Below are 72,089 nucleotides of genomic sequence, written 5' to 3'. Positions count from 1 at the left end.
TTAAAATCTGGACCAAAAAATCCCAAGCAGATGCGCTGCTAGTTCTACAAAGGAGATTTAACATAACCTTACACCATCAGCAGAGAATTCCCGTGTTACAGGCGTAGCACTGTCACAGCCGCCGTCATGCCATCTAATCCCCTCCTGTCAGAAGCATCATTGGGGCTGCTGGAGCAGAGCAGGAGCAGAGAACTCTGGCTTTCCCCACCAAAAAAGGAGTTCCTCTCTTTTTCCAGCCTCCTACCAAGCTTCCTCAAACTGGAGAAGGTGGGAGCAAAAGGAGGTAGGGAGAAAGTGACTGAAATAAACTCCTGAGGCACACAGCAATATAGGCTGTTGGTTTCTGCCATATCTGACAGTAAATAACCCTGTGTTAACTTGACTTCTGTATTAAAAAAATATTTATTTTATGAGCATGTCACTGAGCAACCCTAATGGAATGCTCTTAACATTTGTGTCATATTGTAAAACTTTGGGCTGCCTAATAATTTGTGAAAAAATAGCTAACAGCATTAAAGGTGAGGAAGTGTTGCAGTGCTTGCTTCTTGCATGTCAATTAGCTTTCTTTCTTGCTCTTCTGCTCCCTTGCATTTTACATCATTTCTACGCAGAAGGGGAAACTGTTCAAAAACAGTGCACATTTCTGCAGATAAAGTGTGGTTGCCATGAGAACTGACCTCATTGAGACAGCGTGGACACAAGCAGTTTTCCCTGGGAGAAGTCCGCTGTATTGACATGGCAAGAACAGCAACTCCTCAGCTCCAAGGAGGATGGGGGAATCATGTGCTATAAGGAATGCAGTCCTCATGGCAACTAACAAATTTTGCATAGGTATGAACTTGAAAATGAGACGTTGTTTCACTGGTTTCTAACTGACATGTATGTTTTACGAGATTAAAAAGGGGAGTTAATGGAATCATATTGATTTTAAACTTATGCCTTCCATTGCACAAAGACAAGGTTAGGTATCCTTCCTTGCCCTCGGTTTCCACAGTAACTTACAACAGAGGTGTAGTGTGAGTAGCTTTGACAGCATCTCCTTAGCATCAAAACTGCATGAGAACTTCTCACTTCTCACTGTCCTGTTTTTATCACCACAGCCACACTTTCAGTCTGCAAAGAGAAATCTAAGTCTTCTGCTGAGCACTATATGAGAGTAGACTCTTGATGTAAGAGCTCATAGGCATCAAATCCGTCAAAAACCTTGGTGTGCCCTCATCAGGCCTGGTTCTTATGTTCCCAGTATTCAAAGCACCTTGTATGCAATGATCTTGGACAGAACTGCTGTGAGAACAAATCCCACTTACTATGCTAGTGAAACAACCCCTGAATTTAGGCAATGTCCTTCTGCAATAACAGAGCCTCAACCATGTTCATGTCTTTTCCCACAATGTTTTTAAAATCTTCTTTAGAGGAAAACCTGGGAAGCGGAGAATCTGTATGAATGTCTGCTGCCTAAGATGCAGTGGTAACAGGGGAATAAAAACCATATATCTGCTTTGTGCTAACATTGATGGGTGTCTTGTTAGAAACGTATCTTAATACAAAGCTAACTGAAACAGATATTTCGGTGAGATGTTCTTCATAGCTCTTTTAGCATGCTCATACAGCCCTAGGCCAGTACATTCGACTCACAGCTGAAAGGAATTTCCTTTGATTTCCATCTTACATGTTATCCGAACAGAAGAGGAGGGCTACAGAAGAATTCTAATTTATAATCCAGTTATTTCAGTTCAGTTATTTAAGTGGAGATAGTTGTACAATTCTGGGAGGATGTCTGTGCTTGTTTTATTTTCTCTTGTGGCCAGTAAGCTTGCATGTCATTTACTTTTTCCACAACACAGAACACAGCGTGTATCCTTCAGTTATTTGTTTAGATTAGGGAAAATGAGAAACAGAAATATTATGCTTTATTTCTCAAGCTTCTAAAGCAATTTTTGAGGGAAATTGTCCCAATCTCACCTCGTATTACCGTATTTTATCATGGCATTGTATAGCAGAACATATAGTGCAAAGCAGCAGTTCCTGTGCCAGCTGAAAAGCCAGTGCTCAGTGTGCCACTTCAGTGACACAGAGTTTTCCAACCTCAGCAAAATGAGGGCATGTTCTATAAGATTATTCTATCTTTGGGAAAATGCAATAATTCATGGAAATGTAAACACAATGTCTTCCTTCAAAAATCTGTTTCTACCTGAGAAAAGAAAAAAAAGAGATCCGAGAGCATTAATTCAGTAATTGAGGCAACTGCGATACTTAAGAGAGGGCACAGAACAAGTAGAAGGACACTGCAGAAAAATACAGAAGTGTTTCACTAGATTAGTCATAAGGAAATTTAATTCAGAAAACAAAATTTAAAATAAGGCATGTATCATTATGCTATGCATAATAGTAGCTACTGGAAGCAGTACAGAAGCCTACAGAGAACCTAGATGTAAGATCAAGAATATACTCATTGCATGTGTTACAAAACCTTTTTTTTGTTGGCATTACATATTGTTCTTTACAGCTAGAGGCCTACAGGCCAGCGTCTGGCACAAACTGAGAAACAAGACACAGATTATAAAAATTGACAAGAATGGAAACTGGAAATCTGTAGTCGTGTGTCATTCTGAAGGAGGCAGCAGCATGTATTTCCTGCTACCCTTTTAGAAGAGGCTAAACCCACTGTCACAACGTATATAGAACACAATTTTCATGCTCCAGTGCCATTGTTGCTCTTATATAAGGAATAATGGTCAGGAAGCAGTCTTTATTCTTTCTTGGGTGTAGCAGGTAATCCTTGACTTTAATTTCTTGCACTATTTGATCTGTATCCTTCTCAGGAACCAAACCACAGCTTCTTGAAGAAAAGTGCAATGTACTTCACAGAGTTTTGTTCTAAGAAATATAAAAGATGACAGATTTATAGTAAAAAGGTAAAAGGAAGCAAGACATTAATGGCTTGTGATGCATTTGCTGCCCGGGAGAGACAGTCATTAGAACAGTTCCAAGTAGAGTTTATGCAATAAATCTCCCACTGGAGGGAGTTGTCTAGTCACCATGAGCCACTAGCTCTGCTACTTGGAGAAGAATTATCCTGCAAAGACCAAAAACATGACTCCCTGGAAGCCTTGCTCTCAACAGTGTCTGTTAGAATTGAAATCTCAAGTCTGAAGATTAAAATGCCTGTCTTGCCACTCATATCCCCATAGCGTGACAAGCTATTCCAAACACAGGTGCATGCAAAGGAGTTCTATTTACTTAGCCTAGTTTTGCCTCAGGGAAATTTGATTTCATATGCACTAATTGAATTTCAGCTGAAGAAATTTACTGTTTTGCACTACTTACACAGCATAATCCAAATGGTTGGACAGTAAGGAAGACACCAGCAAGAAATTCGTTTTTCCCCAGAAAATTTATTTCTCTCTATTTTTTTTTCCAAAAAAAACCCCCAAAACCCCCCATAAAACCCCAAAAAAACTATACATATAGTGGAAATAAAGGAAGGATTGCCTATAATAAACCACTATTTAAAAAATTTACTTATATTAAAAATACTTAAATTCTTTGAGATGCCTTCTTTCATACAGGAAACCTGGTGCCTTCTCCCTTCTCACTGGTGCAAAGCCCTTAACTCTGCCACTAACACAGAAATTGGAAGGATTTTGTCTGTATTCATGAAGAGTGAGTTGTGGGATTCACATAATAAAAATGGTATTTCAAAAAGCTCTAGTTACCATAAGGTAAACACCAGCCTTCTGTGAAAGTAGAAGTGGCAAACTGACTGTGTTAAACACTATATTTGAGTTTTTCAATGACTTCTTCCAGTGTGAGGACTTGGGATATCCTGAACTCAGTGCCTCACTACCTACACAGAAGAGAAAGTGTCTGGGTGGTTAGTCAGTAAGAGATGTGAGCTACAAGCACGGCTCTGAATTTCATTGTCTCTCCAGTCTTAGCATTTACTGTCTGCTTGAGTACATGAAGGGCTGAGCCTTTGTGAGCATGCAGATTAAAAAGTATGCTTTTTCTACCATAGCCAGCCAAATACGATTTTGGAGGTATGAGTCGGCTTAAAGCCACTGAATCCTGGCAGGTTTCAAATGAAGATACCCTTTTCAAGAGAGTCCATAAGGCCAGATAATGAAACAGGCTCCAGTGGCTGCTACCAGTTCTCCACTGTGCAGGAGGGGTGTAAGCCCACCTCCACAAAAGGGAGAACAAGCAAATGCATCCTGGCTTTCTAATTACATGAGAAAATTACCTCAGGGTGAATCTGATCTCTGCTTTGTAGACTGATTAAGTATCTTGAATAAAATTTACCTGGTCATAAGATAATATATATAAAATATACATAGAATGCAGGAAGAGTATAAACACTTATGTTATTAACACTTATGTTATTATTGCTATGTTTTAACATAAAATACTCCTGATAGAAGTGAGTTACCATCTAACTTTCCCTTCTGGGATGTGAAATGATAGGGATTAAAGCTCTTGCACAGGCACAGGCATCACCGACTGCTATCTCACAAGTGCCAGCAAACAGCATGAATTTCCAGAGCCTTTTGCTCCTGGAAGGGTAGGTGAGTCCTTTTTCTGAGATATTTGAAAATGCAGCTTTGAGGCAGGGAGAGTTTGCTCTTGAATGAACATCTTAATCGAACACTTCTTACAACTCTTTGTTTGGAACACTTTCCGGAAGGTAGCATGAGCTGTTGGCCTACACTTCTCAGGAAAGGTGGAGAGGGAACGCTATATATGCTCAACACACACTAAACAAAGCAGTGTGTCAGGCAGAGCCATCCTACAGTGAAATCAGACTGGAGATCATTCAGTCTACATCTCAGGAGCCTCCTATAGAGCCAAAACTTAAATAAAATTCATTGGAAGCCAGGATGGCCACATTATCTTTGAATACAGCTGACTACCTGAAGAATACATTATGCAGGAAGACACAGAGATTCTGCCTAGATCCCATGGGAGTGACAATTTGAATTTGCTTTATCCTATATATTATAAGCAATACCATAGGGTACTGAAGGATACCAGCAGTACATGCAGTTTAATCATATGTGCCTGGATGACTGCATTTCAGTTTGTTCATGTGGGGTGCAGAGACTTACAATAGGATTTATATTGACCAAAAAACCCAACCAACAAGAACAACAAAGAAAACCAACCCACAAAAAACATCCCAAAGAGGAACATGAGAATGAAACTACATATTTGTAAGATTTTTTTGATCCTTGATATTTAAGAATAGTTAACACAAAAACTAAGGTTTCTGAGCTGGTTGCTTTGAAGACTCCACTATTAACCTCTGTAATGATTTCAGGACTGACATACTGGTCAGCGATAGGTACAAAGAGTAAGAAGAGTACAAAGAACTTGCATCCACTGAAATGTTTAAGATACTTCTAATATTTTCAGTATGTTATATATTAGGAAAGTTTAATATTTCCATGATTTCTCTAAAGACAATTTCTTTTGATTACAAACTGCTGGTAAGCCTTGTGAGGCCGTGGAGTCACATGGAATTCTGCAAGTACACGAGTCTGCAGACAAAATCCTTTCTATTTCTCTTATAAAAGTAAAGGCTCAAGCAAGCTTAATGATCACACATTTACAAAGAACAGATTATGCCTAGAAAAATGACATCAACTAAAACTACCAAAATACAGTCAAAGGGAACAACGAATGTTGTACATCAGCTACTACTTTACATTAAAGGGGTATGGGCCAAGTCCTGAGCATTGCAAGAAAGAAAGAGAGCAACATTATTTCATGATAGTCAATAAGTCTGATTACCCTGCAGAACCAAATACTAAGGAAAAGGAAAGTCTAATCATGAAATGCAATTTTTCTTAACTGATTACTAGGAATTCCTGAATCATTTTTAAATAAAATACTTTGCATGACCTGATAAAGTTTTTCACACATTTTCATCCCAGCTAAATCAGTCCTCACCTGCATATTAACTACAAAGTATAATTTCAGGAATAAAGAGACTTGGCTATGTACTTGCTCTTAAAAGGGAAAATTAAAGCATATAAAAACAGTGCTAGATCTGCAAAAGGAAACCTGGGGAAGTAATGTTTAACCTTCCCTTAGTCACAAAGGGACACTTTGCACCATTTTGAGGACAATCCCTGGTGACCTTCATTCGATAGTTTAGTATCTGTTTCATTCCATGAGAAAGGGCAATAGCATAATTCATATGTTTGATGTGTTCTACTCTAGAGGTCAATATTTTCAAATGCCAAACCAGCAAAATAGTCAAGTTTAGGTTTTTCAGTTTGGGGTTTGTAATTAATAATATCAGACACTGTGAGATTATACAGTCAATTATTTTTTTCTCTGCTGCCTAACTGTCCTTGGGCTGCTCTCGGGTCTTAGTAAAGATTTTGTCACTGTTTACAATAATGTAATTAGTATTTTTTTAGACTTTGCTACAATCAGCACTTTTCAGTAACAACTATGTTCCTTCTGTCATTAGGATTTGACCTTGCCCTCTGTGAAAACTCTTTAAAATACTCAGAGTATCTCTCTAATAAGAGGCCAAAACTATATGTGTATCACAAAATATTCAGAAAATATCCTACCTACTTAAGTGAGATTGCAGTAAAATTTCAGTTAATTTGATGAAAGAGAATTTGGAATTTGTATTCCTTGTTTTAAAATCAACCATAAGAGTAAGCTTCTTACAACTCTTGTTCAAAAGTAAAGGTATTTTTCAATAACTTCTTTAAACACAGCTTTTTACACAATATTATGGATTTCAGAAGTATTACTTGGGTTTCACGACAGAGATTTCAATACTGGGTTTTAAATTTAATAAAATCACCTGAACATTTAAGACCCCTCAGTATGTGGCATACGTCCCTTTTACTGCTTGCAGTACTTAGAAATGAGGTTTACTGAAATCAGTGGGAAAGACTTACTTGGGTATCAGATTCAGAATCCATTCAGAACCATGTTTATGACTGACCACAATCATAGCATGTCTCATCTAAGAATACTATCAGAGCACCAAGTAGGTGACTATGATATCCTTAGGTATATGAGAGGATGGAGCTACATTCCAACTTTTCCTCATTTCTTGCTTTCTAATTGAAAGTTCCCTTACGAATCTCCTTCTGAAGCAGTTTTAAAAATGCCTGGGATGCATTTTACAATTTCTTAAGTTTAGAGAAAGCTTTTGTTGACCTGACTGTCCCTTTCACAAATCAGTAATAAAACTGTATGTGATTAATGCTCAAAAGAAGAACTTCTAGCTCTAAAGCCAAAATAGAAAACGTGTATTTAGGATCAGTATTACACCTAATAGAGATCAACACAAGAATAGGACATTCTCAAAATTTAAGTAATCCAAACATTGAACTATTTGAAGACACTGAAAGTGGGAGACCGTATTATAATTATGTTCTAAATTTCATTATTTAAAATGAAGCATTTAAAAATGGTAGAGAATTAAAGCTGCTATTGTGGGAGTACTTTTATATTTTGTGTTCTTCTCTGTACAATATATATTTGCACATATACATATTTCTCTTAAAAGTTATGGAGGTTTTGGGGAACCAGTAGAGCTTATAGTAGAATTTGCAGATATACTACTAAAACCAGACTATCACTGCTTAATGGAAATATGGAGCCTTTTACTCTGTTTGGAAAAAAAGTCTGTATGAGACCACCCATGGTGCAGAGACTTAGTAACAATAGAGCCTTGGTTGGATTGAACTATTGGAAGTGCTGAAACACAATCATCTGTATGGCAACACAGACATGGTCTTAGAGGTGAAAATTTGCAGGTAATTGTTGAATAAATAAAATAATGTGTTCAATTTGAAGTAATTATAGTGATTCCTTTGTTTGAATGCAATTTATATGCAATTTTAGTTGCCAGGAATGTGAAAGTATTTAAAGGTATAGAGAGAGGCCAGAAGAGGAACAGGTGAATAAAGGTGAAAATTACGTAATTTGCCTGGCAAGAGGAAAACCCTGTAGGAACAAGTGCTTTTCCTCCCTGCCTCCCATTCACTCATTGTAAACACCAAGGAGTTGCTTTCATTCGGAAGCATCATTTGCCGCTGCTTCCTCAGGTGCAGATTGAATTCATGATTTCATGATTTCAACTCAAAAATGGTACAATGAGCAGACCATGCAATGCCAGGTGCTGCTCAGAACAAAATAGAGGTTTTCCAAGACAGTTGCATCAACAGCAAAGACAAAATTTTAGGGATCTGGGTCATTAGGAACAAGATAGTTTTCTTGTCTTGCTTTTTCTTTTTTTGAGAAAATTTCTGGAGAAAACTAATAGGCCTACAGCAAGTCTTCCCACACACGAAAACATTACCAGGGTGCTTTTCAGTCACTCCCTGTCCTCCCAACAAATAGGTTTTAAAGTTTAATAACTCCTTTTTGTGGCAAAACTCAGGGAAAATAATTTACCTTTGAAAAGCTCTAGAGGGGAGGATAAAAAAGAAAGAAAAAAAACAACCCTATGTTTTCAAACTGATGATGTGGGAGTTAGAGTGAACATTAAGACTTTCCCAGGAATCCCTAAGGAATTAGCATATATTATTTTAAGTCCTTACTGCTGTCATAGGATTGCTTTTGAATTGTGGGGTAACACTCATGGATTGGATGACTTTTTTACTAAACTCAGAAGTATACAACCATTTTCCTCTCCCTGTGAGGTAAATGTTGTTGAGACATATATATTTCAGAGTAAGTGCCAGCAAGGTTAAGGAGTCCTTCCCAGAGTAAAAAAATAACAGTTTGGGTTGGAAGAAGGCAATAAATAAGATTATTCCACCAGCTCCTGTTCTCTGTCTACTAATTCTGTTTTCCCCCTTAGTAATATGACACTCTTGCACCCCATCTCTGTGAGTTGTGTCTAGAAAAGACTTTTTGAGGACTATGTTTTACGAGTAGGGTGGAGGCTTCCCAGTTTTCTATGTATGGGATAATTCATATCTAAAATAATATAGAAAGAAAAGGGCTTACCAATCTCAGGGATCTTTCCTGGCTTTGTGCCCTAGAAAATGCTAAAGATACGGCAAAGCTACACGTATGAGCATGCACTCAGACTCATTTTCTTCCTAGAAACACTTGGAATGTGAGTGATATTTGAAATTAGTTCATGCTTCTGCTTGGCTCTCATGCTCCTTTCTGTTCCCCTGAGCTCTCATTCTACCTCTGTCTCCACAGACTGCAGGCAACTCCCATCAGGCCAGTGCTGAACTGCACCTGTGAAGTAGAGAGGCAAATGCAGAAACATAAACAAGAGACCTTAGATGGGCTTTTGCATGACCTGGCTGGACTCTTGGAAACATACTTCAAATTTACTTTTTTTCTTTAGTTCCCTGTATTCTTCACTACATAGCCTTGAATTCCAGATATATATACTGGTTTTTGGATAACAGAGTGGGAAGAAAGGGTGGGGGTAGATTTCTGTGAAAATGCCATAAATCTGTCCTCTGGTTTATAACAAAGGTAAGTTTTTGGTGCATTGACTAAAAATAAAATCACCCTTTCTCTAGATAATTTCACTACTAAATAAGAATGATACCTAAGGTTAAGCAGAAAAATTTTAAAAACACATTTTAAAATGTCAATAAATCCATATATGTCCTCATTATGATTAAATTACATGCAACTTTCTCTAAAATACAGTCTATTAACTTCCAAACTGAAGATGTCTTTACTGCCTGTTCCAAAACAAAGGATGCTCCTGACTTCCAGAAACCTTCTCAAAAACACTTTTCAACCTGAGGGAAGATAACAGAGTTCTAAAAAAAACCTAGACCCAACAATATTAAAAGATTGTTATTGTAATTTCAGTATAAGATAATCTAATGTGTTAGGAGGGGCAGGAGAAAGAGAAAACACTAGCCCTGAGTGAGGCAGAATTAAAAGTAGAAAGGCAAAATTGGGCAAAGTTAAGGCAAAAACATACATGTTTTTCAGTAATCTCTTCATATCAAAAATATCTATAAAAAATTGAAACACTGTGAGGTAATTAATTACAAAGGCATTAGAAATTAGAATTAGGTAATCTCAAGCACCCTCTTCCATTCTATATTTCTATAACTCTCTGTTACCTGCTCCCTCTAGAATCAGTCTACATTCCTCTTCCTGCTATGTGTGAACTTACACTCATGTATCTTAAACACAGGGGTCTTGAAAACTTCTTTCACTGTGATGCAAACTAGCAGCACTTTCCTTGCATGTGGGACAAGTTAAGAACACCCATATGAACAGGTAGGATGGCTCATCTGGAACTTGTTATGCTAACATAAATCAGCCGTGTTTGATACAGGCCTTAGCATAAATGAGACAAATGAGAGAACAATGCTATGTTATCAGGGAGAGAGCAGAGACATCAGTCTAGTTACAGTTCAAATACAGGACAGGATAATTAAAGAACAAGTTAGACAAATATTTTAATTATTGGATAACTTTTGAAGGATGCAAAACCAAAAGTGCATATTTTAAAGGTAAGAACACAGACACGTAAGGACTTTAGGACCAGTCAGTTATGGAGAAAGTACAGAGCAGTAGAAGGAGATGAGGGAATAACATAAAAAGAAAAGAAAGAAAATCAAGCTAGACTTCACAACATCTAAAGGCATCACCAGTCTTCTGAGGGAATACAATATTTTTCCTAGCTGTAAATTTATGCAATAGGTCAAATATATGTTGGCCTCATTTTCTTTGATGGCAGATTGTATAGATCAGATATCAAAGTATGTTAAACTTATGCAAAGACTTCAATTTTAAAACCACTAGTGGTGGTCCAAAAGAAAAGAGCTGGAAATGGAGTAACTCCCTAATGATGAATTTCAGGATTTGAATGCTATCAAAGTAGAAACCATATTCTATTTTATACAGCTAATAAAGGTCAAACATCTGAAAAGATGGACTGGGATACATATGAAACTGTAAAACGAAGGAAAGTAGTAGAGCTTCCCAAAGGAAAAGTAGAAACCAAAGAAGTAAGTTAACACTAGAGATTGAAGAAATGAGAGTTTTGCATAAAAATGGTTTATACATACATTTAAGCTCCTCTCACTTCCTTCTGTTATTAAAGAAAATTAGAAAGGCCCACAACATGCCAAAGTTAAGATATATGAAAATAAAGCCAGTGAGCTCCTTATCTATAGATAAAATTCAGGGGAAAAGTCAATTTTCAGGCAATAAAAATACAAAAGTAGGGTGAGACCAGAGACATAAAAGACCAGAGATGCTGTTTAATAATCCACCAGTTCTCATGTCTAATTAATGCTCTCAGGCACATGGACATTATAGAGAAAACTGCAGACTTAAAGATTAATGAACTTACCATACCATGGCTAAACCAGGATCAGTTTGATCCCAACCTAGAATAAATAATAAAAAAGTGGAGGCTGCAAAAAAAAAAAAATAGAGGGAGCTCAGAATAAATTAGTAAATTTATACTATAGAGTGGCACCAAGCTTTTTTTAGAAAATAGGAAGACTCTTTTAATAAAAGTAACAAGGCACATTGAAACAGGGGTAAGATACTCTGTTTTGATTTTGTTGTGCATATTTTATTTTTCTAGGTTTATAACTAAAAGTATTAAAACTCTGCTCATATAATAAACTCAAACAAATAGAATAACACTCTGCTAACAGTCACAGATTATATAGATAGCTATATAGAAGTGCATTTGTCAATAACTAAAGTGAACTTTTTAACAAGTTAACAAAAGTGGGAAGTAGGATACTCAGTTTATTTGTGATATTTCTTCCTATTTTATAATACTCGAAATACTTTTAAAGAAACAGAAATGCTGACAAGATTTTCAGAAATCACTATCAGACAATTCTGATATGCATAACCCCTGATGATGGCATTCTGAAGGAAAAAGTCATTAACAAAATTTGAATATACTTGGAAAAAAAATTGAAAACATAAATACACTTACAGATATTTAGTGCTGGCAAGTTCTAGAAAGTTATCTGTGTGCACTTAATGGCAAAATGGATTTATGAGAATTTTTTTCAAAGCTTTAGGGTCTACAACTCAATAAAATTAAAACCAGTTACATGTGAACTGTTGCAACTGTTTCACATGCTTAGAGTTTATTGATTTTTTATTTTGGCACAGTATATCAGGGATATAAAACTAAAGATGGTTTGAATACAAACTTATGGAATGTTAGACTTTGATTTTATAAACTCAGAAAATGTGTTCAGATTTACAGATCTTTTCTCCATTTCAAAAAATTCCCTACTACCAATCAAATAAATATTTGAAAAAATGTTATTATTTTTTTTACTTATTTTAAAGAGCAGTACTTAAACCACACTGAAAACCAACCAAATTGTAATCTCTCATGGTAATGAAAGATTATTCCTTCTGCTACCATGACGTGAGGTTTTAGTTATGCTTTGGAATTAGACTTGCTAAAAAAATTCCAAGCTTTGAAATATTTTTTACTATTTTTAGTAGGGAAAACAGGTAGTTCTATGCACATATGAAATGTATTCACTGCTAAAAAGAGAAATGCTATTTGACATTGGTCTGAAAACATTAATTACTTTAATTATTTCCATTAATTCAATTATTTAAATTTCCTTCTTCTTCCAAACAATCATGACACAACTTTCAGTCACAAGCAGCTTGAAATAAAGGGAGGAACATTCTTTACCTATTTCACATCTTTTCCACTGCCTGTAGAGTTAATATTCTGGTTTTGGTTCACAGTTAATTCTAATAAAAAAAACCCAAGAACTTGGGAAACACACAGATGGCCACACACTATAAATGATATGGTTGTCTTATGTGGGCGGTATGTAAAACATTGCTTCTTCCCTCCCTTATATCAAGCCTGAAATCAGAAGGCACTTGGTGCTGATATGCCTTTTGCATTTTCTATTTTTAATTTATGCAAAAATTTTATTACTTTCAAAAATAAGTCTTCTCAATTAGGAAAACTTTTATGTAACATAATCTCTCCAAAATCTAAAATGTTTTCATTAATGATAGCTTTATTCTCTCCAGAGGAAAACTATGCACAGGAAGGATACAAGAAAAGGAGCAAATCCAAGAAGAAAAAGAAATGTTCAAGTATGACTGAAGTGGTTTAGAATACTACCCAGGCCCACTGTTGGAAACACTTCTGAAAGAGGCAGCTCTGGAAGCTGGTCACCTGAAGACAGTGAGAAAACGGATGTGAGAAAGGAAGGACCTGATCATCCATCAGATGGAATCCAGACGTGACAATTAGAGTTAATGAACCACGACCCATGAAGCTGCCTCAGCACCTTTTTACAACCCCACTTCATGGCCTTAATAAAACTACCAGGGCTTATTTTACAGAGCACATCTGCTCTAAATTCTCAAAGGAGAAACTTTGCATTCAGAAGTTATGTTTGGTTTCTTCACCACTTTTCAGTCATGTATAAAGAATATTTAACAGCTGTGTATTTAATTTTCTATCTGTTCAGTCAACAGAACATGGGAAGATAATGGTTTTTTGTATAATAAGACTGCATTGTTATAATAGTTATTTAGCTTACATTAACATAATAAGCTGCTGAGGATGACTGAAAAGTACCAGGCAAAATTTTTTTTTTTTATTTCTCAGTGTAATGGCATCTATATACAAGTATTGCCTTTGATTTCAGATATTTAGAAATAGTGTGCTCTACAAAAATCAGGTTGATTTGCTGCTTTTCAAATATGCCTTGGTACTGAAGTCTTCAATTTCTTCACAGAGCAGGTATGGCTAAGCAATACCTCTTCCTTCCCTAAGTCGAGAAGATCTGCTGAACTTCTAAGCCTGAGGTTGAAACTGGTCTTTCTTGCCTTACAGACAAAGGATTTCTGCAGTTATCCAGTTTTTGGATCCTACCCATTTCCTTAGGTCTCGACTACCAATTCCATACCATGCTTCTTCTGTCCAGAAGCAAAAAGAAGCCAAGGGGAAGGACAAAGTAGCTCATAGATTAATTGTTAGAAGACTCCCTTTTGCATAGTAGGAGATGACTGGAAGAGCTCTGGGATGGACTTTAAGGTATAATATACACAGGGAAGAAGTAATTTTGTTCCTCACCACAGTAACATGAGTGAAAATATGACAAAATTGACCCTGTTGTATCGCAAAGCTTCAGATGGCAGTTGTTGAGAAGCCTAATTATGATGTATTGCTTTCAGATTGTCAGTGTTTTCAGGAAAGTAAAGAGAATACCTTCTTTTGATATTAACCACTAACTTAAAAATTAATCAATCTGCATATTAATCCACGACTGAATCAATGCTAGAGTCATTTGTCAGAAGGATAGTATATTTTGTCATGACATTATTGGTCAGCCAAGTCTGATATGTATACAGTGCTAGCACAAAAATTATTTCCCCAAAACAAATCAATTCCCTATGAAAACTGATATCTAAATTACCATTGCTTTTTGGTAATGGTAGACAATTCCAGGAACACTTGTTCAGTTTGGCCCTTGTCAAAGCCTCCTACAGTAAAATATATAATTCTTCTCTTTTTATAATAAGCAGAAAATATCAATACATTCAGGAGACAATCTGCTTTGTAGGAACTCAGTGGGAGCCTGTGCCTCATATAGACTTTGCCACTGAGTTCCTGCAGCTTGGTTCAGAAACCTGCAAAGGCAAGATAGTAAGTGCAGAGCAAGAGCTCGGGAGTGATGTCTCATGGCCAGCCGCATTCCAATTCCCTCTTCTTAGTGAGTTAAAAAGTGATTGGTCACATCCTGCTTCTGGGGAAGAAAAAGACCCTCAGCAGCCAGTACCTGTTTAACTCTGAACTGAAAGAAAACCACCATTCAGAAGAGTCCAGTTTGGTCTTGCACATGGAAATGTCTGTGGTGCAGGACTTCACTGGGAGCTGTTGCCTTTCAAGGGAAGTGGCTCACAGAGCTTTGTATTAAAAATTTTTTTCTATACTTTAAATAACAGAATAAATAATAAACCACTTAATTTTATTCTAGCAAAGTTTTCTCAAATAAAATTAAAAAAAAGTCTTACATTGTTTTAAACGGCTTGGTAATAAAAATCCCTGAAACTGTTACTCTTAGTATCAATAGTTACATACTATCGATAAGACAAGTTCAGGTTTATCTTCTTTCCTTGTTTGTTTACTTTTTGTTTTAACCTTCCTAGAGCTCATTAAATGTATTGAAATCACAGTCAAACTAGCAAAAAAATAATATGTGAAGCTTAAAAACTAGCAAAATTTAAAAATTATTGAAATAGTGTTTGCTACAAATACCTTCTGCCTTGCTTAAACATCAAATTATTTTTGCAAATTTGTGTTCAGAGAACATATACAACATAGTAAATAAACCACCCACAGACTGAATGATGCTTTAAATGCCCACTACTTTAATAATTTCCTTCAAGCCAATTCTACTTCAGTAACTAAAGAACATATAACATAACAGAAGAAATAATTGGTTTTAACTTCAAGCGTCATATAAAAACATTTAATGGAAGATCTCTATGTAAACAAAGCTTTCTATGAGAAAATGCTCTACTAGACATTTGTGGTTTCACGAGCTGTTTACAAGTCATTCTATTCTAACACTTTTTATTTAAAAGTAACAGGAAATTGTATTTCATCATAAACTTTGTTTCTTTGGGGCTTAATTAATTTAATTATTTTTTAAATTATTGTTTTGATGACATTTAATATTCAAAGCAGTCATTTTGATTGAAAAGAAAACACTGTTCCTAATCCAATATTCTTGTCCAAAATAACTCATGTTTATAGTGAGACACAGCAAGGAAAAAAAAATATTAGGTGTTGACTCAAAGATATGAGAGCATTTAACTCAGAATTGTGGCTTGGAAGAGCCAGATCAGGCATGAACATTCAATCCTTCTTGGCAGTTACAGTCCAAGTTTTTGTATACATTCTAACCAAAACTAAAGTGAACTTTCCAGTTTCTTAATTAATAGAAGATATACAGAACCAACCTCCCAGCGCAGTACGTATATTGAAAAATGCCATGTGTACTAATTAAATTACAGTATTAAAAAAAATAAGACATCTATGTGTACCTTCTCAATCTATATTTTCAGCAGCTTACGTCCTACTTTCCTTGCTGAGATGTTTTTGAACTTTGTCTTGAAGGCTCTCTTAAGACAAAAAACTAACAATAAATACTAGAAAGAAATGTCTGTCCGCTTGAGGAGATCCTCTGAACAGATCACCATACACTTTCTTAGTTAAGAATCTGATTGCAAAACTGTTTAAGCTGAACTATGTAGAAACTACTGCGAAATAAGAATATCCACAAAGGAGCTGTATTACTTTAAAAATGTTCCATAGTAAATCAACTTAGCATTCTTGTACAGGCAAAGACTGAGTCTTTCCCAGACATGTTGGCAGATACCACTATACAGAGATAAAATCACTTCTTACGTTATTGCCCAGTCACAACAAACCTAATTTTAATGATTTGTAGGTATAAACACTGGAACATTGAAGGTATCATAGAATCCTCACCTAATTACTTACCTAACTATTAAGAAACAGGAAGCAGCTATGCACACACAGTTAAAGAGGCAGAAGGCCTTTTACTAGGACCATACAGTTACACACTACTGGACTAAAATTCTGTGTTGTCTTCTGTTATTATGCACAATTCAAAGATATTTTTCTCATTATGCTCTATTACGTTCTGTAAGAGAGCAACACCTTGACCTACCACCTTGAACAGCTGTACACTTTCCTGCAGGTAATTTCAGCCCCTCATGAGTATCCTCCTTCTCCTGCTGTATTACTAGTTCTGCGACATATGGTAAAGTTTTCCAGCTGTAGAGGACCCAAGTAAAGATCCTGGCATGAGACATGACTTTCAAATGATGTAAATCCAGTTTTGTTGAAATCAGGAAGATTTTTACAGTTGAATTCAATTAGGGAACAACTTAGACTTACTAGCCCGTTCCTACTCATGTCACGCGTTAGGGAAGAGAACCTGCAATTTTGGAAGTGACTTGTTCGGCTTAATGGCCACATCCTCAGGACTGAAGTTAATTAATTTTTTATTAAAAATTCCCATAAGAGTGATTTCCCCATAAGGGAAGTAACCGTTTCCAATACATACCATAGACATGAAGTAAATATTTTCTTGTTCTGAGATTTAGCGGTTATTACTCCTTAGTTCTACTCATGAAGTGTACTATTTCTGCACTGACTGACAGGAATAGTTCCTTCTGGCTGTTGTCCTCCTTATTAAGCTTTATTAGGTTATTAACAGTAAGAAGGAGAAAAGAAACAGTACTGTTAGTTGAGAAAGTTAATTTTAGAAAGCAATGGAAAGTACCTTACCAAAAAGGTGGATCTAAGCCATGAGCTTTAATGAGGTAATAAAAAACACTAAGAAAGAAAAATAAAAAAAGTTGTGTGAGCAATTATTTTACATGAAATTGTGTAAAGAATTAATCATACCAGGTTATCATTGCAGCCATATAGAACTTTTATATAGTAGATTAACAGTTGAAATCCATATAAGATTATTATTTATACGTACACCTGAATATATGTTTTACTATAATAGAAAGTATTTCATAGAGCTTCCAAAAAATCTTGCAGCTATAGACTTCCATTTCATTTTGAATGGAAATATTTTTATATTTTCAGGCAACATGTATAGATTTTGATTATTGGTACTGAGTCATTTAGTAATATTTCATTTTTAGTTTCATAATTTATTTGCACCACAGTGAAATATGCAACCTAGTTCAAAGTTAATGATACGTAAAGTATTAACCCTGACAGCTGAATAGGGTCTTTAAATTCAAAAAAAGAAAGGAATGAGTAAAGAAAGAGAGGACAGAGGCACTGACAGGCATAACCATGATTCTTAGGAAAACATACTTAAAGAAGGTACATCACAGCATTTCTGTGCAACCAAGCTCTTACAGTCTAAGGGACAGCTACACTAGCTGCTCTACACTAACTTTAACTGCACTTATGCACTAAAAGAAGGGGAAATTTTACATCTTTAGCTTAACTCACTTTCAAAGAAGACTAAAAATAGTGGTCTTGGTTTAATATAAGATTTAAAGGTAATACCTTTTGCATGCTATTTTCTTGCACCAGATAATTCTTAGTCAGCCATCTCCATCTTTTGCCATTACAGACTACTGGTAACTGTCCTCTCTTTCACTTGGAAGTGGTTCAGAAGTCTGGCCCACAAGTACTAACATACCCATGTCATACAAATTGACACTTGACCAAGTCTCAAATTCATCTCAGTATTTTCTGAATAATTAGCAAACAAGGAAAATAAACAGGAAGATCCTGTTTGGAAACACCTTACTTTGAAGGACTGACAAAAGCCACCTCACTATAGCCTTTGCAACCAAATGACATTTTCTATGACTGGCAGAACGGAGCAGTACATAGTATTTATAGGGGATCCCTTTGATCCCAAGAGTATCATTTACCTGTGTTACGGGTCATTTAATTATTTGTCTTCTCAGTCAATATCCTTTGATGTAACAAATTTCAGGATGCCAGTCTTCTGATATATGGCAAAGTAATTAATTCCAGCAATAATATCTTCAAAGATGATGTTGCAATTCAACACAGAAGAAAAAAGCCACAAAAGAAGAAAGAGATTAGACACAAATAGTATATCTCTCTAATTCAGCTAAGAACCAAACTTTGTATGTTAGTCTGAGTGAGTTATTTGGAAGATTTAGATACACCATATAGCCTTTTTCTTTGTTTCATATGATACATGTAAATCTTGTATTTATTAAAAGGTAATTAACAGATGTAAATTCATGGGACTGTATGTTTACATGTTTTTAAAAAAAAGTGCTAAATATAGGATTCACTTATTTTTTTGAAATTAAAGAATTCAGGATGTAGTCTCATTCCTTTCCTAATAACACTCAAAGTACAGTGATATTGAAGCCATGCAGCACACATATGGGCCTTTATTTCTAACTTTTCAACTTGTGCAATTTTTTAAGGTTGTTCAAGTCAGACCAAAAAAAAAAAGAAAAACATACACTGTTGCTGGGGTTTTCTTATCCCATTCTATAATGTACCTAGGCTTCTGGTTATTTTCTACATTTCTTTGAGCATCACTCTTGAGCTGCCATGGACTATAAGGGAGTATGCCCACTTTCACCATTAAATCCCAAGAATCAGGCTGACTGCCAAAAGGCAAAGTTCTAACTCAGAAGATTGAAGTCATGTCTGTGTAAGCTAGTAGTAAAGCCCCAGGGGAGAAGACTTGCAGAGCAAAACTGTTGGTGCCAAAAATGCAACATTCACAATACGTGTGTTTCAGGTGGGTTACTCAGGCTACTTGATAATCATCTTATGTGGACTGAATGTTGATTAGCAGTTGGACTTCATCTTGTACTCACCTTTAATTCATAACTAATGCAAAAAGAATCCACTTCACAGTTTCTGATACTGCTTCATGACATGAAGTCAAGCACAATAATTGGAAATGAGTGGGAGATTCATTTTAAAAGTGCACTGCTGATATAAATCCCAAATTGAGCAAGCGGCTGGACAGGGTATGATTTCATGAATGAACATACTAGTGTAGCAGAACAAAAACTTGAAGTTTAATATTCTTACCTGCTTTGTCATAATTCAGGCAAAGTAGTCAGCCCTAAAATTTGACATTTTACTCTGCTTCACATATTCTGACTCTAAAGAGCTGAATTAAAATTAGGCCTGGAAGCAGTCATGCTGGAAGCTTAAAACTCTATTTGCATATTCCATTTGGGCTACTATTGTGGATTTAGACTTTAAGATTACTCTTTTATGTATATTTCCTATTTTTTTAATCTACCTATTACTTTCTTCACAGAAGTTTTCTGCAAAGACACAATTTATAAGATTAAAAGGTGCGATCTTTTCAACTGATTGAAACAGATGAATTTGAAAAGTATGTAAAATCTGACATTTTTTTCTGGATGGCAGGGTTTGTTGATAAGAAATTTTCTTTATTACTACCCATGTTTGCTCATTTCTATAATGGGATGATGACTGCAGTAAAGGTCATATTGGTTCAATACAGCATCACAAAAAAGTATAGAAAGTTTTGAACTATACATCAAAGAAATGTCCTTATGAATGTAATAATTTTATCTTTGTTTCATTAGATATGCCATTAATTATCTGTTAACATGGAAACTGCATAAAATGTTAGCCATTTATACTTGGATGCAAGTCCAAAATAACACTTGAAATTATAATTAATGAAAACTTAGCTCTTCAGCTGTTAGCTGTATGACCCATTGTCTTTTTTCTGAAGTAAAAGATTATATGGAGAGAAATATTATGGCTGGAGAACACTACAAAGCTTTGGAAGAGCTGCATAGCCATGACTGAGAGAGGACTAAAGAATTTCTTATAGAGGTGGAAGATTTTCTCCAAAAACCCTGGGAAAACAGGAAAATAATGGATAAGTACTACACAGTCCTCATGTGGCTTCTGCCAGCCCTTCATATCAGTACCTGTCAAAGCTTCATCTACAAGCTGATTTAACATGTAGTCACTCAGAATGGTTGCTTTCATATCAAACCTCCTTATCTACCTGCTCTGCTTGTGATAGATGGAAGAGGTCATGGCCTTGGGAGGAATTATTTGCAGATCTTCCCTCTCTCTTTTTCAGTTAGTTTTTTATTTGAAAGGGAATCTGAGTGGTGTTATTTACAGCCCTGTTAAGGGAGATTAGCAGAACAGAAGGACAATGATACAGATATAAATTCTATGGTGTTATTGCTCCAGGCCAGAAGAGATGAAAGGACAGCGCTAAGGGCACAGCATTTTGGTGTCTGCTTTCAAGTTATGGCCAGGAACCTGAAGGTAACAAAAACATATCTACAAAAGTATTAAAGGGTCACGATATGGATAGATGCTTTTGGGTATCCAGTAATCTCCTCCTCTTCCTTTTTCTTCCTCTTCTTCCTTTTCCTTCCTACTCTTTTTTCCTCCTCCTCTTCTTTCTTCTTCCTCGTCCTTCCAATCAACAAGAATGTATTTTGTTTAACATTTACTACACTTTTCACTACTTAAAGGGCTGATATATGGGGTTTTTTTCTGTGTTATATATTTAATAAAAAATATATAATTTGCCAAAATGATACTACATATAATTTTATTATCCTTTAATTCTTGAAAATTTATTATTTTAGAACCCTTAAGTAAAAAGTGTGTAATTTTTTTGCCAATCATTTATTGTGGGCAATATTTATCATTTCAAGACTTAGTTTTTCTGCTTAAACACAGTATTTGAAACAAAGCTTTTCCTTCAGCAAATATTCTATCTTTCTATGTTACATATTTACCATCGTAGAACACCTAGCACCTCTTAAAATTACCCATTACCACTTGTTTCAGAATGTTGCTATTGACATTCTAATGTGCTGAATCAATTATGCATGCACATGCTGAAATTCCTTTTCAGACCTTAAGGCTGCAGTCAGATGCATTTGTAGTCATAGATTTCATAGCTAACTATCTCAAACCCACTCATAGCATCTATGAGTACCAATAAATCACTAACTTCCTGGAATTCTCAGAAAAAGATTTCCCTATTTTAACAGCATCTTTTTCTTTCTTTAAAAATCCAGACTGATAGTAAAAGTAAATTAGTTTATGTATTTTTGCATTAAAAAATAATAAATTGTAGAGCTGTTATAACTACTGTATTTATTAAGATGCTTCAGTGTTATAAATGACATCTAATTAATTATTTAGAAGAAAATTTGTTGAAACTTAAGTAACTAGCTTTCAGTCAGCATTTATTTGATTTAAACTCACTTTAGAGTTTGAACACTTTTTAGTTGTAAATTTAAATGCAAAAAGTCAAAGGTGACTTAAATTTAAAATGAAAACTCCAAAAGTTTGCTCTTCCTGAATATTCCTTAAACTCCCCTTCTACTTGACAGATATAACAGTGCTTATCTTTGAATGATAACATGTGATCTTAAAGAATGAACACCAAATGAAGTACAAATATCTGCATAGCCACAAGCCCAAAATTGACACTAACTTGGAGATTTGGTTTTACTTCTCATTTTAAGGCCCCGAAGCTGAGTTACTGGAGATGGCATAAGCTGCTTTCACTGTAGTTGCTGTGGCCTTGGTACATTTGAACTGGTTACAGAAAATGGTAAGAAAACAAGAGCATGACCAGAAGATGGGGTCTGGAAGAAGGATGAGAGTTAAAGACACAAAATGAGGAAAGCAGAGGAGGGATAACAATAAAAGAGAAATATAAAAAGAATTATGGGATTAGGGAAGGAAGAAAAACCACAAAGAGAAAGTAGAAAAGCAAGGAAGGAAGAAATAGATTTTGAACAAAATGTGTTTTACTCCACTGTATTCCTTTAATCAATAGTTACTCCTAATCTTATACTAAAAGAAGGCATTATATTGGAGTTATTTAATTGTGTAGTACAAGAACTACCTCTCTCCATTATGTCACTTAAATTACTTAGATATTTAAAACTTTTTTTTCTTTCCAACTTGCCTCTTAATCTTTATCTCTAGATTCTCAGACTTCCCTTTTTAAAAGTCTTCAGTGAAAGATTTTGTACTACCACCCTTGTCTGAACACTTGCTCTTAAATAGATGTAACAGAAAAATGTTATGTTCATTTGGTTTGCTTCTCATAAGTTTCAGCATGGCATAACATTTCCTTGACAGTGTTTGCAAAAAGCACAACTGGCAAGCAAAAGAGCTTCCCTTTTTTTCACACGAACACAACCAAGCTCAGCAAGCTCAAGAACACACAGTCAGCAACATTGAAAAATATGGAAGAAGAATTTCAAGCAGAAGAACAATTCACTATAAAAAGAAAGGGAAACTTATAAAGAAAAGGATATGATAAGAGTAATTGATGCATACGTTCTGCATGCTGAGGAAAACATGGTGTAGACATCAGCATCCACTGCTGCTCATTCATAGCACAGAAGTTCAGTCCTTGCAGAAAGTAAAACATCCCCTCATTCTTTAGTGCTCATCAAATTATCTACATTTCTTTTTTTTAAAATATTTTTCCCCTGCTTTTGGCAAAAACTTGCTTATTGTGTGGTTTAGCTACCTCCTTTCATCAAGGTGTCACTTTCTTTATCTTTTGCATTCATGTCATCTCTTATTACACTTATCTTCCTCCTCCCAGATTTGTTCTACAGACTTTGTGAGGACATAAAAAGTGCAGTGGGAATATGAATGGCAATTCTCAATTATTTTTCTTACATTGTGTTTTTATCAGTGCCCTGTCACATTGAAAGAAGTTGTCTATGCCTCCTGTTGTGATTAATTTATATTTGTGTGTTGTTTGCTCTTAAAGTATTTGTTTTTGTTCAGGTGGATATCTAAAAAGCAGTACTATTTCAGGGAGGTAGCTTTTGGTGTTTTGGTGACAGGTGACCTAAAGTTGCTCTGTATTTGCTTAGCTGAATTGGCTGTAGATAAGAGTTATACTGAACAGTCCCCCCTTTCCTTAAAAAGGGGTTAAGGCTCATGCAGTCTGTGATATGTCTTTTCAAATTTAGGCTCCTCTCTTACTGTTTCTCTTCACAGAATCCTATTCCCTTACTTCAAAGCATAACTAGGAGAGTGACCACCTGAAATGTGCATAGACCTTAACAAGTCTTCCCCAAGAGCCTGTATCACATATTTGACAAGTTCATACAATACCTCCTTAACTTTGCCACTGAAGGGAACTAGCGCTGGACAAAACCTTGCAAAGGAAGCCAGACCACTAGATGAAGATTCAGGTTGAAAGTCCTCATAAAGGAAAGCTGTTAAACAAGTGCCTAAATTGATCTCTCTTCAGCAATCCGCCCTTGAACGTATACAATAAAAGCCTTATTGAGCAAGGACGGCTCACTGAAAGGAGGCCTGAGAACAAACCATAGCTCCACTTGAACTGGAGACTTCACTAGTGACAATGACAAAACTGTACTTCTATAACTGAAACTGTGGTAGTTTCCAGGATTCTTAGATTTTCAGTAGTTACCTTTTGTTGGTTGAAATTGTTTTCCCATCTTTAGACTCTTTTTGAAGCATCCTTGTCTTTCATCTGCTACTGTCCTTTTGTCCTACTATGTTGAACATTAGAAAAACCAAAAAAATCTGAAACCAACAAACACAATCAACCTAAAAAGTTCAGAATGTTGCAAAACAGAGAAAATTAATTATATTTAAAAAAAATTAATGCAACAGCAGTTACCAGAAACTGATGTTATATAGATTGCCTACACTGACAAAATTAAGTTCAGTGCCAGAGCGATTCAATGCTCACTGATGTACCTCTGAAAATGTATACATTTTACCTTCAGCCAAGTTCTACTTCTCTTTGCTAAGAACAGAAGGTTATTTTAAATTACTTCCATTTCCAAACATTCAGTTCAAACGGTCATTGATTTGGGAACCAAATGAGTCTTTAAGTGCTGCTTTTAAGACATCGAACCAAATCTTTTAGTATGTTGAACTGCAACTTGTAATTGTAGTAGATTAAGAATTTTAGGATAAAAACATTGTCTTTATCCATATTCACAAAACATATATACGTCTTGTTTACAGGATTTATTAGTGATATTTTAAAGAGCATCTAAGACAGAATCACAGTGCTCAAGAAATAACAACAACAACAAATTAGCATGTAGTGTTTTACTTCAATGCCTTCAGTCACCTCAATGAAAAGAATGGAATAACTCATGACAAAGCAGTAACCAAAAAATGGGATAAACTAGAATTCAGCCCTTAATCTTCCATCTTATTCTAATGTGCTTGTGTGCATAGGCTTGAAGTTGTAGACTTCAACACATTCAGGTGACTTTATTTTCTCATAAGTAATACTCTTCCACAGCTCACTTTTTGGGCTTTGTTTGTTTGCATTTTTTTATATGGCTGGTGACCTCTAAGTGACTGTCTATGGTAAGCCAGCCTTCACAACACCTTCTGTGGCCCACTGACCACTGGTGATTCTGTTCATCTTACCTCCACTGAGATGTTCAGAGGTTATCAGTTGTCTCCAGCATAACTGGGTGCCATGACAAGATGGCCTTACAGCTAAGTCCTATCAAAGTCCTTCTCAAAGGATCCTAATACAGTTTATCTGCTGGTTTTGTCCTTTTTTGTTCAGTATTCCCAACATCTTTTCATTTGTTTGCCTACTGCAAGCTAAAAAGAGGTTTCTGTGTTAAAAACCAGCACTGCTGGACTGTAACTCCTGTTATTTCCAGTAACTCCTGAACATATGAGCATAGCTTATTCTGAAATGCCTGTTGTACTTCTGCTCTGCACTTCAGGCTGTGTGTTTTAACATTTTTCATCTCCGTAAAATATCCAATAATTATACTCCTGTATAATGTATTTCAGACTGATGTTAGATATAGGGTTTTTTTCATGTGTCACTGGTAAGTATTTCTTCCACTTCTCAAGTATATATGAAAAAGTTCAATACTACTTGATTAGAGGAATTCAGATTTTATATCCGTTTGTATGATGACAAGCTTCCATCCCAATTTTGTGTTTACCAACACATTCACGTATCTCTATATTAATCTGTGTTCTCCAATACATATCAGTTGTGCAGAGTAGGAATAAAAGCATCCAGAACATTTCAGATGTATCTCCAGTCAGACAAGATATAGAAAAGGCAAAATTAAGAACTACATGTATTCTAGTTGGGGTAACTAAAAGTCTAGACAACCGTAAAGACACTTCATTCTCACAATTATTTTTCTTCTTATCTGCCAGTTACTATCAAACAAGATGCTTAGATTGAAAAAAGAAAATCTGAAATTTAAAATATCCAATCAATCACACGTAGAACAGTTCATGACAGTCACAAAATCCTACCCTACTTTAAAAATAGTTTTAGAGAAAGCATTTCACATTTTGGCATGGATGATGATTACAGGGCTGCTTTACATAGTAGTTTTCACATAATTTTATCTCAAGTACTTAGAAACCACCTTGCAGGAGCTGTTTAGAAAGCTGTTCAGCAGATTTTACTGCTATCTTTTATTTTGGTTGACACTGCAACTTGTTATGAAAAATATCTTCACTGAAGAATAAAGAAACAGCAATGTCAATAGAAAATACTTCTCTACTGATAAAACTGCAGCCATGTTAGAAGACTAGCACTGGTCTTTGCTGTGATGTTCTGGAGTAAAAAAGTCCATGTGACAACAACCAAGAAAAGATTAAAGGATAGAATATGATCTCTTCAATTAAGAGCATGTTTGCTCTGAGCTGTGGTACACAGGCAGAATTATCCAACACAGGTCTGATCAAACAAGCTCTTGAACTACAGGTAGTGAGGTCACATTAGTACAGTTGAGTGGTGAGGATTAGTAGCCTGAAAGCAGAGCTCACATAACCTAAGCTATAGTGCTTTCAGGACACAAGCCGCAGAGTGCTGCCTGATATTAAGGGGAGGAAAAAGCAGAACCTGCACTAGCTGTAACAGTACTGCTAGGGAGTAGTTTAGAAAGAGCAAGTAGAAAAAGACAAATCCAGAGGGAAATGAAGTTAGAAGGAGCAAGCAGAAAAAGACAAATCCAGAGGAAAATGAAGGAGGCAGCACAGTGGACCTTGTGAAAAATTTGTAATATGAGAGAGATGAAATAGAGATAGCGAGGACAGATTAGGAAGACACCTTATCTAGTCAAGAAGAGGATTCAATGGTCTGGAAGCCAGAGAAGTTTGAACTTCATTACTTCTTTTTCTGAGGGCACTTCTAGCCCAGTAGCTCAAAGTGTAAGTAGACCTTGATGAACTGGGTGAACGACTGACCTAGGTAGCCAGTCATGTGTGCCTTGGCTGCATCCAGCCACACTAGTCCTTATAGCTGCCTCCTTGTAATCTCATTTACTTATAGATGAGCACTGCATATAATTAGAAAAGTTAGGAGCCACATTTCAATACTCAGTAATAAAATGTTATGCTGCTAATACCATCAGAAATTTTGACCTTGCTGTGAACTCTTGTTCTGAATGAGGTTTTATCACAGTATTAAAACCTCCTTAGCTGTCTTTGCTAGGGCTTGAGTATTTGCTACATCAGACCAAATATGCCCCTGATGCTCATTGAATATATTCAGGCACTGTATTTCTTAAATACACAAAAACTAATGATAACCACTTTCCATCTTTTTGCTTTAGAAAATGCAAAACAGTTTGAGCTCTGGCAGTTACAACTGTTTTAACATGCTGTTAAAAATGAACTGTCATTTACAAAACACAAAAATCTAGTTTTGCTGCAATTTTTTCATCCAAAACTGACTGAGGAGGTAGAAAATCAACATAATAAATAGACTGCTTGTCATTACCTTTTAAACTTACTAATACTGTTTCATTGTTTGTCTTTTTATTTATATTATAAAAAGATCTGGATTTCAGAAAGGATGATACCTTTTTATAAGGCTGACAGTTGTGAGTGGGAGAAACAGACAAGCTTTAGGAAAGGTTTTAAATAAAAGCCACAGGTTGAGAAAATTTCCTTTAAGCTTATATTAATTATGTTAATAAACTAGACAATCCAAGCAAATAAAGAAATTGGAATAGGTATAACAAAAGGGGATATTAGCAAGAGGAGAGAGTTTAAGATTCTTAGTTCTCGTAGGACATAGACTAAAATGCGAAACTGTTAGGTGATGGTGAAACACATAGGGAAAACACAATGTGCTGCAATACTATACCTCTACTGCATTTCTTATATACAACATTTTGGTTTCTATCTCAAACCTGAATTAGGGTTTGTGTGCCTGAAAGACACCCGTTTTTCTCAGAAAATGGACTGATTTTATGAGAAATCCTTTTCACAGTAAAACTTGCCTTAGATCATCTGCAGCTACAATAACATTATGATTCTACAGCAGGGTTTTAGTGGGCTTTGGTTTTGTTTGGTGCCTGAAGCAACAGGCAGTGACACACATCCAGGCTGCCTGGGCACTGTGGTGCCAATACAACTAATACTGATTGATCACTTCTCTCCTAATTCTTATTGGTCTTCCAGATCTAAGATAGAATTCTCATGAAAAGGAATTAGATGGACCAACGTTGTCAGGAGGAAGAGTTCTTTCAAAATCTGTTACCTCTTCTGAAAATAAAAATTTCTGGGTTTTTATAGCCACAGACCAACAACTATGACAAAAAAATCAAAGCCTAATCTAATGCAAAATGTATGGAATTGCATAAATTAGTAGCTAATTGTCATTAAGATGCTATGAGAAAACATTAAATCATCTGTTATTATCATAAAAAGGAGCAGTGTCACTTTACAATAGAATCTAAATAAATTTAATTAATTAAATAAATTAAATCAGGACAATCGCTGTGTATAAACCAGGATCACACCAAATGAACATATCTGCTAAATATATTTATCTGCTCACACAGCAGTGTGACAAACAAAGTGAGTTTTAAAAAGTGATGGAGAAAATGAATCCAAGTTCTCTTTTTTCAATAAATCTTAATGATAACTAGGTTTTGACAATTTGACTATCTAATTAGATGTGGGGTATTTTTTTCCTAATAAAAGACTTATGTTTAATGATTTTGTTTCTTTCTAATTTTCTGCTTACACAGGGTATCAAATATTCACTTATGTTTACTTTTTTGGAGATAGCTCCTGTCTAGCAGTTTTTTGATGATTTATTAAAGAGTATTGGAAAGGTCTTTTACTATGCTTGTTAATGGGTAGGTGTTCAGAGGCAAATTTAACATGCTAATTTTAAATCTCTTCTGACAAAAAATAATAGTACATATTTTGAATTGAAAATAGTTGTGTTTGATTAACTGGAGTACTCTCCTTGGTATGCAATGCTGGGATCCCCCACTTCTGTCAAAGACAATTCTGGCCAAAAAAGAAAAGGCTGTGTAATGGAAAAACAAAGGGACACCCTAGTTCTTTTAGGTTTTTTTTAAAAAATAGAAGGAAAAAAATGCATTTTTATTTGGATAGATTTTGTCTCCATACAGAATGATTGTTAAATTGATCTAAATTGATCTGAGTAAAGTAAAAATTCAAATACAAGAGCTAGTTTTGGGAAGAATAGTTCCAAAGTACTACCCTTTACACAAAGCTACCATTTGCACAAACCTAAAAAAATACCAAGAAATGGAAATGTTTCTAAAAAGTTCTTAAATATTTTTAGAAGGGATATAGTTGTCTAATGTATAATATACCCATAATCATCTAACTACTATAACAGATATAAACACATCAAGGCCTTTCAAAGCTTATTCTGTTAAACACAATATGCTTTTCTTTATAAGTTACCCTACAAAAATTTTTTGTCCGTATTTTTTTTCTCTGAAATACCTTATTTTTAGTACAGGACAATACAGGTGTCCGCTTGCACTGACTTTGAAAATGAAGATGTTCACTATACATGCAATTAATCCATTAACTCTAAACCATGCTATTTTACCAAGGGGTGGTCAAGAGGTTAAAGGGAGAAAATATCACTCTCTCTCAGCATTAACAAATCCGTTCTGAAAGGGACGCTCTTCATCTCATTTATAAGACACATAAAGCCAATATAAGCCATATAAGTCCCATAAAGCCAAGATTTATAAGGCTTTATAAATTACTCGTACAAGTCAACGAGACAAAAGCAGTCTCTGTCAGAATCAGGGTGTGCTTTTCATCACTTAACAGAAAAGAAAGGAGCAGGCAATTTTCAAAGGTCTACTTTCATCACTTGGAAACATCTACAGGATAAACTGAAAACAAATGCAAATTTTTATGCTATCTGAAAATACTCATTGGGTTTACAGCTAGACAAGGAGAACACCAAGGGGAGTGGGGGGAAAACAAGAAAAGAATTAGAGCTTTGCTGTGAGTATTTGAAATATGATATAAGCTCATTCTTAAATGCCAAGTTAATGGGCAAACAACTATGCCATTTTACAGAATTAAGATATTTTTTTAATTTACAAATGTAAAGTAAAATACATTTATTGGTGGAAATCACAATTCTATAATTCCTTTAAGTAAAGGGACAATCTTCGTGAGTCAATGAGTTTATGCTCTATCACACATTTGATTAATTTTCTGTTTCTGCTGGCCTTTCTATATGAACAAAGGAGCTGCAAGCAACTACAAAATATGAGGATTACCTACTAAAATCTCGACCAAATTATTACGAGGATTTTGCTTCATCTTCATCCTTGAAGTTTGCATTACATCATGGTTGCTATTTAGTTTGGGATTATATTTACATATTGATCCTTGGAAAAATTACTTAGAAATAAAGGTCACTGGGATTATCTTGTTGGAAAAAAACACTTGTAAGTCAATGACAATTTTCTTAAGTTTGGTTAAAAAAACAAACCAATACAAAAACCACTCGAAACGCATTCTGGACCTTCAGCAAAGGACAAAATCTCAATTTTAACAAAATCTATTAAAAAGAGGGCCCAAAAAATGACCTGACACTGAAGACATTTTTTTCTTTTTCCTTCACCAAAAAGACTCACCCCCAAAAAATCTACAACAACAACAAAAACCCTACCCTGAACCCAAAACCCAACAAAAACCAAAACACATTCCCCAAATCATTCCAGTTCAAGATGTTTAACTTCAGATAAGTAGGTTTTGTATACCTAATAATATCATTAGTATCATAGTGATCTATGATAAAGCTGATAGTGTTGCTAAACACAGTTCTGACATCACTGCAGGCAGGGTCCCTTCTGAGTAGTGATTATGTTTTCAGTAAGTGGAATCCTGAACAAACTGAAAACCAGACCACTTTTTTTATCAGCCTCATTGAGTCAAGACTAATCTTTTCTGTCTTCACACAAATAAAATATCCAATGATGTGTACAAATGCTAAACACAGGTTGGCTCTACATGCCTCTTTCAGAGTTAATCACTTTGTGAGATACCAGAAGTGGAAGAAACTTGGGGGAGCCAAATGTGAAGAATGGTTGGTTGATAAGACTACCTTTCAGGGGCATTAAAAGCAAAGAGAGGACTTCCTGCTTGATAACAGAAGAGATAACAAAACTTTGAATAAACTGATAGTATTTCAACAAAACAAAACAAAAAACCAAGAAAATACTTAGCCTTTTCTGTGTTTTATAACAGCATTTCTTAATAGTCCCTACCACACACTAGGAGAGGCACCTCACACAAATGTCCAAATAACTCACATTTTCATTTCTCTTAGGTTTGCTCAGTATTAAGAATTGGTCCCCAGCTTTCCTGTGCAAACTGCAAAGACTGAGATATTCTCTACTTGCAACAAAATACTTCAGGCGATATTTTCCCTATAGAATACATGGGTATTTTATAGGAAAAATAAAAGAATGTACTTCTTTTTTTATGCATTTCTACTTATCATGCCATGCCAGTTTGTGGCCACTGCGGTGCAGTCAATACATCAATCCAAATTATATTAAAACAATGAGAGATGATGAGAAGGGAATATAAACTAATCCCTCTGAAATACTGGGCTGAATAACTTTCAATTAAGCCTGACATTGTTAGAAACGTGCCTATTAGCCTAAAATCATTAGTTTTCTAATTCTGCATTCATCATGCCAGCTACTTCTAGGCAAGGATAACTTCTAGGCAAGGATAAATCAAGAATATATTAAATGTATTTATGCTTAAATGAGCTTCAATCAGATAGAAAACAAGACTTTTCATAAAGGAAATCTGTTGCTGCTAACATACATCAACGAGCTGCAACTTAGCATTCAGGACAAAGATGTTTTTCAAACATCTTTTTTTCAAAGATGTCTTTCACCTTGTTGTACTGAAACTTTCCTAACAAATACTTATTTATTCCAAGACACCTTGGCCCAGCAAATTATTCATTCCTGTACATCTTTCTAAGCAGATGAGAAGCCTTAGTGAAGATGATGGATCTACTTATTGGCTTAAATACACACACTCCAGCACATTGTTGGATCAGAGCCTATGAGCTGCAAAGAATGCTTACTAGCTACAACATTAATTGAGATGCACAGGAATTGTAACCTCTCAGCACCTCTCCATAAGTTATGACCTCATTTAGGGCTTCTGATCAGTAGCCAAACATTTACTTAGCTGTTAGCAAACTGTAAGTTAATGTGTAACAACTGCAACAAACCCTGAAAATAATGTATCTCAACAAGATAGATGTAAATCTCTAAGATCTATTTAAAATTGCTACAGAAATTCTATATAAAAAGTGTAATCAAAGTGCTACAAATATGACATGATAAGTCATTCAAGCTTAATTTAGAGTTTAATAAACCTCAAGTTTTTATTTGGGTTCTTCTCAGGTCTTCTTATAAAAAACACAGAGGAATAAAATATATTTGCAGCATGAACATTAACTTAATGTTACCTTAAGTTAATGTTACCTCTTATTATTACTGATACACTCTAACAAAATTGTACAGTATTTTCTTTATCTATAAAACTGTAAGCTGAGGCTGTTGCTGTGGAGATTCAAATAAAAGGATGGGTTGGTTTAGGCTGAGGTAGAGATAATTTTCTTCATAGTAGCAGGTGTGGGGTTGCATTTTGGATTTGTTCTGAAAACAGATAATCCCTGATAATTCAGGGATGTTTTCATTATTGCTGAGCAGCGTTTGCACAGATCAGAGGTCCTTTCTGCTTCTCATCCCACCCCACTGGCCAGGAGTCTGAGATGCACAAGTTGTTTGGAGGGGACACAGCCGGGCCAGCTGACCTCTACTGACCAAAGGAATATCTCATACCCTATGGTATCTTGCTCAGCATATACAGCTAGGAGAAGAAGAAGGAAGGGGGGACATTTGGAGTGATGGCATTTTGTATCCTCAAGTAACCGTTATGTGTGATGGGGCCCTGCTTTTCTGGCAATGACTGAACACATCTCTGTCCATGGAAAGTGGTGAATAAATTCCTTGTTTTGCTTTGCTTGCATGTCCAGCTTTTACTTTACCTATTAAACTGTCTTTATCTCAACACATGATTTTTCTCACTTTTACTTTTCTGATTCTCTGCCCCACCCCTGAGCTGTGGTGTGGGGTTAAGCTGCCAGCTTGGTTTAAACCATAACAAAGGTCCAAGTAAATATACATTAATCCTTTGAAAAATGGGACAAGGAATACCAAGTTTGTCAGTGCCTTCCAAAGATGACTGCAGTCAATTTCTGTTTCAATTCACAGCTTTTCATATGCCTAGCATTGTACTGTAAGTATTTAGAGTCCTGAAACCCTGCTGTTGGCATAGAGAAATATGAAGTATCATACATGAGTAGATCATGGTCTTATTATTTTGCTACATGCCAGTGATGGACAGCAGATGTAGCTGCTAAACTTCAAATGAATGCACTTACATTAATACATTAACATAGATACCCCTCATATAATTCATTTATTTTTCTAAGCACACAGCATTTAATGTTGGTTAGTCAGGATGAAATTAGTACTAATTCAATGATGGCCTTAAATCAGTTAGCTCAGGAAGGCTATCCCTGTCACCATGGCAGCATGGCCCTAAGAACCAGTTGTAAACTCATCAGAGGACTTGAGCAAACACTCAGGAGCATGGCTATTTCACTGTTGTACTGCTATGGTTACCTGAACTAGCACATCTAAATCTGATATGGGTAAATCACTGCAATAATAAGAGTCTTGTGAAGAAACTCATTCTATATATTCATTCTTCATTGGGATTTCCAGTTGAAATGCCATCTGCAAGTTATCCAAGCTTCAGTCTACACGACATTTTCTGTCTGCCAGAAAAAGCTGTGAAGTTTGTAACCTGTTCTCAGTTGCTCTCAATCTTCAGCCCACAGTACTTTTCACACCTTGTGAAAACTCTACAACCACCATACAACAGATGGGAAACCAAAGGGCCTGTCAGGAAAGATGGCAGAACCAAGATGCTACAGGCACAAAACCAATTAATTCAGCTGGTATTCTCCACCCTGACCCTTCCCAAGAGTGAGGACAACTAGGAACAGGCTGCAAGAAATACCTGGAGTGAGGACAACTAGGAACAGGCTGCAAGAAATACCTGGACAGTGGTGACCCACATCTGTGGCCACTTTTGCTTAAGGTAGCTGGGGAGCCATGAGGCACTTGCCTATGTCATGGACAGTGCAACACATACAAAGTCCAGTGCCTCCAAGACGCCATCTATGAAGGTGTGGACTGGCAAATCTGAGCCTCTGCAGGAGGCTCAAACACAGGATAGTGGAGTGCTGAGACCTCCACAGGCTTTCAACATTGGGCATCCCCAAAATCTACAGTGGATGTGGAATAAGTCTGTGAGTGCCTCTTGTACCCAAAATGAGATAGATGTATAAACACTTCACGTTTCTTTCTTTCACTGCAAAAGTTATAAAAGGGAAACAAAAATACTGCGAATAATTGTAGTCACATTGAAGCCAAGCCCACATTCTATAAAGCAGCTTTGCAAAGACGACATTGTGTGATTTCATATTCAGTGGCCCTTTGCTGCAGTGCCCAGGTAGCAGTGGGACAACACTTTGGGAGCAAGGGTGAGAGGGAAAGGTTACTAAGCCCCTGTGAGTTATCTGGAGACTCACACAACGCTGGAATGGCAAAACTACTGATAGCTGTCTCTGCCACTTCACTCCCCACTCAAAATCCTTGACAGAAACAAGCCTGGACTCCAGCAAGCCATCAATCCCTGTTGTCACGACAGCTCCCTGGAGGCTTTTAAAGAGAGTCAAACCTAAAAGTAAGTATAGCGGGGGCTAAAGCAGCTCCACACAGCTCCAGCAGCCAGGACTCCACACTGAAAGTGAGAGGACTCTGCATCTCACACCTACTGTGCATGGAAGGACTATGGACTGGCCAAAGGAAGCTTTGTGATCACCATATTTAGTTTATGAAAATGAAAAACTGTGATTTACTACCTATCAGAACCACAATATATTCTTGAGCTGTGACATTCATGCTGTGATTTCTCCATCCTGCAGCTATCATGATGGAAAACCATTAAGTAAATTTATTCAACTACAAAGATACAAATCACTTAGACTCCAAGTATATCCAAGTCCATTACTAGTAATGCACTACTCACCTCAGTGGCTCATTAAAAACAAACAGCAAAAAAAAAAAAAAAAAGAAAAAAAAAGAAAAAAGAAGAATGAAAAAGAAAAATAAAAAAAGAAAAGAGGAAGGGGCAAAAGAGTAGCTGTAGTATGCATACATATGCACAATAACATCTAAATGTGAAGGCCAGTTTTCAAAAGCACACCAAAAGTCAACCTTCAATGAGATGTACTTCTAAAATTACCTTCAATTTCAACTTCTTTTCAACACAGAGTTCTGCTTGAAAACATTTAAACAATATATAGCTGCTTTCATGAGCATTAGAAACAGCATTTCAGGCAAGTTTATTTTTTGTGAGAAAATATTATGCGTATAAAAATGGAAAACAAATTAGATGATCATCTTACACAAGCTATCGCAACTGAGCAATAGAACTGCAGAACCAGTCCATGCAGCTAAAATAAATTAAACATTTTTTAAAGTTACATAGTTAAGAAATTTAAGGAAATTTTTAGTTACTCCTTGACCCTCTACACCTATTTATTGTAGCAGCTTGAAGGACAAAACCCTAAACTGGTCAACTAACATATTTTCTAAGATATATCCATCCCACTATACTCTTACATCTCATTATATCCAACCTGAAATCTAATGCAAGTGGTACTAGCTATCTATGGTACAAATATGGAGTATGCATGTTACTAACACTGGTCCAAAATTTGCCAGGACTCTCATCTCCATTTTGGAAAGGTTTATTCTTGATATAATTTGATGTATGAAAGTTCACTGAGTGCGTAAATTTTTGCAGGATCAGGTTATAATTTTGGAATTCTATTACACTATTACTGAGAGTGAGTAAACGCACACCATTTTTTCACATTTATAAACAACAAGTTGCTGTAACTGAACATAAAAGAATTTCTCACCCTGTGTAAGTATGCTTCCAGTATAAATACAGCAGTTTATGACTGGGATATCCAACCACACAGAAGCAATTATTATCTAAATGATGAACTCTTCAAAATGAATCAAATTTTGAAAGGCCTGATACATTAGCATTTTCACCTCTGCATCTACAATAACATTATCTTTGTGTTTTTAATGGATTCAAATGCAATGAGGAATAAGTTGAATAGAGCAAGGACCACATCTCTTGTAAAATAGCACACTTCAAAAGGAAAGTTCATCAGATATTTATTGCTATTTTGTAGAAATGTGCAAGTTGAAAATATTTACTAGCCTCAAAAGCAAATAAACACACTGCCAAATTCAACTGAGAATTTCTAAAGCAGTGATGCAATACGTCTCATGTACTGCACTTTTTGACAACATTTAAATTATTCACATAACCTAACATAACCTCTCTTCCATGAAGCATGTATTTTGTCTGAGGGTTGGTGGTTTGGGCTGCTGTTTTGTTTACTGGATTCATCTATTTTTGAGGGAGTACAGTATCCTCTACAAAATTTTGATGAGCCTGGAATCTCAGGATCTTTGAGGGCTTAACACAAGGATCCTTGTGGTGAACACTGAAATCGACACAATTTATTTTGAGTCTTGTTTGCGCATTTTGGTCATTATTATTTAATATATATATTATTATTATTATTTAATATATATATTGCAGAAGTAGACCAGTATAAATCATGCACTAGTGCTTAGCTGCTTTAGCTTTTACAGGATATTCTTTCACTGTATCCTGTACCTAATGTCAGGCTTTGCAAATATTTCCACTACATCATTCCTGCTAATTTAGTCTTTGGTCTTTCCATTGATAGAGATAGCACTTTTCCATTAAAAAAAAAAAAAAAAAAAAAAGACAGGACCTTATTTGGTATAGTTATAGGTGTTGTACAGCCACTAATCACCAGAAGTGGGTGACAGATTACAGTGCCCTGTTTTGTAGTAGGCTTTTTTTACCTCAAAATTTTCCACCTTTGCTATCAGTGCAGCTTCAACAGTGGGAGAAATGGTAAGATCATAAGTGTAAGAGATCCACAGTAAGCACTGATCAGAGCAGTCACCCAGCAAGTGCAGCAGTTAAAGCACTGATAGGTTCTTCAAGGCGATCTCTTCAGTGAGGCGGACTCTGTTATCATAACACAGTAATTCAATCACCCATTGTATGAAATTAAAAAGAAGATGCTGGCATAGACAGGTCTCACAAGTCTACAATGTAAATCTTATCCCTTGAAAAAATCTGTTAGTTAGAAGCACACAACATCTAGAACAGCTAGCAAAAAGGCTAGTTATCATGTAGATGCTGTTATCTTAACTAAGAGTAAACACCACAAAACATTTCAATAAACAAAACTATATGATGTGCAACTGGAAAACTTTCCTATACAGCAGTCAAGGGACAAACAACATAGGAATTCAGTGAGAAACCCAATATTTTCCTAAATAAAAGCTTGACTTTCTTGTCTTAATTCTTTTTTCATGTGCTGATATATTTTATTTGAATGTAAGCTTGCACTTCCTGCTTTTCAGCTTGCCTGATGGTCAGAAAAGTGAAGAACTCATACCTTCTCTGCTTTTCCACCTCTCATCAGTTGTGTTGGCAATAGCAAGGCTGATAACAGATAAAGAAATAATTTGAAGAGGAAACACTGAGAAGGCAGTATCACAGTCTGGACATTGATGAAAAGCAAGGCAGCATTGCAATCTTTTTGCCAGGAGGCAAAGTTCAAAGGACTGTACTAGACAGGTCTAAACCCTTGTAATAAAACACATACATAAGTGTACATTTCACCTTTTTGCAAGATGGTGACCAGGCTTGCAGAGGGTTAATAATAGCGTCAACTGTTTGGAATACTAAAACATTACATTACATTAGATGGGAACATCCCTTATTGGAACTTGTGCTCACTGTTACTGCAAAGTTCCTTCATGCTTTACCATATCTCTAATGATAAACTGCAAGCAACACAGAAAACAGATCTACTGAAGCTGCAAAGCAAATTTACTACCTGAAGTCAAAAGTATAAATATGCGAAGAGCTGGAGGGTCATTTGAAATTCTCTCTCAAGTAATCATTCAGCCAATCTCTACAGAAATTTGCCTGTCCTAACACTTCCTGCATTAAAATTTTACTGTGGCTGGTGGCTGCCCAAATCCAAAACATAAGATCCGTTATGTAGAAAATTATCTCCAGGAAGTTAACTCTTGCTGTCTAAAAAATTTATTGAAATTTGTACAGCTAAATGGACAGATTTATGTAAGACCAATAAGTTTCCATGAAAATTATGTGAAGCTCTAAAACTTAGAGTTTAGGAAAAAAATATATGTGTTTCTTTCCTGAAATTTCCCGAGCAAATATAAACAGTAACTTGTATGTTCAATATTGCAGTAAGCACCTCTCTTTCCTAATTGAGTATGTTAAAGCTGTAGCAGAAAGTACAAACTTGTTTATTTACATGATCACTTATGAGAGCTTTCTTTATAACATGGAAAATATATTTTTAAAAGATTTTTGCTGCTGAAACCCAGGGCACAAAAGGTCTGGCTGTGTAGGGGAGTTACATATCTAAAAGTTAACCAGCAAATAAAAATTAATTATAGAACTTTGAGCTTTTCAAGCACTGAGTTTTTTTCCTTGAACATCATTAATTCAAGACAATATAAATTACTCTTTAAATTAAAAAAGCTCTGAAATTATGACCACTGGCAGAGAGGAATCTGACCCCAAATGGGTTCCCTGAAATAGAACATGTGGTCACACTGGTGGGGATCACAGGCATTGTTGCTCCAGAGTTGACCTCTTTCTTTTCCTATTAAAAAGAAATATGTATATGTATTCCCTAGATGAATCTTAGAATCAAATTTTCTTGTTAGAGATGGAAGGGAACTGAAAAATAAGTGCACCTTCAAGCCCATGTAAATGTATTTTCCCTAAGTAAAAAGGAAAATTCATCAATACAGTGTGTAGGTAACTGATGAAACCGTCTTTTGTCTAGGAAGGACTTCATAATTTATGATTATTCAGGTGCATGGCTGTTACTTCATTGTATTAAATAAAATCAACCCTACAGATTGTAGGGTTACAGAAGTCAGACAGACTAAGTCTACAGAGAATGTTTTTCCTTTTCTATTATTATTGTAATAATTATAATTATTACTTATACTGCAGTAAGAACTTGGAGATGATGCCATGAACACAGCATATTTTCTTCCCAGTTTAAAATTTCAAAAAATGTACTTTCTAGATTATGCATCTCTGCCACACACACGGAAAACCTCTCAAACTGGAAAAACAAAAATAATACAAGGTTTAGCCTAGTCTAATGTGTCCCCCATTTCCTTTCCTTGAGCACATCTGTCTCCAGTGTCAGGTTACCAGTGTGCATTCTTTCTGCTTGCTGACCACCATTTTCTTCCCAAAAAATCCTGTCTCCCTCCAGGCAGGAAAGGCAGTTGAGAACTAATAGGCAGAAAAGTGATTTTTTTTTTCCAGAAAAAGCATAAAATGCCAAACAGGAGGAATAGGATTTAGGTTTTGAGTTGGTTTTCATTTCCAAGATTAAAATAATGACAGAAAGAGAGTTTTCTCCTAAAATCATAATTTTTGAGCTAATTAGTTTTGTCCAGAAAAAGTAGTCTTCATTATTATAGTAAATGAAGAAGGCAAACATTATATTTGGCGTCTGGTACTGTACCCTGGGCTGAAGAAAAAACATCCTTTTTATTCGTGGAGGGCACACAGACCCTCTAAAACCATGACATAATAATCCCAGTGAAACTTGTGGTTAAAAAAAAAAAAAAATCACAGACGCCTAGACACCATTTCAAAATTTATCCCCTTGAGCAGTTCTTCACCAACTTTTTCCCCTCAAACAGCAACTTACATAATCTTTTTGCATTTTTCTATTTTCTCTATTGCACAGATGACATACCATCTTGCAATGTAATAGAAAGGAACAAGAAAAAGCCTAGATTTTACCTAATGATATTTGCAATTGGACTTGATGGTGTGCTTCACCAAATTCATTTGAATTAAAGGTTTTTATCCTAGATCTTAGTGAGATGGTTAGTGAAATAATTATTCTGGATCAGCAGGATGGATTTATTTGGGGAACACAAAGTTAGAAAATCTGGTTAGAAACTCTGATATTATATCTCATCTGACACTTCCAAGTCAAAATTAACAATTTTCAATTACTATCAGTTACTATCACTGCTGAGCATTCAGCATGTCTTCTTATAGAACAGTAGAGATCCACAATGATCAATATATTTTTACAGGCCACTAGCAGGGGAAGAACTATTATTCAAGGGGATACAGGGATGAAACCAGTATTGCCATATAAAACAATTAATTCCTCTACTTGAGAGGTTTCACTTAACATTTTATACTGATAGCATTTGAAAGCTGTTCTCAAATATTAACAGTAAACACTACACTTTATTGCTGGCCTTGAAAAAAAAGGTAGGATTCAATTTTTCTAACTAGCAGTCCAATAGGGAATGCTAATTAATCTCTTACTCCATACTAGGAAGTGCCCACTTATCTTTCTTGCCTGTTGTTATAATGCAACTCCGCTTATTCCACTTAGTACTATGAATTTTACTGTTTCTTCACATTATTTCATCTTTTGTTCTTGCAGTGACTTGCTCTCTCATTTATCTAAATACTTTTTTTCTGTATATGACAAAATAATTTGATATTCCCTCAGTGACTTTTCCTTTATTCCTATTTTATTATTAGAAATGGCACAATGATTTCAAATTATTTTTTCCCCAAATAAAAAGACTGTAACAGTCACTCTGTACTGAAAATGTAACACAGAACAATTTCTATCCAGTGAAGTGATACAGTACTTACTGAAATGTGTTAAACAGAAGATAATGCCATGTGTGTTACTTAATGTTTGATATTCAGGAAAGGTACTTCTAAATATTCCTTTTCACAACTTTTAAGATTATTTCTGCAATATGCTAAGTATTTTTTTTTGATTTCTGGATGTAAACTGATAAATTGACTATTTTGATCCTATCAAAGAGAAAGTAGGGAACAGAATGTCTGTTGGAAAAGTAGCAATGACAGAGGTGATAAATGCTGAAATCATCATTCCTTTATTGTGTTCCTTTCAGATTGCAAGAGAAGGGAAGTTTTGATTCAAAGAACCAATTCTTCTAGCTCATAAAGCATTATCTACAGACCTCCAGCTTTCCTACATACTTTACATTCCCTTTCCTCTTAAGCCAACACAAAACCCACCAGCAAATACTGTGAAAAAGGCAGAACTATTACATCACTACATTCTGGCTAGTTGTTATTTGCCTAATTTCAAGCAGCAGTATGCCACTTGAAAGTAAGTACCTGAAGGAAAGCTGCTTGCCAAAGAACTACAAGTTCTAGATCAGGGCTGTAACACATTTTTGAAATTTCTTCAGTGGATAGGCATCGAATTACTACTGTAGCTTACATGAAAATTGCAATAAATATGTGATTTATCGTGACGTGGTGGCTTGGATTTTATCAATCAAATAAACCTTTGTAAACTTTTGCACAGGGTAACAGTGGAACTAGTAAACAAACTACAAAAAAAGAGACATAAATACTGCACTTAACTATTGTATCTTACTCAATTTCCTTTAAAATTTAATGTCTCCTCAGAATGTCGGTAAACTTGACCACATTCAGGTGCAGAAGAGGCCTAGATAGCCTGAGGGACTGACAGCAGTCTATGCATTCTTTCTGCCTTTTAGCTATTTACAGAGTCTCTATCACTTTGAAGTCCGTATTACTTTCCACCTTAGGGTTATGAGTCTGAACCTTACATAGCTGGCTGCTGAATGAAAGTGATCATCATTTGCAGGGATGTATGAACAAGTTTGCCAGTGTGTTCTCATTCATGGTGAGCAACAGAACACATCCCTAAATGTGTCCTGGTGGAGCTAGAAAATTTAGGATATTGAGGATGTAACCCTGATTCTGTCACAAACTTGTTATGTGATTTGACCACAGCACTCCTCTCTTTCTCTTTCTCTTTGAAATTATACTCTATTTATGACAGTTCTGTCACTGGCACCATGGGACCCTGATTTCAGCTGAGCTAGTGGCATCAATATTAAAGAGAAGTCCAGTTTAAAGGTGAGAGATCCTAAAGAGAAAACTTAATAACCACCAAGCTGTAGAGAACACTGGGAAGCGTCTGCTGCTCATGACAGAGGAATGTGATCAACCAGCAGAGGATTTCCTTTGCTGGAGGATTTTCCTTTGTCTGAGACACCTTCCTCAACAGTCTTGACATAATTTCAAAACAACATTTAATAATTATTTTCACCATATACTCAAGCTGCAAGTTGTCTTTTAAGTCATATGGACATACTCAGACAAATTAAGTAACTTACTAGTGATGTGTAATTCTGTGAGGAGGAACTAGCATGCACTATTAAGTTAAATAGACTTTTAAAGAACATGGGAAAGCCCACAAGTGAAAAAATACAGGGATAATTGAATTTAAAAACCCCAATAAAACAACAATTATATATTCTATTCTTAAAAAAATTAGGCAAAAAACAACTTTATAAAACTTTCAATAATACTTATCTATTACTGGTGGTAGTATTTAATCTATATAGAAATTTACTCTTTCCTGCATATTTTGAAACAGAAACTTTTCCCAAAAAGGAACAAATTAAATTTTTTTTTTTTCAAATCACTACGTGCTATTCCATCACAAGAAATCAGCAGGTTGAAAATAAGAAAAGAACCAGTCTAATTTCAACTGATGTCAGTAATTCACTGAATTTCAATGCCATCAATGCTGCTCCCATATTCCGCAAGTTTTGCCATTCTTCTCTTCAGGTTTGGGTATCTGCACCAGCTGTTTTCAGCGTGGTTTGTTAAAGCGAGCTCTCACCATAATCTAGAACAAATACACTGCAATGTACAGGTGGGTTATGCAAACCTATGTCCCATCCAAAACTGCTCCCCTCAAACTGCTGGTACAGATACATCTGTTTTACCCCACGCAGTAAAAAAATCCTCACATATTAATTCCTGAATATTCTGATCCTTTAAAAATAATGGAGGGTACAAAAGACACCCATTAGCCTTAACTACTGCCAGTTGCACTTTGAATAGCCACAACTTCGCAGCTAGTTTAGAGAAGACAGAAAGCATTTGAGCTGCGAGGAGGGCCATGCTTGGGGGGGTTTCCCTGCCCCCGCTTTCGGGGGTAGAGGGGGAAACAAAGGTCGGGGGAACACTTCCTGCCCCTGCCATTGCTGTCTGCATGTGGGATCAATATGGGCAATGTAAAGTTTAAACAGTTGCAAATGGGGGAGGGAACATCGGGGCTTGTTTTACATATGTTTTTTTCCTGGCCGGCTTGAATTTAAAGTGAAGCGGCCGCATTGTTCGAGAGGCTCCTTGCCCTTACGCATTGACAGGAGCTGCTGTTTACACGGGCTTTTCATTCCTGCGCTGTTTGCTTATGGAAAATAAGGGGGAGTGACAGAAAAAAAAAAAGAGAGAGAAGGGAGAGGAGAGGAGAAGAGAGGAGAGGAAGGCCCAGACCGCAGTGCAATCCAGGAACCTTGCCCCTGCCTGATAATTAACTCTGCTGGTGAAGGCGGCTGGCTCTGGCTCCCCGGCTTGTCACTGGCATGTGAGCGGGCAGGGGCTCCTGCCGCCCTGCTGGCCCCTTACAGCCCCGCGGGCGGCTGCTCCTACATTTCCTCGCCTATATACACATACGCACACCCTCCGAGCTCGCCTCTGCGCTGCCTGCAGACATGAGACTCCAGCTGCTCCTTTGGACCATGTTTTTGCTCCTGGTGAGCCTCCTCCCAGCCTACGGACAGCGGCCAGGTAGGCGATGCCTCAGCGTGATGGATGTGGCGGGACGGGAGCGTGGGGTTCGTGCCTTCCGTGGGCATCTCCGGCGTGTTTCTCTCATCGCGCCCAACACGAGTTTCTACTCGCGAGACGAGTTTCTACCTAGCGCATCGATCTGTGCGCTTCATCTCTACGTGTAGCGGCAGCGTGAGAGGATGCCTCAGGTATCTCAGGAGTTTGGCAACTTCGAGGGTGAGGGGGGTTGGGATAAATAGGGACCCAAGGTAAGCAGCTGCTGTAGACCTGCTACCGGGAAGCACCGGCGGCACGGGGTGGGCGGACACCGGTAGCTCTCGGTGAGCGGAGCGGCGGGGCCGGGGCTGCCGTCCCGCGGAAGGTAACACCGGCCGCCCCGCGGCGCAACCACCGGGACACACGGGCACACCGCCCGGGACACACCGCCGGGGCACACCGCCGGGCACACCGCGGGGCACACCGCCGGGACACACCGCCGGACACACCGCCGGCCGCCCCCCTCACGCCCGTGCTTCCCTCCCTCCGTCCTTCTCTCCGCAGCCAACCTGGCCCTGCGCAGGAAGCTCCACCGGCACGGCTGCTCCCACCGGCGCTGCATGCCGCTCCACTCCAGGGTGCCCTTCCCCTGAACCCCCGCCCGAGCCTGCCCAGGTAAATCCGCGTGTGTCGGCTGCGGCCGGGAGCGCTCCCCGCAGTGAGCACCTTTCCGAACTCACACCTGCCATTCCGAACAGTGCACGAGGCACTGAAGGAACCAAGCCAAGCCACAGGTGTGATTGCATCCGGGCTTCCCTCGTTTGGTTTGAAAACGGGGCTTTGGAGCGGCCCCGGCGGGGCGGTCGCTGCCCTGGGGCCGGTGCGCGGGTCCCGTCGGCCGCCGCATTGTCCCCCTTCCAGGCCACCGCCCCCCCGCTTGAATGCCTTCGTGAGGCAGGGTGAACAACAACCGAGTCCGCTAAACGGGCCGAACGCTGCCCTCCAAGGCTGTTGGCAAAGCTGCGGGGCAAAGAGTGTAATTAGTGTAAGGGCTGGACAAAGCGGCAGCTGCAGAGGATGCTCCGGGGCTTTAAGCACTGACACTTCCTTCGTGTTGGATGCTGGGCGAAGTCACCTCACTCTGCCCATCAGTAACATGAAGGTAGTAGCATTCACCCACTTCAAAGGGGACTGTAATTCTTAATCATTGTCAGCAAAAGACTTTGAGCTCCTTGGATGAAAGGCTATACAAGTGCAAAACATTAATGCTTTATAGCTGATGAGGGCATATACATTCAAATACTAAGTGACTGCAGAAGCACACAGGTAGCATATGCAAATAGGGTGGCATCAAAAGGAAACCAGGGCTCTTGCAATTTAAGAATGAATAAAACATGTAGTCAGTAGTTTTGCATCTTCTAAACTCATTATATATTAAAATAATGTTGTACCCCCAGGCATGACAGTATGCTAAGTAAATGATGGCAGAACCTGCGCTCTGTAGAACCAAGATGTTTTGATTTACTGAGTGGTTAACAGTGAAAAGGAGACCAAAGTCAAACTTTTAACAACCCTATACCAAGGATCTTGTCAATGCATAAACTGCCTTGGTGAAAAGAGCCTACACCACTCCCCAAACAACCGTGCAAAAGGTACCATTCCACTCTGTAGTGCTGACCTATAATCACATGGAATGTGCATATGGGATGGTAAACTGGCAAGTTTGTGAAGCTGAAAAAAAGATGAACGTATTTTAAATTTAATCTCAGATGGGCTTGCATACCAAGTGGCAGAAATAAGCTGCGAGTATAAAGCAGGACATGCCAGAAGGATGCTTCACTACTGAATGCCATGTCTTCTCACTGCTACATTGAGACAAGAGACAGATTAAATGAGATTCCATCATCAGTTTAAGCAGAAACCTAAAAAGATGAGCAATCAGATCAATTCTCTCAGCAGGCAGAGACTGAATGGACAGAGGGACAGTGGAATTTAGGCCCAGAGACTCCTTGAATTGATTCTGAATTATTTGCTTCAGCTCCTAAGAAAAGTAAATTTAACTCCCTTTTCCTCTGATTCAGAATCCATATCTGGAAATTGTCTGTATAGAAAGCATTCTCTTGTATGTCCTGAAACCGCATATAATGAATGCATTTTGCTTGAGACTGCAGTAGCTGCGTTATACATGTGCAGTTACACTGGAATTACTTTCCCTACAGAATATCAAGATAAAAGGTATTTGCAGGGTTATCTCCTTTTCTGTGGGGAGTTGATTTCTTGTATCAAAAGTCAATAACAAAGCAAAACAGTGTACTTACTAATTCATAAGACATTTTGTAGACATTTAGCTAAAGATGCTTCTGCTTTATAAAGCTGTTTAGAACTCAGTAAAGCTTGACTAGGGAGTAAGGGGTAACAGACACCTGAACTAAGTCTCTTGAGTCATCATTGTGGGTGCTCAGCTCCTTTATCTTAAGTAGGATTTACCACCTACATTCCCTTCCACTTTTAGTCCTAATTCAGCAAATATTTACATGCCTGGTTAACTTGACTCACATGAATAATCTTATTGATCTCAGCGGAGTTGTACATATGGATAAAGCTATTTGCAGATGCAAACAGGACGGACCCTTAAGCCTGAATTTCAACTAGTGGTTGGAAACTCAGAATGAGCACAGCAGCCTCTCACAACATTTAAAATGAGGAGAGGGTTGGACTTGATTTTTTTTTATCAGTTACATAGACAAAACATAGGAGAAAAAAATGAAAGAAAATTTTATATTAGGAGCCTTCTTTGTTTTGGTTTGGGGTTTTTTTGCTGTGTTTTTTTCTTCCCTTAAACCTTGTAGATGAAATTTCCAAATTAAGAAACATTACTCCAAATTTCACCCATGTATTTCATAAATAACATATTCTGTTTCATATGAAACTAATTTAGACTACCAAATCTCTCATTAATGACTATTTCTCTCCTTTTTTTTTCTCTAGCAATTTCATAATGGGCTTTTCAGTGTTTTAAAGGAGCAACAGTTAAACAGATAGAGAATTTAAATTAGTCAAAAGTCCAGATCTACAACAGCTGACCTGGCAGCCCCCACAGTTTCATCTTCAGCAATCCTGTCTGTCACATTCTGCTGGACCTGGAAGGGGTGGGGGAAGGATGGTGATGGAGGATGACCGAGTTGAATCATTCGATGTAAATTCCTTGACTCTCCTAATGACTAGTGAAAGTTAAAAACCAAATCAAACTCAAACCTGAGCTGGGGTTCCAGTGGCATTAAGAAGGAAGGATCCATCCAAGGGGACTCATAATGGTATGTAACTTTCAGACTGAATGAAACTGGATGTGCTGTTAACTACTCAATTCAGCCTGTATATAGGGCAGTATTTAGGGTGAAGTAATGTCAGACTCCAGCACAGAACTGTGTCCACTTTTGATTTGTAGTTTTATATATTAATAATATATACATATGTGTTTTAACGCCTAACATTACATCTTTATGGAATTACCTTAACAATAACATAGAATGTGTTACTGTAATAGTACCAAAGTCAGCAGGTCCTACTGGCTTCACATAGAGTAAGCATAGTGAGAGTTCACAATATAAGAAAGCAAAGAGAGTATTATTCCTCATTCTGTAGATAGAGAATTGAAGCATACAGAGATAAGAGATTAGCCAAGGGTCATGCAAAACTGATAACTCAGATCTCTTAAGTCAGGCCTTAAGGTCAAGCCCATCCTCCTGTCTAATGAGCTGTTACTGCAAAGCCTATCATTTGTTCTCTTAAACTGGGCTGCCAAACCAGACAGTTAAAACAGCACCACAGAGCTGTTTGCTTAGTAGTTTTCCTAAAATACCCACTGCAGTATTATAAATAGAGCATAAAAATAGACCATTGAAAAGAAACCTTTGTTTGATCAACCTATTCCTGTAATTTAAATGAATGGGATATTTGAACATGGCACTACAATGAATGAGAATTTCAGACAGAAAACAGGCTGTTCTTTTCAGCACTGTAGGTCGACAAGACATTTAACTTTTGAGTTTTGTTCTTAAAAATACATGTTTCACATCTCCTTTTTATATCAGCGGAAATTACATACCTACATATAAAAGAAAATGTAGTAGCCCTTTCATTAGCACAACAAAAACAAACCTTAAAATAAAACATATACAGATTTTTAAGTCATTGCACTAGACTTGAAGTGTCATCATTTTTTAAAAAATGTATAAAGATGAGCAAAGATGACACTGTCATGGTTTAAATCCAGTATTAAAATTTTCTTCTTGCAACACATAATTTCTAATAAATGAAAGAACAGCAATCAAGAAAACTGTGTAGTTGACACTTCCTAATCGATGTCTACATGTAATCCCTTATATCTAAGAACTTGAAAACTTAATTGAATTCATACTCTCAGAACTTAACAGGAGTTTCAAATTTCTCTGCATACAGAAAAAAAAAATTAACATCACACCCTATTCCAGAGTTGTGGAAAACCATCATAAAAAGATGGTCAAACTTGTCTATATCAACCAACAGTCCTGCAGGTAAACCTTTGGAGTCTTGAAAAAAAAGCAGTTTTCCAAAGAGGCTTAATATATTTTTTAAATTATTTATTTAACTTGGCTTTCATCCGTATCAATGGCTATCTCTGTTTAGAAGTACAGGTAAAGAGTGTGGGAAACCAAGAAAAGGAGTAGCTGTTTAACAGTTATGTCTTATATGAGTTAATGGATCTAATGTGGCACTGGATATTTCATATAACCATAATTATTCAATTAACTTTGATAAAGTAAGAAAAACATAATGTATCTAATAAGAAGCTATATATGCATGTTCCTTCACAGAGGAAGCCTGTTGTCAGTCTGCAAAATTATTCTAAATGTCTGTTCTTTAAGACATGCTGATACCATAAAATCTTTGAAAAAGACATTGATTGTGATCTTTGATAGATATGTTTATCAACTGGTTGGTTGATTGTATATTTTGTACAAAGACAGTATGCATTTCAAATAATATCTCATTTTAAATAAACTTCATACAGTTCTCAAAATCTGTTTTCTTCAGCTGTCAAAGTCAATGCATTTAAAGAAAATGGAGAATTTGCCTAGTTTTCCTGTGGATGCATATGGAATCAGTGTGTAAAAATTTTTCTTACTCAATTTTTGACACAAATAAATGAAGCTATTCATGGAAAAATTTTCCTGACATTTTTCAAAATGCAAAATGCTGATAAAAGTCATGTACAAAGAACGCTAATTTAAAACTACTGGTTGGTACAATCACAGCATGCTGTAACATGACATCATTATACCCCACTAGGATTACAGCAAAACCAGACTATGCTTTGTCCCCGAGCCCAGAGCAAGCAACATTTATAATTACCTCTCAGAATGAAATCTGAATGTTCTCACAAATTAAAAAAATTGTCTTTTTTCAGGACAAAAACGAGCTTAGCAGCAGTCTGGAGCATAACAGAAGCTAAAATGTGCAGTAACTTCCCTCATTAAAGGTTGGATACTGTAATTACATTTCTAAGTGCTAGATGCCTTGCACAGTAGAATTAAGAGAGCTGAGTAGTAGCATCCTACTACAGCACAACACTACATTGACTTTTACCTTCAGTGGGAGCTTCAAAGGACTTAGTTTTCAGAAGAGCTGGATTTGCCTTTGGCTTTGCTGAAACTGTTTTCATCCAGCGTGTGCCATGTAAGGCTCGTGGTAAAAAGTTTTGCATGATAAAGAGTTTTTACAAATACAAACATGAAGCATTTGGACACAGTGCTACAACAGGCGCATTGACTGACCTCTCCTTGTGCGTGTACCAGTGTACACTGAAAGGAAGTTTGTACAAATACAAATTGCTGTGTACTGAAAATCAGAATTGATGATGTTTGCATGGATGCAATCTCAATCAAGACCTGATACCACACCTCAAAATTCTGAAGCTCAAAATGTGACTCTCTGAAACTTAGAATTAACTCTTTGTCTTATAGCTGTTGCATTGGAAAAACGAAAATTTTATTTTAAAGTATGTTTCATTAAGTCTTGTAACAGCAGGTCAACAGGAAACAGAGGTAAATGCAAGGATTTGGTGAGAAACAGCAGTTTAGCATGTTCTCAAAGGATAATAAACAATTCACCTCTTCCCTTTCCAGTATGGAAAAAAGGAAATTATAGAAGAATAAAGACTGGAAATATTTCCCTTGCGCCACATACATATGCTATAAATATCTCGGTGTCTGTACACAAAGCCAAGGGTCACATAAGATTTATATTGACATTAGGAGAATGTCAATATAAATGTCACATAAGATTTATATTGACATTAGGAGAAACATTAGCATGGTAAATAAGTTTCCAATGTTCAACTATCATCGGACAAGTACAATTAGCATACTGATACTACTCCGATGGCCCTTCTCTTTGTTACTAGTGATCAGCTGTAAAATATTTGTTCCAAGAGGGAAACACTCCAACAGCACAAATAGGGCAATATGTGTCTCAAAAGAATGCCTAAGAGCCTAACTCATTCCAAGGCTGAAGATGCTTCTCCTCTTCTCTTGAGAGTTATCTGTTAAACTCTTGTCTGCCCAAGTCCTTTTGGTCCTTGCTGCAATGTTTTTTAGATTGACTCAGTGGAGGAAGCCCACTTAACAGTTAAGGCTGTAGAACCTTAAAAGCAGGAAAATCCTGTTCAAATCTTTTACAATCAGTAATTTCCCTTGTGAGGTGAAATATTAAAGTGTTTATATAGAATATCCAGTATGAGCAATTCAGAAAGACAAAACAGAAATACCTAGAGTTTTTCCCTTATATATGATGTGTATTCACAAGATATCATCACATCTTTTCTTTCATAGGTACAAAATATGTAGCTCAGTTCAGCATTTTATCCAGAAATTATTGAAAACCCAGAAAGTGAACATTTTTGGGGCAACCCCCAGTCCTTTATGTTTTTTAGGTGGTCTGAAATACTTTCCCCAAACCTGAAACACATATCTTGTTTTTCTAGAGAAACAAAGCTATTGGGGTAATACCTGGATAATAAAAAACAGAATACATGATTTTAATTTTTATTTTAATGTACAGTTGTAACATATATTAGGAAACATTCCTTCATTTTCATTATCTTCTTGCTGCCCCAGCTGCAATCCCGTAGATCTTACCAAGACCATGAATCTGCAAATACCAAGGCAGTTCAGCAGCTGTGGTTACATAAAGAGCATCACTGCAGCTGTTCACAGTCACATGTATTCACCTACGTGCACGTTTGCCCACATCCCCCAAGAAGGGCTGTGATGCACATTTGCCACACATCCCCCAAGAAGGGCTGTGATGGTGGTTAGCAAAGTGCTGCTTTGCAGTGGAGCACGTGCAAACCCCTGTGATCACAAGGCAGTACTTTTCCCCCGCCCTGAAACTTGGACCTGATGCTTCACTGCCTACCGCATGTGCAGCACACTATGGGTTTTACTTCAGGCTGTAAGATCCAGCTCAGGAACAGGTGCTGACACTGCAGCGACCCCGGCTGCAACACTGGTGATATGGACCAAGGGTTGCTCCGAAGCTGGTCAGACAGCTCTGGCCACCACCAAACCCAGCACCCCACCCTGCACCAGCAGAGGTTTCCAATAAGCAAGACACATAACCAGAACAATTAGCACTTATTGTTCAATTTCAGCACTGTGGCATGACAACTGAGCGAGGTCACAGCTGAGCTTCATCTCTCTTGCACAGCAGCAGCCCTTTCATATTGTGTATCAAGCACCTGAATGCACACAGTCTTCCTGAGCAGCTCTGCAGTCCTGTTCTGCAGGCCAGGGGCAGGCTGGCCAGCAGGAAGAGGTAGGTGCCCATGGCAGCACCCAGCAGTGCCACACCATGCACTGGGGCAGGCAGCACCAGCGGAACCCAGGGGGCTGAGGAGTATTTCTGTCTCTGAGCAGGGCAAAGGCTGGCCTGACACACACAGCTGTGCATGTTGTCAAGTAGGAGCTACTGGAGCAGGACAAGGACAATTCACTGTAGCTCTACCAGGGCCACAGTATAGAGGCGTGAACAGTAAAGAGGGCCAGCTCCTAGCTGGAGCCCATACAAATGTGAAAAGCCTTCCCCCCCTTTCCAGCTACCATGTTCCACAGAAAGCAATACAACTGGTTGACTGAAGTTTTACTTTAAGCAGTCAAGGAAGGGAAGTGGAAGATTTGAGAAATTACCTCAAAATACAGTAAGTTGTTATGCTACACTATGTAGCATATTTCTCTGTGTTGGAGAGAAACATTAGTTAGCAGGGAAAATCTGAGGCATGATGGAAAAAAACATTACCCAGGAAAGAAAATAAAACTAAATGCAAAGCTTCGAAACAAATGCACAGCTATCTTTGTTTGGCTAGTTTTGCTAGTTTTAAATGCCAACACTGCTGTGAGAACTTCACTGTAATAGAAAAAACCTGCACAGATTGCCTGCTGGAACCAGATTTACATGAGCTTAGAAATGACAGAATTCACACTCTTCCTTGGTTGCATTTATTGTGCATGAACTTCACAGTCACATTTTACTGCTTTTCATAGAAATGATATAAATTGATAAACACAATCACATCAAAACCTGAGTTCTAAAACCAAACACTTTTATTCCTTACATGTATACTGTAAAAACTTGGCTGCGTTTTCAAGAAACAACAGTTAAGGAGAACAGTCTAGTGTTGGATAGCAGCAAAACCTCCACTATTTATTGTTTTCCTTTGAATGAGACAACACCAATAATTGTTGCACACTACACAGTTCAGGTATTTCTGAAGTTGTACCCCAAGACTAAAGTAGAATGAATTAATTTTCTTTTCCTATATTCAACTGTAAGACCACTCTTCATGACAGTCTTCTTCCCACTTTTGATTAGTGATTACCCTATTCCCACAGAGGTATTGGCTTCTAAAATAATTTTTGGTCTACATTGGTAGACAAAACAAGAGGTTTCTTTCACTAGCCTTTATTCACCATAAATTAAAACCAAAAATTCTTGTTTCTTCAAGTTCTGAAAGATCTGTCTTCTGTTGCTTTTCACCTCCCCACATACACCATTTTAGCTTTTGTATCAAGATGCTGGTTTTTTGAGGAGCCAAAGTAAAGAGCAAGTATGCCTTAACTTGGGCATGTTTGACAAAATTGTTAAATCCATTCACCATAAGTTAGTTGCTAAGTCAATGAAAAAGCTTACTCTGAAGTATTTTTGTATTAAGTTAGTTCATTCAGCAGAGAAGGAATCTTGTTATTAGCTGACACAAATTCCTAGTAATGGGAAAGGCATGAGCCCTGAAGATCTCTCTTAGAGTTTTAAAGCCAGAATTCTGAACAACTGCTCAAATTAATTATCATGACATTGTTTTGTACCACACACTTATGTGTGAGATTTGCAATTTTAGGACACCCACTGCTTTTTTTAAATCCTAAACTGGACACCAGTTTTCCCCACTTTCTTGACAAAGGAGAAAAGGAGACTGATCTAGAAAAGAAGTATCTGTATCAGATTAGTGAAGTACACCACCTCTATCACTGGAAGTAATGGGAATCAGTGACATAATACATCTAGTCCCAGCTTCAGCAATAGAAACTGAAAAGACATCCCTTGCAAAGTCAGATTTTTCTAGAGAACAGATTTGTGTTCTAGAAATGTAAAATACTTTGGTAGCTCGAAGCTTAAAGATTACAGCAGTACAAAATAACAGAAACAACTGAGCAAAGTTAAACCGTTAACTCAGGTCCAACTTCAATATATGAGGAATTAAAAATTGTTGAAGCTGCAGAACTTTTTTCCCAGAACTGAATATTTGAAGAGAGTGTCCAGTTGTAACAGGTTTATAGTGTATGCAGAGCTTATCCTTCCAGCTGAACTTCTATTTCAAAATGTGAAAGACGACTGAAGAAGAGTCATCTGTAAAAATCAGTCTGGATATTACATTACCTCATGTTCCCTCCAGAGCTCCAGTAGCAGTTTTCCAAATACTGTTAGGTTTTGATTTGCTGAGATGTTAGTGCCAACAGTCTCTTGCTGAGCAGTGCATTGTGTCGCTGAAGATACTCTATTACATCTCCTTGCTTCTCAACTATCTCTTCTAAACTTGAATTTTCCCTTGAAGTTACAAAAGTGAATATGGGTTTCAGTGAGTGACAGCAGCTTTCTAACACGTGAAATGTCAGAGCTAATAAACACTACTTAAGCAAGTCATTTCCCTCAGTTTTACTTATGCCAAGCTCAAGTGACTTTTGAGGGGAGAGGCAATCTACAACACCTTTATGAGAAGGCAGGAAGAGAAAGTTTGGCTAAACTTGATGCCACGTATACATAGTCAAGTTACATATTTCCTGGTAGACAGTTACAGAGTGAGGATTCTTACTGTTTAAGAAACTAAGACAGTCAACATGTTGGAATTGTCCTAAGAACCATGGAACCATACATTAGGATGCTTATTTTGAGCAGGCATAGTATTGTTGTTCAGTTGTGAGGGATCACAAGCTGTTTAAGACAGAACTCTCTCAAGTAACCTAGAGTAGCATACATGATATGCTACTATATACAGTGATATCTGTCCCTACCTAAAGGGCATCAGTACCAAAGATTGTGCTATTTCAGATCTACAGCTTTATGCACTGCTACTCTCCTCAAAATATATCCAGTTTTCAGATATCCCTCATTTTAACTTCGATAGTAACATTGCAACATTTAAATAAAGCCAAGTTAAATGAGAAAAAACATCTATAAAAATACAGAATGTTTAATCAAATCAAACCTAATTAGGAATTTTTAAGAATACAGTAAGATGATGTATCAATGCCTGAGTGTATTGTACTCTTTCCTTACACATAATTTCTTCCTAGCTGACTTGGGAATCTGCCTTCTTAGTACACTTATGAGCATCTTAGAGCTTAAAAAGTTGCTCCTCAGGCTTGCAGCATTTTTGTGGAGGAACACTGCCCTTTTCATAGTTCTTAGATAGTGCTAAAGAAGATACCTAAAGTGGAAAAAAGCTTAGGTCCAATTAAAAACCTACTTTAGTTAAACTGGAAAAAATAAAGAACACAAGTTTTGTAAACAGAAAGCTTGCAACTTTAACCAGTAATATGCACTCCCAACTTAAAGCTCCTGAAGATGTCTTGGTAGTAACTCAGGTTGCAGAGGTCATGATATTCAAAAAACATTCTTCTAACAAGGTCAACTGAAGGGCTGACAGGATTCACTTTTCAATAGACCTTAACTCTCAAGGGAAAGAGAGTCACAATTGTATAGAGCTAAATTAAAATAACATTTTTTCAATCAGTTCTCACAGGAAGTTTGCACTCCTTAATCAAAAATAATCAGAGTCTTTTCCTCAGCTGGTCATTGTTGCAGACTCATTCCCTGGGCATTTGAGAATTTCTCAGGGGAGAAGCTGAATGAGAAAGGAATGAGGTCCACCATGCAATCACTATGGTGTTTATATCAAAATGGAAGTCAGACATGGTATCAAAATTCAAGACAACCCTAAATCCTTCCTGTACCCTGGACATCTACTTCCAAGTTCCATAAGAGCACGTGCATGCTGCATTTGTGACACCAGGGGAAATGCCAAAGTATTAGTCATTTCTGCACTTTCAACTTTGCACCAATGCACAACATATAGAAGCAAGTCATAGCGTATTAGAAAATTCCTAATTAAATTCTTATATGGAAGCCAATGTTAGTTTCAATTTCTTGTTTTTGTTAAGTCACACCAGACTGATTTCATCAACTGGAAGATGTTCAAGCAGTCGGAAGGTACATAAAGGACAATCAAAAAATAAGTCTCAGTGCTTGGGATAGCTTCAGTTACTGTTGGACAGCTTCTCTGTCTCACTGAGACCTTCTTTACCCCTTAAGTGCCCTCTGCACCTTTAAAGTTCCTTCCCAAACTCAAAACATATTCCAAATCCATTGCTAGAATCTCATGTCCAACTGCTGGCACAGAACAGAGCTGCAAAGTTTTCTTTGTCTACTAATTGACCACAATATATTTCCTTCGCTGAAAAAACTGGTTGAAGCAGCTAGGCTTCTGCAGGCATACTTTTAAAGTTAAACAGTGTAAGACACCAGTATCTTTCCCCAAACTCCCATATAAAATTAACTAAACCAGATTAAGCACAGTTATTTATACTAAAGATTCATGCAGCCAGCCATAAATAGTCAAATCACCTCCATCTGTATGTTTGAGGATTTCTGTATCACAGTAAATTGACATTACTATGTAGAAGGTACAAGACTGTGCTGTATCTCATCTGTGCATCTAAAATGCCTTAAGCATACAGTTTCCTTCACAACTGTTTTTCCCACCTCTGGCTTAGTTGAGAGATTTAAGATTCTACATAAATCTACATGAAGTAATGCAATTACATTAGTGTTACCTATATACCATGTCTGAACACAGCACAAAGTTAACATAGAAAAATCTTACCTAAATCCAATTTCTGAGGTAACATGACTAGGGTAGGCATATATCTTTTCTTCTTCAATTATGTCAGGTCTTGGCTTGGCACGATTGAAGTTGCTTATTTTCACTGCAACAAAGCTTTATAAATTAGTTGGAAAGCAACCAGAAAAAAATCTTTATCACCAGATTCTAAGCTATAAAAATCTGTAACAGATGATTCTAAGATTACCTTAGGATAGGAGATGGAAAGACAATAAAGGAATCTGAGGAGTGGGGAAGAGGGAAAGCAAAAGCAAAATCTACTTCTACTCATTTCTGGAATGGCTTCAATTACAAGTTAGTGATAATTTGCTGAGTTGGTTTATTTGTTGCTTTGGTTTATTTTTAATTCCCCTCAGTCCGGCTGCTTAAAAGATCACCGTGAAGACTTGAATGGGGAAGTTTGAACATACTGCTTAACATCTGCAAAGTTTAATCTGTCACCTAAGAGAGAGTGAAACCTTAGTTGCCTTTTAGAAGGTATTGAGATTCAGTCTCCAAATTCAGGCCGTCAATTAAACAACATACCATAAAAAAAGTTGTCAGAAGTTTTGTTACTAATACCTAGGTCAGAACTTCTGGCTTAAGCTCTTCAATAAGTACTAGTTTAACTAGACTACCTGCAAGGAAGTAGCAGCTTGTCTGTCTGCTCAGACTAGGGCGGACTTGCAACAGAAAGCCACTAAGTATTCAAACCAGAGTAGCTCTGTGACCAGCTTCACATTGTGAACCTTGTAGTGCTGGCTATCAAAACCAGAAGTCATTCCTGGGCACCTGTGAATAAAGTTTAAGACTAAATTTAACAGGTGTGGGATGGGGAGAGCTGGGAAAAGTTGCATCCTCTGTATGATTTTGGAAAGGAAGCTGAAAATATTTAAAGTCATTCAATATCAGATCCTGATTCAGAGAAAATATCAAAATATCCAAAGCATGCTTTCAGGACTCTGCAATTAGGGCTGCTTTTGAAGCAATACTCTAATGCCACTAAAAACATTACAGTCCAGCTCTGGGAGACATCGACACCACTGCAACAGAGGAGGACTGTCCTTACAAATCAGTACCATGAGGGGTTTATTACAGGCCACCCTGCTAAAACAATGCTAAGACCCTCCAGAGGTTAACTACAAGTTAGGCTCAAAGGTTAGTTATTTCTATGATGGTATTTCTCTACAAATAAAACCACAAAGGAATGGATGTGGAATTCTTAACATGTGTTGTTTGTGGGAATGTTAGTCTTTTATTCAAGTGATATTAGAAGTATGTGAGAAAGTAATTAAATACATAAATTTAGTAAATCTTTTAAAGCTTGACTCCCTATCCTAGCAGTAAAAAACTAAGAATAGTAAGCTGACATTTAGAGCTTTCTGTATCATACTTCATTCTGTGCACTTTTACCTCACTTGAGCAATTTATATATGTCAAGCCTGTTATAGGTCAATCACAGCAATTCCTTGTAAATTTCTGAGTCCCTGCCTCTGCATCTACAGCTCTATACACACACTGCTGCATGGAGATGCCTCTTAAGAAAGGCAGTAGTACTACACAGGACACTGGGTATCATACAATTCCTAAAATAGCTCCAAAAAGCAAGAGGAAATGTCTAGAATTACAGTCAGGTATTCCTGATTTTTTAGACAGTAATATTTAAAAGACAGTAAGTCAGGTATATGAAACTTCTGCAGACAAGCATTTATGTCTCATAGTTAAGAAATAACTATTTCACTGTGAAGAAACAATATATGAACTGGTGCTACCTTCTCTCCAATATTTAGGAGTAACATACTAACACAAAAAATAGCTATTTTTAGTGTTAATTTTCCCCTTGTTGCTCAGCTACAATAGCTGATACTACCTTAACAGTAAGTGGTATCTGCTAAGTGCTTGCCTTGAACAGGGGAATGCCAAGCCTAACCAGAGGGCTGCCCTTAAAACTGTCCTACTAAAGAAGCTTCATGCTTCCACCCAGTCACATACTCTGCTCTGTCTGCAAGAGGAAAACCCATCTGAATGTCACTATTACTACAGATTCTCATGGTATTTTAAAAATTGGCCACACATTTGTTTTGCTCCAATAAAGCTTTATTTTTATATTAAAACATTGAAAAACCTTAAAAACCAGCACTATACACAAGACAGACGTGCAAGCAGTCTCTTAGCTTAGCTCAAGCTTTGGGATGGAAAACAGAAAACAAGGTACACTACCCAAAGGAAAAGGCAATCTAGGGTGACTGGAGGTCTTCCTCACCTTGAGGAAAGTGTTAAGTTACATAAAAATTAACCCTAACTCTAGTTTCAGAGAGTGAATCATACTGTTGTTTTGGGACTGCTCAGGAGATAAGGCAGCTGTTACTAAAAGACATTGCCTTACTTCTTCCTAGCAATGTAGCTCTGTCCCTTCTCTCCCTTGATTCCAGGATTCACTGAACCCTTCTTCAAGCCTCCTTCAGCTAGAAAGCAAAACATTGCACCCCACAACATCCTTGTATACATTGGTTAATGAATCTGATGATCACAGGAACTGGTAGAGTACAAATTAGGAAACAAGACCCTTTTGGTGACAAATAAGCAGATAGTTTGAGAGTTCTTACAGAAGTCCAGGCTCAGATCGTACCACTATGAAGGTCAATTTTCTAGCACTTTCTTATCCTTTTCAGCCAAGGTAAGAGACACAACATAGCTCTTTGAGCTCCAGGAGGCCTCAGGGCTAGAAATAGCATTTCACTGGAATTCCTGACGTTCTATTAAAGTTTCACCATTTTATCTCTTATTTCCTGTGTTTCCCAGGAAAGTAAGTATGCATATGCAAAGAAGGGATGATCTCCAGCATTCTTGGAATAGTTTCCTAGGACTGCCATGTTTGTGTTCCCTCATCCTTGCCTTTATTCCTCCAGAGGACAGTTAGTCTACTTGAGCCAGCTGGCTCATTCAGGGGAAAGCCTGACAAGCCTACAGCATTCAGGCCCTCTGCATAGTTGTAAGAGGAGGACGTAGTTTAGAGCTGGGACCTTATTTCCTGGTGCATTTTTGATGCTGTTGCAAGGGAGTCAAGAATAGATTTTATTTCCTAGGTAAGCAAGCTCCTTGGCAATATTTCTCTGTGTGCTATTACATTACCACATACATACCAAAATTTTCTTTCAAGCATTTATTTACCAACATTTTAGGTAGTTCTGCAATGGTTTAATGGAAAGAGGTTAATCGAGTCTTTGTTGGTTTGTAAGGTTATCTGCTTTAGGTTTGGTGTAACTTACAGTTGTAGCACAAAGCAAAGCCTCAGTTTTATGAACCAGTATCTTATTTTAATATAAATCACAGCTTTCAATAGCCATGTTTTATAAACATTCATTTCAAAGAATCCTCCATTTTAGTGACAAAGAGGAACTGAAGCCTTTGGGATGGGACCAGGGAAAGACGAAAAGGCTGGATAAGGCATAATCACACTACCAGGTATGCAAGTCCCATATGGAAATCCCAGAAGCAGTTCTGACAAATCCAGCTAGCTCTTACTCCTTTCATAGCTTGTGGTGCATGCATATGAGAAACACTGATAAACAGACAAACCTGTTCACAGGACAGTTTTTGAAACAATTAGGCATTCATTGCCACTTTGCTGGATTAACAGCTCTGAGATAACATGGAGCTTTCATTTAGCAGCACTTGGAACCAAATCAAGCCTGACAACCTTCCTATTAGTTTTGAATTTGTCTTAGTTCTTCTACAAGCACACAATCGTTCTGTTATTTATAATGGCAGTTAAATGTCTTGGGGTACCCCAAGTGAACTACTGTGAGGGCAAACATAACACTTGAATACCAGTTATAATAATAAGTCTCAAGAAAGCAAAACTTGCCTCTCTCACCTGTGTAAATCACTAAGCATGTGAGGGAGCTAATCAGCTCCAGGCCCAGGACTCCCAGGATAAGATACAGGTACACTTTACTGTGATCAGGAAAGGAATGCTGCACTGACAGAATCAAGACCAGGGCTGTATTACCTAGAAAGCAAAGGTTATATTTTACAGGTGTAACAATTTCATCAGTTGTTGAAAGTAACTTAGTACTTTCTCATCCCCAGTATCTGCATTAGGCTGCAATCTTTCAGTAATGCTTTTTCATTTCATATCATACTTGCCCTTTTAGTTAATTTCCTTAACACAGGTGATGCAAGCCTACAACTGCTGACAGCAAAATGAGGTTTCATTTCAGCATTTCACTGTAATGGTAGAGAATTATAAGTTTTCTTATAGATTTTTCTGGCTTAAAAAAATGAGTGGAAGAAACACTAGAAATACTTAACATACATATATGGGCTTAAACAGTTTCTAGCTTTGTTGCTTGTATCCATCTTATTCTTTCAATTTCTAAGAGGTCATATTATTGAGGCTAACAGAGCAAAACAACAACTAAATACCTTCCTCATTTGCACAGGCTTCCACTTGTCTAGCTATTATTTTAATACTTGCAAGTTACTGAAAGTTTAATTGAAATGAGCACAGTTAGTCAAGGAGAACAAATAGAGTTACAGACCTAAAAAGCATTTTTAATTCTTTACACACCCTCTTTTCTGATACTGAGTTTGGAATGTCCTTTTCCTGTAGAAATGCTATAACCAGTGTCTGGATAAGGAACTAAATTTATCAAGACCATTAATGTAGCTAGGGAACAGTGCAGTTCTCTTTCATACTGTGCCAGGCAACTGAACTGTCAGGACGGAAGTGGTACCGGCAGTGATTACCACACAGGACGCTTGCAGTAATGGAGCTATCTACTTTCTGAAATACAGATGATCTCTACCAAAATTCTACAGCACACACCTGATTGCACCTGAACATTCACACATGCCCAGAGTTTGTCTAGTAGGGGAGAAGTGAGCTCCATCTGAAACAGGGTTAAGTATTCTGAATTACACTGCAATAGGTGGAAACAGTCTTTTACATCATTAAGCCTGCTGTAGCCTGATTTTGTCTCTGCACTTCAAACAGTTCTTCATCTTCAGAGCTCTATCTAGTGGTCAGAGCCTGAAGTTTTGCACATTCATCAAGCTGACTAGCTCTTTTAGTGACTGTGTGGAAAAAAAAGCTATGTTTTTATACAGAGCAGGACCATTTGACTTATCAATTCTGGTGCAAAAAGTCTACTCCAGTTATTCAGAAGCTTTACAGAAGGGAGGTGAGACTTTAAGTGGCAAAAATACTGTAAAAGCCATTACTGGTCCCTTTTCCACTGCTATTTATGTGAATAAACCCCTCAAGTTAAATGGATTTTAGATTTGTTCAACCAGCTTCTAGAAAGGTTACACCAGCTACTTGCACCAATACTTTTCAGCTCCACTGGCCAGTGATGTAACTTAGAGTTAAATCACTCCCATATACCACCTTTTGTCCACAGAAAGGCAGTCAGAAATAGAGCTGCATGTCACACATAGCCCTACTCAAGATGAGAAAATCGCTTATTTTACTGATTTCAGACAGCTGTTGAGCAACAGGAATTCATCTGTTTCTATGTGAATTGCTGAGCATGAAAAGAGAAAAGCAGCACACTTCCTGGAAGGACTAGCAGTCTTACCACATATCCAAATAGACAAATGAATATGCAAATCAAGATCACTAGCAGTCAAACAGACCTGAATATTTTACTGCTGAAGACTAAATGCTAATGACTAAAGGTTTTAAACAACCTCACACTCCTGAGCATTTTTCCACTACAAAGAGTTCTTTACAACATGCATCTGGCAGGCCAGAAAGCTCAGTCAAGGAGGTTTGTAAGTGCTCGTAGGCAGGTTTTTAGAAGTTCATAATACATAATATACAATCATATATAAACTGTTCAGTCTTTTACTGCTTCACAGTTTAGAGCTTTAGAACAAAAAACAACTTCACCTGTGGAGTGTATGAGCAGTGGAAGCCTTTTTAGATGCTTTGTTGATCGGTATATTGCAAAGTAACCTCTTCTTCTGACTTGACTATGGTGGTGCTGGACATAGCGTTCAAAAAACACATGCAGAATCCACAGAATTACTTTTGCAATTTTTATGACAGTCTGCACCTTAAGTGGGTGAGTGTAGTTTCCAGGGCACTTATCTTGATTTGGATTGGGGTAAGAACAAAACATAGCTGCTAAAAATGCTAGAACAACAAAAGCAACCTGGAAGAGAAAGGAAGAGAGATAAAAGTCAACATTTAGCTATATACATGTAAAAAAAAGCAGGATTATGTAGTTTATTCATTATGCATTACTTTCTGAATTGATTTTATTAGAGATAACATATAAAACACTAGACACTTCTACAATCACTATATGTCACTCTGGGAACCTAGTGCAGACTGAAAAGCCAGTGTCCAGCAGAACAGAGATGATAATCATCAGTCTTCCTGGAATTTCACTGTTCTCCAAGTCTTTCCTTCATAGTGAACTTATTTAATTTCTGGACCCTCTTTACTATGTCTTTTTACTTTAAGGGGTACTTGATTTATACTCTTCAAAAGAAAAATCACATCTTTTTAGACTCAATCAATTACACTTGATGCTGCTCTGCGAGACAGCCTCCTGTCTTATTGGTATAGTCTGTGTTTCTTTAAATTGACAGTAGCTAAGTGAAAATCAACCCTTTACTACAGTCATTGAAGATCATCTCCAGGTTATGACATTAGACAAGTGAATCCTCATAGTAACTTAAAAACTGAATTATTAACACCAGGTAGGCACCTTTGTCAGGTGGTAATCATTCTTTAGTATATTTGCCATCAGATATTTTCATTTTCCTTTTTTACTTATGTCAGAATAACCAGACAGATTGACAGTCAGATTGTATATATACTTATCCTTTCAGACTAGTGCCATTATGCCATAACTTTCCCTGTCTTCTCGACTTCTCTAGAAATTTTCAGCATCAGCAGTGAGCATGAGCAACCTTTTTGCCAACTAGAAGCAAAGTTTTGGATGTGCATTACCTGTGGTATATGTATACACATGGGGTTTTAATATTTAGAGATATTTTTGTAATAAAAAATGTTTTCCCTACTGTGTTCATTCAGCGAACAAGAAAATATTATACTTTCTCATCCTGGTTCACTCTACAGAACAGGAATATTTTTAAAGCAGAACTGTAAAACAAAAGCAACTCCCACCATTACAGAAGGAAATTGAGAGCTTCCAGGGACAAAAAAATAAAAAAACCCCTCAAGTCTGAAAAAGTCTAACACCTCTGATATACTTGGCTTAAAAAAGTATCAGATGCTCTGCATCTCATAACTGACAAAACCAGCACATCAGAATTGAAGATAGAGCAAAATATCTGATTTTCATTTGCTACCTTCATTTCCATACTTAATTCTATGAATACCTAAGATCCCACCAGTCCCTTTCACAGATCATAAAATATGCTGAGTTGGAAGGAACCCACAAGAACTACAGCGTCCAACCCTTAGCCCTGCACAGGGACCATCCCCAAGAGTCACACCATGTGCTGTGACTATTTCCCTGGGGAGCCTCTGTTCCAGTGTCCAACCACCCTGTGACTGAACCACATCTTTTTAACATCCAACCCAAACCTCCTCTGACACAACTTCAGGCCATTCCCTCAGGTCCTGTCATGGGTCATCACAGAGAAGAGAACAGCGCTCCTCCTCTTCCCCTCATGAGGAAGTTGTAGACCTTTCCACTCTCTTGAACTTATTTTTTGTATTTTTGTACTTTTTCAAGCAACACTCTTTTAACTTTTAACTTTTCAAAACCACTAAATTACTTTTGATACAAACTGCCCTTAGCTCCCTCTGATTGTGGCCAGAGTTAGGTAACTGGGGAGGGAGGAAGAAGGGGAAATAATTTTCACACAGTCATCAATACCTAAAAGAGACATTATAGAGGACAAATAGGATAAAAGGTGAGAGGAAAAGAAAAAAACCCAGACAAAATAAAACAGGAATATGTCCTATATTACCATAAGACCACCATTTCCAATGTAAATTAAATACCAAGTTACCTTGAGATGGGTTAAGTAACCAGGTTAAGTAATTAATTAAGAGGAAGGCTTACCAACAAAATGTTTGTTTAATCTATTATTTTACCACCTCCTTTTCTTACAAAATTAAGAATAATTCAGATATTTTATTTGGTCCATTTACTGTTTGGTTTGCCATTTTTCAACAGTAACACATTTAGTTCTATTCCTTCCAGGAGTTAGGAATATATTTCAGTACAGAAAATGGCTGTACTGATTAAACTGATGCAAGCAGGAATGACCTAGCAGTGCATTGCTACTAACCTACTATAGAAACGTATACAAGAGGAAACAGGTAGCTGGCTGGAAGAGTGGTATTTATTAAGTATGTTTTGCTTCCATTTTAGGGCAGTCCAATAACAGGTGTTTCAACTCAACACAAAGGAATTTTACATACAAAAAGTTATTCTTTAAAGAGTAGTATTTAAAGTTCAGTTTTGTGTATGTGCATACACAGAAGGGATTAGGGAAGGACAGAGTTAACACAAAGAAATTATTTCTAGCCTGTACACTTCACATTGCTCTCCAATCTCCTGATAGGAGCCATAAGCCTGCAGAAAAGCAAGGCTTGGCAAAAGGAAAGGCACTCAAAAACCCAGCCCTACCACACTCTGGCATGGCCTACCCACACACTGCAGAATTGTGCGTAATTAGGTAGCTGCACCAAAGCAGTTATTTTGCTACTTAACTCCATTTCTTGACACAGGAAGGTGGAGAAGAAATATTCCAAGTTACTTACAAATTACTTTAGAGATTCATTACAATTCTACTGCTTAATACTACGATGGCTTAACTTCTCCAGGACACGCACCCCTTCGGCAGGCCTAACCATCAGAACCTAAGCTGGCATCTCCGCATTCCACAAGATTTGTGCACATTTGCAGAAGCACAAGGGAAGAAAATCCAATATGCTTGTTTTCCCCATCCATTTTTAGAGTAAGAAAGACAGTACCACTTCAGGTGACAATTATAAAGCTGTATTTCACCAACAGAAAAGGATACTTCTCCATTTTGCTCCAAGGACCAAGTGGTCATTGCAGCAGCTTCAGCAACAGCAGCAAGACTCTTCCTGGAAAAGTGTGTGCTGACAGATCCCTCAGCAGTTTTCCCTCTACCCCTCCCCACACTTCTCACCATTTGCAGGAGAGAGGAAGAGGTAGAGTCAGAAGAGGAAGGAGTTTCCTACAATCCTTACATTTGGCTGCATCAGTTATGGTAGCAGATGGTAAAGCCCCAAGGCTAGGCAGAAAAATATTTACTACAGAGTTTGAGGGCACCCGAATTTGTCTGGCAGGGAAACAGAATAAGGCTAGATACATGGTTTTCACTGGGAATTTTGGTAGTCTGTTCTGCAAAACAGCAGAAGTCTTTCTTAAGTCTACTTGACAGACAGAGGGGCATTTCTTGATATTACCACGAGGCCTACAAACACTTACTCCCAAAATTAGAAGGCTGGGGCATATTGAACAGCTTCATGCAGCTGCCCAAAGAAAGACCTTAGAGGTTGGTATATGCTTTTAAAGTTCTGGCAAGAGTGTATGTTTTGAAGAGCACTGAGTACTGCATTTTTTTGTTTGAGATGAAATGAAGCTCTAAAATAGCTAGCAACACATACATACATGTCCTGTGCGCTTTCTGGCTTCACCTTCAGGTCATTGTCGGTGGCATTATACAATCATAGAATTATTTAGTTTGCAAGAGACCTTTAAGATCATTAAGTCCACCACTAATCCATGTCCCTAAGAGTTATGTGTTATTGAGAGATGCCTCTGCCTAAACTAAGGTGAAAATGAGACCATATGTTGAAGTTAATAGGATAGATTTTATCTAACAATAAAATGTGAGGTAGAGAGATAGAAAGAAATAGAAGAGAGGAGGAGAGAGAGAGAGAGAGAGATACATTAAATAGAAGACAGTCACCACCTGTGGATCCAGCAGCAGTCCTTCACTCTGGACTTCTCAGTGGTGGGAGGCTCCCAAGGTAATTTAAAAATTTTCACTATTTATACATTTTTACAAAAAAGGAATTAATGCTCATTGCTCTCTTATATTCTATTGGTTAAATGATTCCCTCACTTTTAATGCTAATTAGACCACATGTACAGTCTCTCTTCTCTTGAGTCAGTGGGTTGTGGTCAGTGGTCACAATCTCTCCCTTTTAAAAGGGGATTAAAAGGAATTACCCTTTATCCAGTCCAAGCCAATTTCAGCAGTCACTGATTTGGCTTTCCTTGTGGCCCATAAATTCCACATTCTTTATGTCCATTATCAGTGATACATTCTTATCCCCCAACTTTGTCCCCCTAGGTCTGAGATAACACTAAGACAATAGTACCACCTTTATCTTATCTCAAGTTCCTGTCACAGTGGCTTAAGTTACAGTCCAAGTTCCAGGTACCCACAGAGGCATATTCAGGGGGCAGGGGGGCTTTGGTAGTCTCAGATGCCATCTGTTCCATAACCAAGTGTGATCTTTGTTTGACCAGTGACACATGTACAAGCAGTTGCTTCTTTACACAGTTTGCCACAGTAGGAAGTTTTGTCTGGATGCATCACCCAGGATATGCTAACCACATCTCATTTCTGCCAGGCTTGGAGTTAATAGCATCCTGTTGCTCCATTCTGTGCTTATCTCATGGCAAAATCCTTCTGTGCCCTTAGCAGTGTTTGAGACAAGCAACTGTGCTCTTTAAGTCCTTACACCATGCGAGTACCATTTCAGTTAGATCTTAGGATCAGACCTCTTCAGCCTACCTTCTTCATGTTTGGTTGCCACACACAGGCAACAATAAGCCTCTGCAGCTTATCAAGGATAAACTCACTATTAGGCAAGGATCTCTCTGCTTCTGTCTACCAGCCTCAAAGGCCTGCATACTGTTCAGTATCTGTGATTTTGCCCTTAGCTTCCAGAAGTGAGAAGAGGAAGTAACATTTGGATTCCTTTCTCTCTCCATCCACACCTCTATCTCTACCATGCAACCCCTCATAAGCAAGTCCAACTTTACTTGTTTAGTTACCATAAGAAATACCTTCTTCTGAAATTAAGTTCAGCCTCAGAAGATATGGCATCGAAATTACCTTAGCCCTCTATAACTAGTACAGCACTTCTACAGCAGTAATATTATTTTTAAAGTACATTTCCAACAGCATAGAAAAACTACTATTTGAAGTGCTTCTCCACCTAACAAGATGTGTCACAGCATGTTAGCGCCAACAAACAGAATGAGAAGGCAGCAACTATCCAGTAGCACACACATTATCAAAATTCATTGGCAAATGGGACTTTGCTGGTTTAGAAGAACAGCACATGCAAACCCCTGGAGAATTCTGTTACATGAACAGCAGAATTCAGAACAGAGATAGCAAGTTTTCTTAAGGAAATCATGCTTCTTAAACTTACATGTATTAGCATCAGGAAATTGGCAAGGAGAACTGCTGGGATAGCATGAAATCTTGGCCTCAGTTGGGAATGTAATGTGTGAGACGAAATGAGTGGCGCATCCAGTAGAGGATCATCTTCCAAACTCTGTGTTATTTCCAAGGAACCCTGGAACAGAAGAGGGGGGGAAGAATATCAATAGGTAAGCTCTAAAAGTAAAGTACAAAGGTTTAGCAATCTTCAGTTAGCAAATCAAGCTTTGTGGGAAAACCACCCCACTAGGTCAATATCTTGAGACAAGCTCTTAAATTCTAGGTAAGCTCTCATCTCTGAGGAATCCAACAGCAACCTACCTCCCAGTATCACCCTGGGCCTTCAGGGATTTTAGGCTTTAAAATGTATTATGAGTATCTGAGCAGTCCTGAGAGATGCCACAAGTACTAGCATATTTATATAAAAAAGTAGGAAAAGCGATGATTAAAGTGTCTCTCGCATACTTTATACAGGTACTGCAAAACTCCTTGTTATTCTTACTCCTGTCCAACTACAGCTGGAGGCAATAACAAAGCTGCAGTGTAACAGTAACAGTTTTGAGGGATTCAGCCACTGACACTACTGACATGTCTAAATGACTGCAGCATTAGTTAGAACTGCACTCAGGCAAGAAGGAAACAGTAGGAAAGCATCTTCTTTCACAGAGGAAAGAAGATGCTACCAAGTGCTGACCAAGGCATTCTCAGCTTACATTAGAGAGAATGCAGCCCATACTTGACATGCTGGTGTAAGTAATAGGTCTTTGACTCCACATTAAGCTCAGACGTTTTAGCTACATAAGTTTCCAGAAGTACCTTTTACTAAGTAGAAGATGAGTGGAGGGAAAAACCTTGGAAAAGGAACTTGCTCCAGTGCTATGCACCTCTGCTCCTTCCAGGCCAGGACACAGTCATTCAATACATCTTAAGTGGAACATACACAGCAACTATGAACGGCAAAACTGCAAGTTTCCTTCCTAGCATCCTGTAAAGTCCCAAGCTATGACTTGCTTGCTTCAAAAGATAAAGCAGCTCAAGATTTCCACTCAAGTTTTTACTGCTCTTCTCCTAACTGATACCAACCATAGCCTAGAGCAATATGACAAGGGCAGACCCCACCCCACTCCAGACTTCTGATGGCTTAGAGACATGCTAGGATTCATGAGGCTATTTCCTGTTTTTAAACCCACAACTTCTCTTTGCAATAGGAGAAAGCAGCATAAGCCTCAAGACAAATGATGCACGGCATTCTTCTAAACTAGCACAAGAAGAGAAGGATAAGCAAGTTTTGGGATTAGACCTAGGTTTATAGTTCATGTTAATGAGGACAATGTAGATTGGCCCCCAGTGTTATTTCACCTACAGACAGCTGCCTACAGCAAAGGAATGAGTCATCAAGAGTTATTTCATTTAACAATCAGTTTTATTTTAGAACCACAAACACCACACTTCCTCTACCACACAGGGGCACGAACAGACCTTCCTCACCTATTGGATACCTTTTAATTAGCCTAGCCTTTGACTGTAAGTGACCCTTGCTGAAATACCTGCCTGGTAAGATGACATTTTACTGCAGACCTAGATATTTAAAAATGGCACTTCTCTTGTGAAACTACCGATGCCCCATTCCTGGAAGTGTTCAAGGCCAGGCTGGACAGGGCTTAGAGTAACCTGGTCTAGTGGAAGGTGTCCCTGACCATGGCAGGGGGGTTTGGAACTAGAACTTTAAAGACCCTTGTAACCCAAACCATTCCATGATTCTACAATCACAGAATTAATAGCAGGGTTAACACTTCACATCTCCCACAAAGACAGCAATTCTCCTTCGGACAATATCCTTTGTCTCATGGGAACAAACGAACTCACCATTTCTGCAATACCATGACAGATCAGGGCACTCCTTCACAGACAAAGGTTTATCACAACACGTATGACCATGTTACTTTCTGCAAGACTGGCTACAATCCATCTTTGCACCCTGAAATACAGCTAGCGTTAGGAAGCACTGGATGACAAACTCCTTGAGTAGATATTATTACAGACAACATAGGGAGGAGGGGAATTAAAGCATGGGAGATGATAAACCCATGCAGTCAATGTAACATTAAGATGTTACTAGATTAAAATCTAGTAAGCATCCTAACAAGAGCAAACACAGGTTTCATTTAATTAAGATGAGCCAAACCACAGCTGCCAAAAGCCAAAACGCCTTAAAACCGGACTTCTGTTAGGCATTGCTGTTGTCATGAGCACAGGTTAAGGCTTCAGCCTCTTGGCTCCCTGATCCACTTGCAGCATGTGACCACCTCCGCAGCAGCCCAGCACCAGGAGGAGGGCAGGCAGGAACAAGCCGCAGCCAGCAAGCTTTGCCCGCGCAGGCTTCCAGCTGGGGCGGCGGAAAACACCCAAATAAACAGAAGAACGCCGTGGCCATGCCACCGCACAGCACATAAACCAGAGACTGCGCTGACAGGATCCGTCTGAGAAAAAAATAACCCAGAAAAACTGAAGGAGCTACAGGAGTAGCCTCGATCAGAGATTAATAATCTCGATTAGAAACAACCCCAGGCCTAAATGCCTCGGGGGAACCTCAAGCCCGGCCGGGGAAGGGCAGCGCGGGGAACGAGAGGCCCGGCGGCCTCCTCACTTCTGAAAGGGCACCTGGGGAGCGCCTGGGCCGGCGGATTCCCCCGGAAGGAGCAGATAAAGCCTTGGGCGCTCAGGACGGAAAGCAGCAAGAAGAAGCGGAAGGAAGAGACGGCACAGAATACGAGGCGCTCTCCCGCAGCGCCCACGCGTAGCCCAGCCGGGACCCCCGCGACCCCGCTCCCTCCCGCCCGCACTCACGTTTTCCAGGTCCTGCCGCCTCCTCCCGCCGTCAGCGCCATCTCCCCCTCCCGCCTCCGCCGCCCCGGCGGCGCTTAATCGGCGTCCCCGCCCCTCCCGCCGTGAGCTCCCCGCCACCATTGGGCGCGCGGGCGTGCCCGGCTCCGCCCCGGGGCGGGGCCGCCGCCGCTGCCGGCTGAGGGGCCTCTCCCGCGGGCGGGGGCTGACCCGGGCCCCTCGGCCTGCCCTGGGCAGCCGCCCGCTCTCGTGGCGAGGCTCGGTCCAGCGCTCTCGACAGCCCGGCACTGATTTAAACCGGGGACTAGTTACAGCAGGCTCCAGGATGTGTTCCCTGCGGGGGCCAGTGGCTCGGGTGGGGAAAGTACACCAGCAGCAGGTGGCTGGCGAAAATGCGGGGGTAAACACAGCGTGGTGCTGCTGTCAGCTTTCTGCGAGGAGTATTTTCCCACCTCCAATTTGTCTTGCAGGGAGTTCTTGAGGAAAAGATGGAGTCTACGCAGCTAATTATTATTATATAATGTGGATGTCTTATCTGTGAGCGTGTCTGGTTGCCCCTTCTGATCACGAACAGTTTTAGTATGCACAAGGCACTTAATAAGTTTTCAAAGATATTTCTGCCCCAGTTGTATATTTTGTGAAGAAACACATTTCCTTTAAAACTTGCCCTTGCTGCTTTCATTTTATAAGCCTTTGTGCCCACGCTGAGACAGACTGTGGCCACTCACAGTGTCCAGACTACTCACTTTATGGATCTCACTTTAAGGATCTCCCTACAACTCCCTGAAAGGAGGTTGTAGTCGGGTGGGGGTCGGTCTCTTCTCCCAGGCAACCAGCAGTAGGACAAGAGGGCATGGTCTTAAGCTGTGCCAGGGGAGGTTTAGGTTAGACATTAGGAAGAAGTTCTTTACAGAGGGAGTGATTGGGCATTGGAACGGGCTGCTCAGGGAGGTGATGGAGTCACCCTCCTTGGAGATATTTAAGAAAAGACTGGATGTGGCACTTAGTGCCGTGGTCTAGTTGACAAGGTGGTGTTAAGTCATAGGTTGGACTCGATGATCTCAGAGGTCTTTTCCAACCTAGTTGATTCTGTGATTCTGTGACAACCTTTTGTGTTCTGGATACTCCTTGACCAATTAGTTGCACTTGGTTAGTCTTTGGTAATCTTTGTTAGCATATCTAACCTTTTTCAGCTGTATCATTTCTTAAATGTGAAGGATAAGAATGACACACTGTTCAAGCATGTGTAAAGTATGAGTTTCCAAAGCATATTTTTATTATTGGTCATGTTCTCTGTTCATCTGCTAACATTTCTTAACCTTCTATTCTATTTGAACAACCTTGAACCTTGAGCTAATGTTAGTGAGGATACTGAAAAGGATCAAAGCTGTAATGGGGGTTTGAAAGACAGCGAAATTGTATTCTCTCCAGGTTGTAATTGTTCTTTGGGTACTATTTAAGAGAAGCCAGGATTGTCACCCTGAACAGCTGCCATAGCTCTGCCTCTCTTGAAAACATGTAGAAGTGCCAAGGGGTGAAAACTGCTCTTGAGGTATG

The 72,089-nt window shown here is 37.9% G+C and overlaps 2 protein-coding genes across 3 annotated transcripts; one reads left to right on the top strand and one right to left on the bottom strand.

The window, feature by feature from the left end:
- The first annotated feature begins 43,527 nt into the window (after window positions 1-43,527).
- APELA (apelin receptor early endogenous ligand) lies at window positions 43,528-48,294 on the top strand. Its single transcript, XM_018071141.1, has 3 exons — window positions 43,528-43,813; window positions 44,357-44,467; window positions 46,781-48,294. Exons 1-2 carry the CDS (start codon window positions 43,738-43,740, stop codon window positions 44,443-44,445), a joined length of 165 nt encoding a protein of 54 aa, XP_017926630.1. The 5' UTR covers window positions 43,528-43,737; the 3' UTR covers window positions 44,446-44,467; window positions 46,781-48,294.
- A 4,018-nt stretch (window positions 48,295-52,312) lies between these two features.
- TMEM192 (transmembrane protein 192) lies at window positions 52,313-70,361 on the bottom strand. Of its 2 annotated transcripts, XM_018071125.1 has the most exons (7): window positions 70,278-70,357; window positions 69,555-69,666; window positions 67,678-67,824; window positions 62,158-62,422; window positions 60,139-60,273; window positions 56,265-56,367; window positions 52,313-53,929 (listed from the first exon to the last, which is right to left on the bottom strand). In XM_018071125.1, the coding sequence occupies exons 2-7, from the start codon at window positions 69,555-69,557 to the stop codon at window positions 53,806-53,808; spliced, it is 777 nt and encodes a 258-aa protein (XP_017926614.1). In that variant the 5' UTR covers window positions 69,558-69,666; window positions 70,278-70,357; the 3' UTR covers window positions 52,313-53,805. The 2 variants fall into 2 exon arrangements, with proteins under 2 accessions (XP_017926614.1, XP_017926619.1); XM_018071130.1 differs by lacking the exon at window positions 60,139-60,273 and having other exon boundaries at window positions 70,278-70,361.
- Window positions 70,362-72,089: the final 1,728 nt, after the last annotated feature.

This window comes from Manacus vitellinus, unplaced genomic scaffold (assembly GCF_001715985.3).
Source record: "Manacus vitellinus isolate BGI_N305 unplaced genomic scaffold, ASM171598v3 scaffold_0_pilon, whole genome shotgun sequence".
Lineage (NCBI taxonomy): Eukaryota > Metazoa > Chordata > Aves > Passeriformes > Pipridae > Manacus > Manacus vitellinus.
The sequence above is the reverse complement of the archived record's forward strand: the minus strand, read 5'-3'. Positions and strand labels throughout refer to the sequence as shown.

Excerpts from the sequence above, each read along its gene's own strand:
- APELA (XM_018071141.1), top strand. The coding sequence starts at position 43,738 with ATGAGACTCCAGCTGCTCCTTTGGACCATGTTTTTGCTCCTGGTGAGC. Across the intron at positions 43,814-44,356 it reads AGCCTACGGACAGCGGCCAG|CCAACCTGGCCCTGCGCAGG; the intron begins GTAGGCGATGCC and ends TTCTCTCCGCAG.
- TMEM192 (XM_018071125.1), bottom strand. Across the intron at positions 56,368-60,138 it reads ATGCTTAGTGATTTACACAG|TGAAAATAAGCAACTTCAAT; the intron begins GTGAGAGAGGCA and ends GCTTTGTTGCAG. Across the intron at positions 53,930-56,264 it reads ACCTCAGAAATTGGATTTAG|GGAAAATTCAAGTTTAGAAG; the intron begins GTAAGATTTTTC and ends TGTAACTTCAAG.